A 59,790-nucleotide genomic window follows, 5' to 3' on the forward strand; every position below is an offset into this window, starting at 1 on the left:
TTAAGGTCTCGACCCATCAATGCTTTAGAGACCGGCCCGTAGTCGTCGAATCGGGCATTCAACATCGTTGGAGATGTACCCAGTGCGACTTCTCATGCCAAACACGGGGTGGATTCCTTAACCACCAAGCACGCCACCGACGTGAACGGCAGCGCTTACTCCAGCCACCTCTAGTGACGCCTCTCCTTCCCTCCACCTCGGCAAGACGACAGGCACGGACTGCACGATTCCGTACATCTCGCCAAGATGATGCTAGAACTGATGGACCTTCCACTGCCTACCAATCGACAAGTGCAACAGACCCTAATACCTTGCCCTATCAAGAGGATGCCGCACCTCCAGGAACAGACATGAGGACTACCCCACAGGTTGATGCGCCTTTGACTGACAATCTGGGAACCAACCCTTCCTTTGAAGAACACTCCCCGGAGCCGTCCTTCCCGGATTCGCCTTCACCTACCGGTCCTACAGTTACACCCGACTCACCGGTTCCAGAAGCCGTATCGGATGATGCCGAGAGATCTCCACTGGGTGGTGTAGAAATACAAGTCACGTCCCCCCTTGAACACTTCGTAGAACGACTGGAAGAGTTTTCCGACCCGATGACCACTGAGCAGTGGGATGCCTTTTCCACGTTACTTGACGAGATCTTGATGGCCGCCGCGAGTGCAGTTCGTCTTCCTCCCGCTAGCGAGGATGTAACTGGAAACAACAACAATTCCGCCAAGATACGTGATGACCCAAAGTTGCTCCAGAAACTCTACCGTCGTAACCGACGCAGAGCGGTCCGACTGATTTGCGGGGATGATTCACAGAGATGCCCAATTGGAAGACAGGATATACAAGATCACTTTGCTGCTGCCCTATGCAACAACCGAGTTGACACCTTAGTGTACACCTCACCATCCCCTCTCCCCAGAGAACTTGACCTCTCTCCATTTTCTCCTGCAGAGATCGCAAGGAAACTCTATTCAGCTGAAAACTCGGCACCCGGACACGATCGACTCTCATACAACCATTGGAAGGCCGTTGATCCGGACTGTACAGTACTCGCAGCCATCTTCAACATCTGCTTGAAAGCTAGGAAAGTCCCTGCAGCTTGGAAAGACTCTCGTACTATCCTGTTACCCAAAGGGGGTGACCCGTATAACATCAAAAACTGGCGTCCTATCTCGCTGAGTGTTACGATTGCCAAGCTGTTCTGTGGTTGCCTGGCACGACGGTTCACTTCTTGGCTCATCGACAACTGCATCCTCTCCCCGTCACAGAAGGGATTTCTACCCTTCGACGGGGTGTTTGAAAATAACTTCGTTGTTCAGCAGAGAATCCAGCTAGCACGGACCAGCCAATCTGACACCTGCCTGGCGTCATTGGACCTATCCAATGCCTTCGGATCCGTGCCCCACGATGCAATTTTTGCTGCGCTTCGAGCCTCTGGAGTTGGGAATCATTTCACCGAGCTGATACAGGAGCTGTACACGGATGCGTCCACACGCGTCTTCACAGAGGAAGGCCCCACGGATCCAATTCCAATTGACATCGGAGTACGTCAGGGTTGCCCCCTAAGTGGGCTGTTGTTCAACTTGACCATCAACCCGATACTTGTCGCAGTCCAAGGACAAAGTCCTCTACACCGCATACTGGCGTATGCCGACGACCTACTGCTACTCGCGCTGCAAACTCAACTCAATCTGACGCACAACCTGGTTGGAAAGCTTGGCCTCTACATCAACCCCAGAAAATGCTTCTCCCTACATATCTCCGGAGCTCGCCCAACGGGTGTCCGCCACTCTCAGTTCTCGATCGACGGCACTGCCATCAGGTGTCTTCGTGAGGGTGAAGGTGAGGAATTTTTGGGGAAACCAATTGGATTCAACCAACCACCGGACATCGAGGCACTCAATACTTACCTACAGAAATGCGAGATGATCCTGAATTCCTCACTTGCTCCCTGGCAGCGCATTGACGCGCTCAAATCCTTTGTGTTTCCATCAATGGATTTTGATATGAGGACGGCCCGGTTGAAGAAAACCGACTGGGCAAAGATTGACTCACATGTGCGCCCGCTACTAAAGAGGACTCTCAACCTACCTCCCGAGGCGGCAAATGAATATCTTTACGCGCGAAGGAATCTGCATGCTTTGGTATCCCGCTGGCTGCCGAAAGCTCAGATATAGCAAGGATTGACAGCGCTTTCAAGTTGCTCACTTCATTGGACCCTGGGATACAACAGCTCGCTTGGGAGGACCTTACGCGACTTGTAAGTGGACGACTGAAAAGGGTTCCTTCCTTCTCTGAGATTGCAGCTTTCCTTTCGGGATGTGACGAAGACTTTCCCAGGAGCACCTCCAACCCAATTTCATCAGTTTGGTCCGCGGCCAGAAGCGCAGCCCGTCGCCTAAAAGTCACGTGGACAATTTCTGACGACCACACTGTGGAGATCTCTCATGACGGTACCACCATAACAGCCGGCAAGCGACGCCTTGTATTCCGCACCCTGCGGAATGCCATCAAGAAATCCCGCGCAGAGAAACTCATCACTTATCCCAACCAGGGCAAGGCGATGGAATGCGCAGCGGCTGCCAAAGCAAGCTCTCACTTTTTCCGGAACGGGGCATTTACACGATTCGCCGACTGGCGATTTATACATCGTGCAAGGCTAAACCTCGTCCCCCTGAACGGTGTTCGTCGCAATGTGAATGGCTCCCGTGGCTGCAGAAGATGCAACTTTGAGCTCGAGACCCTCCCGCATGTCCTCTGCCACTGCATGAGATACAGCCGTCTCTACCAAGCGAGGCACAATGCAGTGGTAGAGAGGATTAAAAAGACAGCCAGTGGAAGGTGGCAGCTCCTCTCCGAGAACCGGCCAGTCAGAGGACTCCCGCTACGCCCGGACATCATCCTAACAAGAGACAACGCATGCCTCATCCTAGACATAACAGTTGCTTTTGACAACCGTCGGTCTTCATTTGATGCTGCTCGCCGAGAGAAGATGAACAAGTACCGTCCGCTAATCGAAGCACTGAAATCTACATACAACGATGTGCGCGTAGAAGCAATTGTAATCGGAGCACTAGGATCATGGGATCCAAACAACGATAAAGTTCTCAGCAGGATCTGCAGCAGGAAGTACGCATCACTTATGCGAAAGCTCATCGTAAGTGAAACAATAAGTAAATCAAGGGATATCTATGTGGAGCATCTCACGGACGTCAGACAGGAGAACTGGTAAATTTAACATGGACTCACTGAACTATCCGATTAAGTGTTCACAAAGTACAAACCCCCGAAATATGTAAGTAGAAAGAAAAACCTAGTATGTTGTACATAAGTGCTTGGTTCTGAAAATAGTTGTTGTACATATCTGCTTCGCTCTGTAAATAATTGTAAATAGAAAATTAATGTATAATAGAATTGTAAAATGATATTTCTGCCACGCAAATATCATTCTTCTGTAAAGTGGCCAAAAATATTGTTCAATAAAAAACATCTGTTCTTATCAGCTTAATATCTGATACGACGTCGACATGACGTCAAGATATTAAACTAATTTTTGCAGATAGGCTTGTGGTTAGGAATTTATTCCGCCCTCGCCACGGGTTGGCCTGCTATGGCACTACTTGCAGGATACGGCCCACAATATATCCAAAAAGCAGAAACTTCACTCACCCACTGCATCCTCAGGAAAACGTCCTTTTAAAATGGCCCCTTCAAATTTCAGAAAACCGAAGGTCTGACAACATCATACCTTTGTACGAGTGTGCGGCGACCTGCTTTTTTTTTAACTCGGGCCCCTCGTTCTTTTCCTCGGAATGGGAACATTCTGGAGCCTCAGGTTAACCCTCGTTCTTTTCAGTGTCAAGTTCTGGTTTCTGTAAATACGAAGTTTTATTCGTATTTACAGAAATCCCATAAAATCCACATTTTTTTCCCCGTACTGTTAACAACTTACTCATTCTGTCTGACTGATTGAAGGAAGATCGGCCTCGAAATATCACTCAAATTTCATTTGCAGTAACATTTTTGTCTCATTTCATGTAAGTTTGAGAGAATTCCTATTCACATTTGCCAGATCTTTCCCACTACAGCGCGCGTATACACATTGCTTCTTTCAACACACGAGCCTTTTTATTGTAAATAACTCTCAAAAGGGTGTAAAATGTTTGTAGGCACACTGCAGCAACAAAGATTTTTCTGTCTGTTTCCTAATGTTTTGTTTGTCTCTGTATGATTTCTAAACGCCAGCTAATTGTAATGGTCTACAATTATTGTTAAGGATTGTTGTATTTATGTTTTTATTCATTCATTCATTTATTTTGTTGGCACATTAATATTAACAAACGGGAAAATGCCAATAGATGGCTGCACTATGCAGGAAGCAGTTTATTCTGAGTTTTGAGATGGCTTGCCCGCCACTAGTGTGGAAGTGTAGAATACAAAGTAATCATTAATTGTAAATTAAAAAGTACTGTTTTATTGTACATATTACAAATGAATTTGTAAAGTGTTTTTTGTAATTTTTCTGTTTGTTTAATTGTTTTAAGTTCCTAATATTTCACTCTGTGTTTTCAAGTGCAACGTTTGAACTGAAGAGAGAGAGAGAGTATCTCTGAGTTGGAAACCATGTGCTGGACTGTGCATGTCGAGTTTGTGTCAATCAAACTCTGGCATTATGTAATGCAGTTTTGGCTGATAAATTTTACTGTCCAAATATTTGTTTAATCACAAAAAATAATTTCTTCCCAAGCATGGGCATTCGATAACTCCAGGAATATTTATTTATTTATTTTTGGTTTTGCTATTTTTATTGCCTTTGTAATTACATTTGTTTTATATTCACCTGCAGTGAAGAATGAGATTTTTCGGAGGAGGAAGCTACTCCAGAGAAATGAACACTTTCATGAATATTTCATTGTCCTCTTTTCCCATCTGAAAAAAAATTGAGAAAATACGAGAATATTATGTTGCATGGTGCATAAGCTTATAAAAGCTGGAGGAAAACACCGGAATTCAGTTGTTTACTTACTGCTGTTATTGACTGTAGCGATTTCGCGTTGAGATCGGATTAACTTTTTCTACTTTGAATTTTGTTCCGGCCAACGTTTCCGTAAAACGTCCAATATAACTACTGTAAGTTATTGCGATATTGTAGAAATATCTGTGAGGATATTTCAGCATTGTGGTTCATTTGCTGTAGTAAGAATAAAATTTGCAATTAAATCTTGAATGAAATGAACTTTTGACGTCCTTGGCTTTTTAAAACTAGCCCCGCCCAAGGAGGAGGGGACTGACGCCTCCAGAATGGGAATATTAGAAAGGACCGCAAAATGATCCACTTGACTAGACAGAAATTGGTCATCCTTGTACACCTCTTTTTTTGTAACACAGGAGGAGGATGAAATAACGACATATCATAAAAAACCCCCAAGCAGCACTCGCTAACCTGAGTCTTCTGCACCCCCTTCTCCCCCTGCACGAATGCTCAGGACTTTTGAAATATGAAAAATTGAAAGTGAATTCATCACGCCAGAGAATTCTGCATCGCTTCTCGGCCTTTTGGCTAAGATCAAAGTGTAGTAAATCGGTCGAGTTACCGATACTTTTTCATCTTTTTTGGTCACTTCTTACTGTTTTTACAGGTAGACTGGTGGTTAAAGATGTTTCCTGTTTCTAGGCCTCGCCCACCGCCGAGGCCCCGCCCACCGCCTGGAGTTCGGAGCCCTGGAAGACGCTCACCGCCTCCTGAAGCCAGTTTCGGAGTCCTGGATGCCGGAGCAGGTTCCCATACGGTGCATGGAGTCCCTGGAGACGTTCCTGTTGTAGCTGTTGACCGTGGAGTGCCTGCCGTTCCCGCTGGAGGTCCTGTTGCTGGATCCATTGGAACCTGTTCCCGTGCTGTTCATGGAGTCCCTGGAGCAGCTGTTGACCATGGAGTGCCCGCCGTTCCCGCTGGAGCTATCCCTGGATCCAATGGAGTCGTCCCTCTTGCTCCGGGATCAGCCGCTGATGCTTCCCAAGCCATCCCTGGATCTATTGGAGCCTCTCCTGGTGCGCCTGATGCTGAAGCTGAGGCCCCCGGATTGTCTGAGGCCATTCCTTCCTACCCTGGAGCTTCTGAAGACATCCCTGTGACGGCCGGAGCCTTCCCGGTTGCATCTGTCCCTGGATTGATCCAATCCGTTCCGGCTACTTCCCAAGTCGCCGCTGCAGACCATGGATCCTCCGATGGAAACTCTTGTGTCGTCGCTGGATCTGCCGGAGCTATTCCTGCCCTTGGAGCGAGTGCCTCTCCCGAAATTGCCACTGGAGGTTCCAGAGCTGTTCCTGCATCTTCTAGTGCCACTGCTCATCCTGGAGTCGCCGCTGTGGTCCCTAGTGCCACGCCTTGCCTGCCCGGAGCCGGCTCGTCTGCCAGGAGTGTGCCCACCTACTACTACGGGAGTATCGCCACTAGTGAAGCCACGCCCACCGGGTCGTCCTCCTTGCCCAGACACGTGCCAGCTTTCGTTACACCCTCTGGACCGCCCCTTTCCAAAGGTGGACACTTACGCCAACTGTTGGATAGAATTCAAGCCAAGACTTCTGGCTGCACACCGCTCCTACCTGTGGTCACTTGTCAACCTAGTGAACGAAGGACACCAGAGGGTTCATCACTCGCCAAGTCTGCTCACACGTCCTCCTCTGCCAAGGACACGCCCACCACACCCCAGTCTACATTCGCATGCTACGTCTGCGGATTGGAGTGTACGAGCAGAAGGGGCCTCAGAAGGCATACAAGGACGCACGTGCAGGAGAAAGACAGTCAGCTCCACCCACCTCCTGACAGAAGGGTAGCTGCGAGCATTCCTGGGTCATTGATCTCGCCCGTATGTCATCATACACGGGCTCGGACGGCGGCTGGTCATGCCTGCTCATCGAACACACTCACGATCTCACCCCCACGCACTTACGCTGAAGCTCTTTCTTCGCCATCCATGAGAGAGAGTTCTGCTCATCCTGCTTCAACCGGTCCTCTCTGCGCAGTGATCACCTCCACCGCGGGGACGGAGTCTCTGACGTCCAACGTACCTGCTAAATCCAAGGTGTTTCCTGCGGAGAACACAAGGAACTTGCTGCCACCTTCGGAGACGTCAATCCCGTCGACACCATACTTCACCCTCCCGGCCAGGAATTCTACTCCCACCGTCATACCTGGACCAAAGACTAATGCTTCCACACCTCAACTGGCGTCTGCCGTCACCTGCCCGGATTGTGGTCGCTCCTGCCTGAATAAGAAACAGCTGCGGTCCCATCGTCACCTCCGTCACAGACAGGCTCCGCCTCCCACCTCTCCTGGAGACGATGACTTTACCTCCTCAACTCCTGAGACACTGACTGACGCCGCTTCTTCACCGCCCGCTGCTCCTGCACCAGGCCCCGTCCACACGGACTGCACTGCCTCTGGCTCAACAGACGCTGCTCCTCAACCTGCTTTAACTGCCACTGTCCCGGTGACCACTTCGCCTAGTAAAGACCTACCTGGTGAATCCGATGTCGCACCTCAAGTACCCTGCCAGACACGCTTGGATACTACCTCCAGCGCTGGAGACACGACTGATGCGGACGTCCTCATCCTATGCCTCACTCCCTCAGAAAGGACTGATCTGCTCTCTACTGAATTGCCCGCACCAGACAGCAATGTAATACGCTCACATGCTGCTACGACTTCTACTGAGCAAATTGCACCTGGCCCACGTCCTAGCAGGCCATTGCAGAACCTGTCAGTGAGGGAGCCTTTGCCTATGCCCACTCATGTGGAGAATCATGAGTCCTGCCCAGAGACATCCTGCCGACGTGACTCTATTGTCCATCTACTCTTCCCGATGCAAGACACACTCCACTGCACCGAAAGGGACTGCCATAGGACATTCCATTCGAAACGCTAGACCCAACTCCGCCACTCGCTCTGCAGACACCTCTTGTACACACATGGCATAGATGTTGCTAGCACTCGGAACTGGTGTGCACACTGCCTATTGCCCATCGCCGTTAAGGTCTCGACCCATCAATGCTTTAGAGACCGGCCCGTAGTCGTCGAATCGGGCATTCAACATCGTTGGAGATGTACCCAGTGCGACTTCTCATGCCAAACACGGGGTGGATTCCTTAACCACCAAGCACGCCACCGACGTGAACGGCAGCGCTTACTCCAGCCACCTCTAGTGACGCCTCTCCTTCCCTCCACCTCGGCAAGACGACAGGCACGGACTGCACGATTCCGTACATCTCGCCAAGATGATGCTAGAACTGATGGACCTTCCACTGCCTACCAATCGACAAGTGCAACAGACCCTAATACCTTGCCCTATCAAGAGGATGCCGCACCTCCAGGAACAGACATGAGGACTACCCCATAGGTTGATGCGCCTTTGACTGACAATCTGAGAACCAACCCTTCCTTTGAAGAACACTCCCCGGAGCCGTCCTTCCCGGATTCGCCTTCACCTACCGGTCCTACAGTTACACCCGACTCACCGGTTCCAGAAGCCGTATCGGATGATGCCGAGAGATCTCCACTGGGTGGTGTAGAAATACAAGTCACGTCCCCCCTTGAACACTTCGTAGAACGACTGGAAGAGTTTTCCGACCCGATGACCACTGAGCAGTGGGATGCCTTTTCCACGTTACTTGACGAGATCTTGATGGCCGCCGCGAGTGCAGTTCGTCTTCCTCCCGCTAGCGAGGATGTAACTGGAAACAACAACAATTCCGCCAAGATACGTGATGACCCAAAGTTGCTCCAGAAACTCTACCGTCGTAACCGACGCAGAGCGGTCCGACTGATTTGCGGGGATGATTCACAGAGATGCCCAATTGGAAGACAGGATATACAAGATCACTTTGCTGCTGCCCTATGCAACAACCGAGTTGACACCTCAGTGTACACCTCACCATCCCCTCTCCCCAGAGAACTTGACCTCTCTCCATTTTCTCCTGCAGAGATCGCAAGGAAACTCTATTCAGCTGAAAACTCGGCACCCGGACACGATCGACTCTCATACAACCATTGGAAGGCCGTTGATCCGGACTGTACAGTACTCGCAGCCATCTTCAACATCTGCTTGAAAGCTAGGAAAGTCCCTGCAGCTTGGAAAGACTCTCGTACTATCCTGTTACCCGAAGGGGGTGACCCGCATAACATCAAAAACTGGCGTCCTATCTCGCTGAGTGTTACGATTGCCAAGCTGTTCTGTGGTTGCCTGGCACGACGGTTCACTTCTTGGCTCATCGACAACTGCATCCTCTCCCCGTCACAGAAGGGATTTCTACCCTTCGACGGGGTGTTTGAAAATAACTTCGTTGTTCAGCAGAGAATCCAGCTAGCACGGACCAGCCAATCTGACACCTGCCTGGCGTCATTGGACCTATCCAATGCCTTCGGATCCGTGCCCCACGATGCAATTTTTGCTGCGCTTCGAGCCTCTGGAGGTGGGAATCATTTCACCGAGCTGATACAGGAGCTGTACACGGATGCGTCCACACGCGTCTTCACAGAGGAAGGCCCCACGGATCCAATTCCAATTGACATCGGAGTACGTCAGGGTTGCCCCCTAAGTGGGCTGTTGTTCAACTTGACCATCAACCCGATACTTGTCGCAGTCCAAGGGCAAAGTCCTCTACATCGCATACTGGCGTATGCCGACGACCTACTGCTACTCGCGCCCTCCCCTGCGGAGCTGCAAACTCAACTCAATCTGACGCACAACCTGGTTGGAAAGCTTGGCCTCTACATCAACCCTAGAAAATGCTTCTCCCTACATATCTCCGGAGCTCGCCCAACGGGTGTCCGCCACTCTCAGTTCTCGATCGACGGCACTGCCATCAGGTGTCTTCGTGAGGGTGAAGGTGAGGAATTTTTGGGGAAACCAATTGGATTCAACCAACCACCGGACATCGAGGCACTCAATACTTACCTACAGAAATGCGAGATGATCCTGAATTCGCCACTTGCTCCCTGGCAGCGCATTGACGCGCTCAAATCCTTTGTGTTTCCATCAATGGATTTTGATATGAGGACGGCCCGGTTGAAGAAAACCGACTGGGCAAAGATTGACTCACATGTGCGCCCGCTACTAAAGAGGACTCTCAACCTACCTCCCGAGGCGGCAAATGAATATCTTTACGGCGCGAAGGAATCTGCATGCTTTGGTATCCCGCTGGCTGCCGAAAGCTCAGATATAGCAAGGATTGACAGCGCTTTCAAGTTGCTCACTTCATTGGACCCTGGGATACAACAGCTCGCTTGGGAGGACCTTACGCGACTTGTAAGTGGACGACTGAAAAGGGTTCCTTCCTTCTCTGAGATTGCAGCTTTCCTTTCGGGATGTGACGAAGACTTTCCCAGGAGCACCTCCAACCCAATTTCATCAGTTTGGTCCGCGGCCAGAAGCGCAGCCCGTCGCCTAAAAGTCACGTGGACAATTTCTGACGACCACACTGTGGAGATCTCTCATGACGGTACCACCATAACAGCCGGCAAGCGACGCCTTGTATTCCGCACCCTGCGGAATGCCATCAAGAAATCCCGCGCAGAGAAACTCATCACTTATCCCAACCAGGGCAAGGCGATGGAATGCGCAGCGGCTGCCAAAGCAAGCTCTCACTTTTTCCGGAACGGGGCATTTACACGATTCGCCGACTGGCGATTTATACATCGTGCAAGGCTAAACCTCGTCCCCCTGAACGGTGTTCGTCGCAATGTGAATGGCTCCCGTGGCTGCAGAAGATGCAACTTTGAGCTCGAGACCCTCCCGCATGTCCTCTGCCACTGCATGAGATACAGCCGTCTCTACCAAGCGAGGCACAATGCAGTGGTAGAGAGGATTAAAAAGGCAGCCAGTGGAAGGTGGCAGCTCCTCTCCGAGAACCGGCCAGTCAGAGGACTCCCGCTACGCCCGGACATCATCCTAACAAGAGACAACGCATGCCTCATCCTAGACATAACAGTTGCTTTTGACAACCGTCGGTCTTCATTTGATGCTGCTCGCCGAGAGAAGATGAACAAGTACCGTCCGCTAATCGAAGCAAATCTTCTACGCGCACATCGTTGAAATCTACATACAACGATGTGCGCGTAGAAGCAATTGTAATCGGAGCACTAGGATCATGGGATCCAAACAACGATAAAGTTCTCAGCAGGATCTGCAGCAGGAAGTACGCATCACTTATGCGAAAGCTCATCGTAAGTGAAACAATAAGTAAATCAAGGGATATCTATGTGGAGCATCTCACGGACGTCAGACAGGAGAACTGGTAAATTTAACATGGACTCACTGAACTATCCGATTAAGTGTTCACAAAGTACAAACCCCCGAAATATGTAAGTAGAAAGAAAAACCTAGTATGTTGTACATAAGTGCTTGGTTCTGAAAATAGTTGTTGTACATATCTGTTCTTATCAGCTTAATTTGCCGGTTTGATTTATTTTTATAGGTTCACCGGTGGATATGCTGATAGAGTAGTTGCCTCGTCCGGAGGGCGGAGCCAAGGTGGATCTTTGGTAAGTTTTGCTTTATTTTGTCTCTTTTTCTCCTACTGATGCTTGATGGGTTGGTGACCTTTACTTGCGTCAGTAGGAACCTTTCCTTTCCCTGTGAGCGTGCAGGTGTCTTTTCCCGCTATCACCGAACTAGCCGTTTTCGGTTAATCCATGTGATGGGTGGGGTCTAACTTTTTCTACCTCTTTCCTGTCTATTCTTGCTCTTCTTTAGTATTTTTTCGCTATTTAGTGTTAAAATGCTTTCGTTGAGCCCTTATTTTTTCCTTTGCACAAACTCACTATTATGGTGGGCGTGGTCTTTCCTTTATTTCATCCCTATCTCTTTGCTCCTTCCGCTATCGTTTGTTTCGTTTTATTTATTTTTCCCATGTCCAGGTTAGTTTCGATCTAACTGGTTGGTTTTTATGCTTACTCGGATTAGTGTCCCGGAGTAGCCGTGAGCCCTTAGCCTGTGTTCTGCCACAGGTCAGGGATCGAGTAAGCTTCCGATTACCCATCCATGTGAAAAGGACACCCGGCTGGGTACGGCCTTTAGTGGGGCGTAATCTTCCAAGTCCTGGTCATCGTCTTTGCTCTCCTGTCAATGGTTTTTCCTTTCGAGTATTTAGTCTCGATAGGTGCCTCGACCCCCAGTTCGTCGTGGGTCCAGGGACTTACCTCCATTGGTGTCTTAGCAGACAGGCCACTCGGTTGAGTGAATCCTTAGCTCGACACCAATTTCCATCCAAATCGGCTAGTTGCACGCGCTAGTTTCTCCGCCTACCCTGGTTATGTTTTTTTTTTTTTTTTTTTTTTTTCCTACCAGATCCACCCAAAGCTTCGACAGTTGCTCTTGCCCTCTGACTGTTTTATGTTTGATCTTGCCAAAAGTGCTTTGTTCTTGCTTTTTGTGCTGCTGTGTTTCTCTCCATTTTTTTTCAGCTATGCCTGGACCACCGAATGATGCCGGCTCCTCGAGTGACTACATTCCAGTTCCGGTTCGTCCGCCCAGAATCCCGTCGCCAACAACTCCTAGCCTACCTCGGATGTTGCCTACGGCTTCTACGATACCTGCTGTGGATATGCGCTCCTCTCTTGCTGTGTCGTCACCTCAGCCCTGCTCTGTCACCTGTCTGCCTGTTGAAAACCATGCTTCTGCTATGCGTTCCAGCTCAAGACCTCCTGTCCGACATGTTGCTGCGGCTGCCACGCCTTCCGGTCCTCCACTGCTACGAGGTGGTAATCTCAGGCAACTCCTAGCAAAGATCTACGAAAGGTCGCCTGACTCAGTTTACCGTCGCTCTTGTGGCTCACCTCCTGGACCCCGCTCTTCACAGTCTCCCACCTTGGATCTTCATCCCACTGGATCTTCGTCTGACTCGCCTGCCTCTTCTCTCTTTGATGTTTCCTCTGACTCGCCAGTGTGCCACCACACTCGTTCGCGTGCTGCTGTCAAACATACCTGCTCTGGACCGCCTCCTCCTGGATCTCCTTCCACGATGTCTCCTGATTGCACAGTTGTCCCTGCACCTAGCGGCGACATCTTGCCTCCTGTCTGCCCTGTGACGTCTGCCCCAGGTTCCTCATCTTGCGCCAGTGATCCGACTGCCGTGTCCTCCTGTCTGCCGGATGCCAGCACCTCCGTTTCCCCTTCTCCTCCTCCGCCTGCCTTGATCATCTGTGGTGACTGTGGAATGTCCTGTATCAACAAGAAACAGCTGCGCTTCCACTGGTACCGACGTCACAGATCCTCTCCCAGCTCTGACTCTCCTCGTGATTTCCGGCTTCCTGCTTCTGATTCTCCGACTGCCGCCCCCAGAACTTCGCCTCCTCCCAGTTCTCCTGGCCTTGACACCACCTACATCGGCCCTCAGGGTCCTGATTCCACTTGTCGGGTCGACTCTACGCTGCATCTCGTCTTTCCTGTCAACGACGTCTTCTCCTGCACGGAAGTAAACTGCAGCCTTCTATTTAGGTCCAACTCCTGGTCAAGGATGAAGAAGTCTCTCACACGCCACCTTCTCCAGGAGCATCAGCTTCCCATCTCTTCCTGCATGAAATGGTGCAGTCACTGTTGCATGCTCTTGGTGAACAAGGTGTCTTCCCATTCCTGCTTCCGTTCTTCTCCTACTGTCCTCTCGTCTGGTGCTTCGTTCCGGTGGAAATGTTCAGTGTGTCCCTTCTCCTGTCCTTCCAGAAAAGGTCTCTTCAACCACTCTGCCTTCCATCAGCGAGCTGAACGTAATGCTACCTCTGATAATATTGCTCTCCCTCTTCCTGTCCCTCAAAGACCGAGAAGACCACGCCAACAACCTACCCAGGTTTCTCCTGCTGCTGCTTCCACGGTGCCTGCTCCTCCGCCTGCTGTACCCGCCGTTCCTATGAATGATGCTCTTGCCTCGACTGCCGCACCCTCGCCTCCTGTTCCTTCTGCTGCAGTCTCTCCAGAGCGTCCTCACTCATCTCCTACTTCTTCACCTGGTACTCCTGCTTCTCCTGCCAGAAGATCATCTCCTTCTGCTTCTCCAGTCTCTCCTGCACTTTCTTCGCCGGCTCTCTCGCTCTCTGCTCCAGCGGACGACTTTCTCAATTCAAGCTTCCTTGATGATGGATTCTCCGTTCCTTCCGGTAGCCTTCGTGACTCCGCGACTGTTCCCTCCATTGACACCCTGCTTCCGGATGATTCCCCACTGCTGCAGTTCAGCGAGACCCTCCAGCGCCTCTCCTCTGCTCCAGATGACAATAACACCTGGTCCGAATTCGAGACCTGCCTTGATGCCATCATCTCCTCTGCCTCTGATACTGTCAAGCTCCCTCCACCTGTGCCTCCTGAAGAGTCTGGGTTTCGCCGCACACCGGACGCCTCCAATCCCCGTGTCATACAGAGGATCTACCGGATGAATCGTCGGAGAGCCCTCCGACTCATCACCCAACGTGACTCCTCTTTCTGTGCGATTCCTGCGGAAGATCTTGCTGCCCACTTCTCTGAAAAGTACTCTCCACGGGATGCAGACACTTCCATCTTCTGCCAGCATGCTTCTGATCGTCCTCCTGTTGACATGTCGCCGTTCTCCCCTTCTGAAGTGCGTTCCAAGCTGATGGCTTGTGAAAATTCCGCGCCTGGCCCTGATCGGCTTTCTTACAGACACTGGAGAGATGTCGACCCCGAATGCAAGGCACTTTGTGCTATTTTTAACATCTGCTTGAAGCTGCGACGCATTCCGGCCTCTTGGAAGTCCTCTCGCACGTTTCTTATCTTCAAGGATGGGGACCCCTCCGTTATTGACAACTGGCGACCCATCGCCCTTAGCTCGTGCATATCAAGGCTCTTTGCTGGTTGCATGGCACGTCGTTTCTCCAGCTGGCTTTCTACACACGACGTTCTCAGCCCCTGCCAGAAAGGTTTCCTTGCTCATGATGGTGTCTTTGAACACAATTTCATCCTCCACAGTCAACTCCAATTAGCTCGTCGATCCAGGTCTGAATTGTGCTTAGCATCCTTAGACATTTCTAATGCCTTTGGATCCGTGCCACACTCAGCCATCTATGCTGCTCTCTCTGACTCCGGTGTTGGTGACGACTTCTCTTCCCTCATCAGGTCCTTCTACAGTGGCTCTACCACCTCCTTCTTGTCAAGTGATGGCACGTCCTGTCCTGTCGACATCCACGCTGGGGTTCGCCAAGGCTGCCCACTTAGCGGACTCCTATTCAACCTTGTCATCGACCCCGTCCTTCGCTGTGTTGAATCGATGTCTCCGGTTCCAAAGATTCTGGCCTATGCTGATGACCTCCTCCTGTTGGCGCCTTCTCCTGAAGCACTCCAGCATGACCTCCTCCGGGTCCAAGATGCATGTTCCAGGCTCAATCTCTTGCTGAACCCCAAGAAGTGCCGCTCCTTCCACTTCTCTGCTGTTCGCTCCTCCCGTGTTCTTCCGACTGCCTTCTACATCTCTGAAGTTCCAATTCCTGCACTTAAAGAGGGTGAATTCTTCAAGTTTCTTGGTAAGCCCATTGGCTTCAACCTCCCGCCTGCACGTGCCCAACTCCGCGACTTCTTGTCACTGGCCAAGTGTATTTCTGAATCTAAGCTGGCACCCTGGCAACGGATTGATGCTCTTAAGACCTTCTTCTTCCCGTCGCTCCTGTTTCCCATGAAGACGTCTCAGTTCTCCAAAACTGACTGGAAAAAGATCGACGATCTCCTCAAGCCTGCCATTAAAAGGACCCTGAACCTCCCCCCAGAAGCCTCCAATAACTATCTCTACGGCCTCTCCGGGAAAGGTTCCTTCGGTGTCCCTCTTGCCGCCGAAGACTCCGACATTGCTGCTGTGGACGGTGCGTTTAAGCTCCTAACATCTAGGGACCCACTCGTTCGCAAGCTTGCTTGGGATGATCTTTGTGGATACATTCGCGCTCGGATCCAGCTGTCTCCATCTCCTTCTATCGTCAGCCAGTTCCTTTCTGCATCGGATGAGGGACCATTCGCCGCCACCAGCAACCCCACCTCTTCACTATGGTCTGCTGCCCGCGCTGCCTCTCGCCGCCTTAACATCTCCTGGAGCTTTGACAACGACGGCTGCCCTTCCATCTCCTGTGGGAATTCTACCATCTTTCCTAGCAACAGGAACTCTATTTTCAAATCCTTTCGTCACCTTAGAAGATCTTGCAGGCTCCAAGATTTGGTGAATCTCCCAAGTCAAGGAAAATCCATGGAATGCGTTTCGGCTGCACGTGCAAGCTCACACTTCTTCCATGAGGGATCGTTCATTCGCTTTGCCGACTGGCGCTTTATCCACCGCGCCCGCCTCAACCTCGTGCCACTGAACGCCTCCAAACCATGGGATCGCACTCGCCGTGCATGTCGTCGCTGCCCCTTTCCAGAGGAGACTCTGCCTCATGTAATCTGTCATTGCATGAAGTATTCGCGGCTCTACCAGAACAGGCACAATTCCATCGTCAAGAGGTTAAAGGATGCTGCTTCTGGTCGCTGGAACGTCCTTTCTGAGAATCTGGCTATTGAAGGATCTTCCCTGAGACCCGATCTTGTCCTTTCCAAAGACGACTCTTGCCTCATTATTGATGTGACCGTCGCCTTTGAGAATCGACTCGCCTCTTTTCAACATGCAAGAACTGAGAAGGAGACCAAATATCGTCCTGTTGCCGACCTTCTAAGAAGAAAGTTTAGAAATGTTCGTACCGAGGCCATTGTTGTTGGTGCTCTAGGATCATGGGATCCGGCAAATGACAGAGTTGTGAGACGTCTCTGCACAAATAAGTATGCAAACTTAATGCGCAAACTTATTGTTAGCGAAACCATCCGGGCATCGAGAGACATTTATATCGAACATTTAACAGGCACACGCCAAAACAATCAAAACAACCAGTGATGTACATAATGCTAAATATTTTATTGTAAATAACGTTAAAGAAATTATATTGTTACGTCTTCATTGTTTTATCTTTTTGTCGAAATTCTTTATATTATTTATTAATAACGAAAATCGCACTGCGTGCGTCATTGTCTGACACGCCATGATCAGATCAATGCTGTGTAAAATGGCATGGAATATTTTAAATAAAGAATCTGTTCTTATCAGCTTAATATCTGATACGACGTCGACATGACGTCAAGATATTAAACTAATTTTTGCAGATAGGCTTGTGGTTAGGAATTTATTCCGCCCTCGCCACGGGTTGGCCTGCTATGGCACTACTTGCAGGATACGGCCCACAATATATCCAAAAAGCAGAAACTTCACTCACCCACTGCATCCTCAGGAAAACGTCCTTTTAAAATGGCCCCTTCAAATTTCAGAAAACCGAAGGTCTGACAACATCATACCTTTGTACGAGTGTGCGGCGACCTGCCTTTTTTTTAACTTGCTATTGCTCGGGCCCCTCGTTCTTTTCCTCGGAATGGGAACATTCTGGAGCCTCGGGTTTAACCCTCGTTCTTTTCAGTGTCAAGTTCTGGTTTCTGTAAATACGAAGTTTTATTCGTATTTACAGAAATCCCATAAAATCCACATTTTTTTCCCCGTACTGTTAACAACTTACTCATTCTGTCTGACTGATTGAAGGAAGATCGGCCTCGAAATATCACTCAAATTTCATTTGCAGTAACATTTTTGTCTCATTTCATGTAAGTTTGAGAGAATTCCTATTCACATTTGCCAGATCTTTCCCACTACAGCGCGCGTATACACATTGCTTCTTTCAACACACGAGCCTTTTTATTGTAAATAACTCTCAAAAGGGTGTAAAATGTTTGTAGGCACACTGCAGCAACAAAGATTTTTCTGTCTGTTTCCTAATGTTTTGTTTGTCTCTGTATGATTTCTAAACGCCAGCTAATTGTAATGGTCTACAATTATTGTTAAGGATTGTTGTATTTATGTTTTTATTCATTCATTCATTTATTTTGTTGGCACATTAATATTAACAAACGGGAAAATGCCAATAGATGGCTGCACTATGCAGGAAGCAGTTTATTCTGAGTTTTGAGATGGCTTGCCCGCCACTAGTGTGGAAGTGTAGAATACAAAGTAATCATTAATTGTAAATTAAAAAGTACTGTTTTATTGTACATATTACAAATGAATTTGTAAAGTGTTTTTTGTAATTTTTCTGTTTGTTTAATTGTTTTAAGTTCCTAATATTTCACTCTGTGTTTTCAAGTGCAACGTTTGAACTGAAGAGAGAGAGAGAGAGAGTATCTCTGAGTTGGAAACCATGTGCTGGACTGTGCATGTCGAGTTTGTATCAATCAAACTCTGGCATTATGTAATGCAGTTTTGGCTGATAAATTTTACTGTCTCAATATTTGTTTAATCACAAAAAATAATTTCTTCCCAAGCATAGGCATTCGATAACTCCAGGAATATTTATTTATTTATTTTTGGTTTTGCTATTTTTATTGCCTTTGTAATTACATTTGTTTTATATTCACCTGCAGTGAAGAATGAGATTTTTCGGAGGAGGAAGCTACTCCAGAGAAATGAACACTTTCATGAATATTTCATTGTCCTCTTTTCCCATCTGAAAAAAAATTGAGAAAATACGAGAATATTATGTTGCATGGTGCATAAGCTTATAAAAGCTGGAGGAAAACACCGGAATTCAGTTGTTTACTTACTGCTGTTATTGACTGTAGCGATTTCGCGTTGAGATCGGATTAACTTTTTCTACTTTGAATTTTGTTCCGGCCAACGTTTCCGTAAAACGTCCAATATAACTACTGTAAGTTATTGCGATATTGTAGAAATATCTGTGAGGATATTTCAGCATTGTTGTTCATTTGCTGTAGTAAGAATAAAATTTGCAATTGAATCTTGAATGAAATGAACTTTTGACGTCCTTGGCTTTTTAAAACTAGCCCCGCCCAAGGAGGAGGGGACTGACGCCTCCAGAATGGGAACATTAGAAAGGACCGCAAAATGATCCACTTGACTAGACAGAAATTGGTCATCCTTGTACACCTCTTTTTTTGTAACACAGGACGAGGATGAAATAACGACATATCATAAAAAACCCCCAAGCAGCACTCGCTAACCTGAGTCTTCTGCACCCCCTTCTCCCCCTGCACGAATGCTCAGGACTTTTGAAATATGAAAAATTGAAACTGAATTCATCACGCCAGAGAATTCTGAATCGCTTCTCGGCCTTTTGGCTAAGATCAAAGTGTAGTAAATCGGTCGAGTTGCCAATACTTTTTCATTTTTTTGGTCACTTCTTACTGTTTTTACAGGTAGACTGGTGGCTAAAGATGTTTCTTGTTTCTAGGCCTCGCCCACCGCCGAGGCCCCGCCCACCGCCTGGAGTTCGGAGCCCTGGAAGACGCTCACCGCCTCCTGAAGCCAGTTTTGGAGTCCTGGATGCCGGAGCAGGTTCCCATACGGTGCATGGAGTCCCTGGAGACGTTCCTGTTGTAGCTGTTGACCGTGGAGTGCCTGCCGTTCCCGCTGGAGGTCCTGTTGCTGGATCCATTGGAACCTGTTCCCGTGCTGTTCATGGAGTCCCTGGAGCAGCTGTTGACCATGGAGTGCCCGCCGTTCCCGCTGGGGCTATCCCTGGATCCAATGGAGTCGTCCCTCTTGCTCATGGATCAGCCGCTGATGCTTCCCAAGCCATCCCTGGATTTTTGGAGCCTCTCCTGGTGCGCCTGATGCAGAAGCTGAGGCCCCCGGATTGTCTGAGGCCATTCCTGCCTACCCTGGAGCTTCTGAAGACATCCCTGTGACGGCCGGAGCCTTCCCGGTTGCATCTGTCCCTGGATTGATCCAATCCGTTCCGGCTACTTCCCAAGTCGCCGCTGCAGACCATGGATCCTCCGATGGAAACTCTTGTGTCGTCGCTGGATCTGCCGGAGCTATTCCTGCCCTTGGAGCGAGTGCCTCTCCCGAAATTGCCACTGGAGGTTCCAGAGCTGTTCCTGCATCTTCTAGTGCCACTGCTCATCCTGGAGTCGCCGCTGTGGTCCCTAGTGCCACGCCTTGCCTGCCCGGAGCCGGCTCGTCTGCCAGGAGTGTGCTCACCTACTACTACGGGAGTATCGCCACTAGTAAAGCCACGCCCACCGGGTCGTCCTCCTTGCCCAGACACGTGCCAGCTTTCGTTACACCCTCTGGACCGCCCCTTTCCAAAGGTGGACACTTACTGTTGGATAGAATTCAAGCCAAGACTTCTGGCTGCACACCGCTCCTACCTGTGGTCACTTGTCAACCTAGTGAACGAAGGACACCAGAGGGTTCATCACTCGCCAAGTCTGCTCACACGTCCTCCTCTGCCAAGGACACGCCCACCACACCCCAGTCTACATTCGCATGCTACGTCTGCGGATTGGAGTGTACGAGCAGAAGGGGCCTCAGAAGGCATACAAGGACGCACGTGCAGGAGAAAGACAGTCAGCTCTACCCACCTCTTGACAGAAGGGTAGCTGCGAGCATTCCTGGGTCATTGATCTCTTCCGTATGTCATCATACACGGGCTCGGACGGCGGCTGGTCATGCCTGCTCATCGAACACACTCACGATCTCACCCCCACGCACTTACGCTGAAGCTCTTTCTTCGCCATTCTTGAGAGAGAGTTCTGCTCATCCTGCTTCAACCGGTCCTCTCTGCGCAGTGATCACCTCCACCGCGGGGACGGAGTCTCTGACGTCCAACGTACCTGCTAAATCCAAGGTGTTTCCTGCGGAGAACACAAGGAACTTGCTGCCACCTTCGGAGACGTCAATCCCGTCGACACCATACTTCACCCTCCCGGCCAGGAATTCTACTCCCACCGTCATACCTGGACCAAAGACTAATGCTTCCACACCTCAACTGGCGTCTGCCGTCACCTGCCCGGATTGTGGTCGCTCCTGCCTGAATAAGAAACAGCTGCGGTCCCATCGTCACCTCCGTCACAGACAGGCTCCGCCTCCCACCTCTCCTGGAGACGATGACTTTACCTCCTCAACTCCTGAGACACTGACTGACGCCGCTTCTTCACCGCCCGCTGCTCCTGCACCAGGCGCCGTCCACACGGACTGCACTGCCTCTGGCTCAACAGACGCAGCTCCTCAACCTGCTTTAACTGCCACTGTCCCGGTGACCACTTCGCCTAGTAAAGACCTACCTGGTGAATCCGATGTCGCACCTCAAGTACCCTGCCAGACACGCTTGGATACTACCTCCAGCGCTGGAGAGACGACTGATGCGGACGTCCTCATCGTATGCCTCACTCCCTCAGAAAGGATTGATCTGCTCTCTACTGAATTGCCCGCACCAGACAGCAATGTAATACGCTCACATGCTGCTACGACTTCTACTGAGCAAATTGCACCTGGCCCACGTCCTAGCAGGCCATTGCAGAACCTGTCAGTGAGGGAGCCTTTGCCTATGCCCACTCATGTGGAGAATCATGATTCCTGCCCAGAGACATCCTGCCGACGTGACTCTATTGTCCATCTACTCTTCCCGATGCAAGACACACTCCACTGCACCGAAAGGGACTGCCATAGGACATTCCATTCGAAACGCTGGACCCAACTCCGCCACTCGCTCTGCAGACACCTCTTGTACACACATGGCATAGATGTTGCTAGCACTCGGAACTGGTGTGCACACTGCCTATTGCCCATCGCCGTTAAGGTCTCGACCCATCAATGCTTTAGAGACCGGCCCGTAGTCGTCGAATCGGGCATTCAACATCGTTGGAGATGTACCCAGTGCGACTTCTCATGCCAAACACGGCGTGGATTCCTTAACCACCAAGCACGCCACCGACGTGAACGGCAGCGCTTACTCCAGCCACCTCTAGTGACGCCTCTCCTTCCCTCCACCTCGGCAAGACGACAGGCACGGACTGCACGATTCCGTACATCTCGCCAAGATGATGCTAGAACTGATGGACCTTCCACTGCCTACCAATCGACAAGTGCAACAGACCCTAATACCTTGCCCTATCAAGAGGATGCCGCACCTCCAGGAACAGACATGAGGACTACCCCACAGGTTGATGCGCCTTTGACTGACAATCTGGGAACCAACCCTTCCTTTGAAGAACACTCCCCGGAGCCGTCCTTCCCGGATTCGCCTTCACCTACCGGTCCTACAGTTACACCCGACTCACCGGTTCCAGAAGCCGTATCGGATGATGCCGAGAGATCTCCACTGGGTGGTGTAGAAATACAAGTCACGTCCCCCCTTGAACACTTCGTAGAACGACTGGAAGAGTTTTCCGACCCGATGACCACTGAGCAGTGGGATGCCTTTTCCACGTTACTTGACGAGATCTTGATGGCCGCCGCGAGTGCAGTTCGTCTTCCTCCCGCTAGCGAGGATGTAACTGGAAACAACAACAATTCCGCCAAGATACGTGATGACCCAAAGTTGCTCCAGAAACTCTACCGTCGTAACCGACGCAGAGCGGTCCGACTGATTTGCGGGGATGATTCACAGAGATGCCCAATTGGAAGACAGGATATACAAGATCACTTTGCTGCTGCCCTATGCAACAACCGAGTTGACACCTCAGTGTACACCTCACCATCCCCTCTCCCCAGAGAACTTGACCTCTCTCCATTTTCTCCTGCAGAGATCGCAAGGAAACTCTATTCAGCTGAAAACTCGGCACCCGGACACGATCGACTCTCATACAACCATTGGAAGGCCGTTGATCCGGACTGTACAGTACTCGCAGCCATCTTCAACATCTGCTTGAAAGCTAGGAAAGTCCCTGCAGCTTGGAAAGACTCTCGTACTATCCTGTTACCCAAAGGGGGTGACCCGCATAACATCAAAAACTGGCGTCCTATCTCGCTGAGTGTTACGATTGCCAAGCTGTTCTGTGGTTGCCTGGCACGACGGTTCACTTCTTGGCTCATCGACAACTGCATCCTCTCCCCGTCACAGAAGGGATTTCTACCCTTCGACGGGGTGTTTGAAAATAACTTCGTTGTTCAGCAGAGAATCCAGCTAGCACGGACCAGCCAATCTGACATCTGCCTGGCGTCATTGGACCTATCCAATGCCTTCGGATCCGTGCCCCACGATGCAATTTTTGCTGCGCTTCGAGCCTCTGGAGTTGGGAATCATTTCACCGAGCTGATACAGGAGCTGTACACGGATGCGTCCACACGCGTCTTCACAGAGGAAGGCCCCACGGATCCAATTCCAATTGACATCGGAGTACGTCAGGGTTGCCCCCTAAGTGGGCTGTTGTTCAACTTGACCATCAACCCGATACTTGTCGCAGTCCAAGGGCAAAGTCCTCTACACCGCATACTGGCGTATGCCGACGACCTACTGCTACTCGCGCCCTCCCCTGCGGAGCTGCAAACTCAACTCAATCTGACGCACAACCTGGTTGGAAAGCTTGGCCTCTACATCAACCCCAGAAAATGCTTCTCCCTACATATCTCCGGAGCTCGCCCAACGGGTGTCCGCCACTCTCAGTTCTCGATCGACGGCACTGCCATCAGGTGTCTTCGTGAGGGTGAAGGTGAGGAATTTTTGGGGAAACCAATTGGATTCAACCAACCACCGGACATCGAGGCACTCAATACTTACCTACAGAAATGCGAGATGATCCTGAATTCACCACTTGCTCCCTGGCAGCGCATTGACGCGCTCAAATCCTTTGTGTTTCCATCAATGGATTTTGATATGAGGACGGCCCGGTTGAAGAAAACCGACTGGGCAAAGATTGACTCACATGTGCGCCCGCTACTAAAGAGGACTCTCAACCTACCTCCCGAGGCGGCAAATGAATATCTTTACGGCGCGAAGGAATCTGCATGCTTTGGTATCCCGCTGGCTGCCGAAAGCTCAGATATAGCAAGGATTGACAGCGCTTTCAAGTTGCTCACTTCATTGGACCCTGGGATACAACAGCTCGCTTGGGAGGACCTTACGCGACTTGTAAGTGGACGACTGAAAAGGGTTCCTTCCTTCTCTGAGATTGCAGCTTTCCTTTCGGGATGTGACGAAGACTTTCCCAGGAGCACCTCCAACCCAATTTCATCAGTTTGGTCCGCGGCCAGAAGCGCAGCCCGTCGCCTAAAAGTCACGTGGACAATTTCTGACGACCACACTGTGGAGATCTCTCATGACGGTACCACCATAACAGCCGGCAAGCGACGCCTTGTATTCCGCACCCTGCGGAATGCCATCAAGAAATCCCGCGCAGAGAAACTCATCACTTATCCCAACCAGGGCCAGGCGATGGAATGCGCAGCGGCTGCCAAAGCAAGCTCTCATTTTTTCCGGATCGGAGCATTTACACGATTCGCCGACTGGCGATTTATACATCGTGCAAGGCTAAACCTCGTCCCCCTGAACGGTGTTCGTCGCAATGTGAATGGCTCCCGTGGCTGCAGAAGATGCAACTTTGAGCTCGAGACCCTCCCGCATGTCCTCTGCCACTGCATGAGATACAGCCGTCTCTACCAAGCGAGGCACAATGCAGTGGTAGAGAGGATTAAAAAGGCAGCCAGTGGAAGGTGGCAGCTCCTCTCCGAGAACCGGCCAGTCAGAGGACTCCCGCTACGCCCGGACATCATCCTAACAAGAGACAACGCATGCCTCATCCTAGACATAACAGTTGCTTTTGACAACCGTCGGTCTTCATTTGATGCTGCTCGCCGAGAGAAGATGAACAAGTACCGTCCGCTAATCGAAGCACTGAAATCTACATACAACGATGTGCGCGTAGAAGCAATTGTAATCGGAGCACTAGGATCATGGGATCCAAACAACGATAAAGTTCTCAGCAGGATCTGCAGCAGGAAGTACGCATCACTTATGCGAAAGCTCATCGTAAGTGAAACAATAAGTAAATCAAGGGATATCTATGTGGAGCATCTCACGGACGTCAGACAGGAGAACTGGTAAATTTAACATGGACTCACTGAACTATCCGATTAAGTGTTCACAAAGTACAAACCCCCGAAATATGTAAGTAGAAAGAAAAACCTAGTATGTTGTACATAAGTGCTTGGTTCTGAAAATAGTTGTTGTACATATCTGCTTCGCTCTGTAAATAATTGTAAATAGAAAATTAATGTATAATAGAATTGTAAAATGATATTTCTGCCACGCAAATATCATTCTTCTGTAAAGTGGCCAAAAATATTGTTCAATAAAAAACATCTGTTCTTATCAGCTTAATATCTGATACGACGTCGACATGACGTCAAGATATTAAACTAATTTTTGCAGATAGGCTTGTGGTTAGGAATTTATTCCGCCCTCGCCACGGGTTGGCCTCCTATGGCACTACTTGCAGGATACGGCCCACAATATATCCAAAAAGCAGAAACTTCACTCACCCACTGCATCCTCAGGAAAACGTCCTTTTAAAATGGCCCCTTCAAATTTCAGAAAACCGAAGGTCTGACAACATCATACCTTTGTACGAGTGTGCGGCGACCTGCCTTTTTTTTAACTCGGGCCCCTCGTTCTTTTCCTCGGAATGGGAACATTCTGGAGCCTCGGGTTTAACCCTCGTTCTTTTCAGTGTCAAGTTCTGGTTTCTGTAAATACGAAGTTTTATTCGTATTTACAGAAATCCCATAAAATCCACATTTCTTTCCCCGTACTGTTAACAACTTACTCATTCTGTCTGACTGATTGAAGGAAGATCGGCCTCGAAATATCACTCAAATTTCATTTGCAGTAACATTTTTGTCTCATTTCATGTAAGTTTGAGAGAATTCCTATTCACATTTGCCAGATCTTTCCCACTACAGCGCGCGTATACACATTGCTTCTTTCAACACACGAGCCTTTTTATTGTAAATAACTCTCAAAAGGGTGTAAAATGTTTGTAGGCACACTGCAGCAACAAAGATTTTTCTGTCTGTTTCCTAATGTTTTGTTTGTCTCTGTATGATTTCTAAACGCCAGCTAATTGTAATGGTCTACAATTATTGTTAAGGATTGTTGTATTTATGTTTTTATTCATTCATTCATTTATTTTGTTGGCACATTAATATTAACAAACGGGAAAATGCCAATAGATGGCTGCACTATGCAGGAAGCAGTTTATTCTGAGTTTTGAGATGGCTTGCCCGCCACTAGTGTGGAAGTGTAGAATACAAAGTAATCATTAATTGTAAATTAAAAAGTACTGTTTTATTGTACATATTACAAATGAATTTGTAAAGTGTTTTTTGTAATTTTTCTGTTTGTTTAATTGTTTTAAGTTCCTAATATTTCACTCTGTGTTTTCAAGTGCAACGTTTGAACTGAAGAGAGAGAGAGAGTATCTCTGAGTTGGAAACCATGTGCTGGACTGTGCATGTCGAGTTTGTGTCAATCAAACTCTGGCATTATGTAATGCAGTTTTGGCTGATAAATTTTACTGTCTCAATATTTGTTTAATCACAAAAAATAATTTCTTCCCAAGCATGGGCATTCGATAACTCCAGGAATATTTATTTATTTATTTTTGGTTTTGCTATTTTTATTGCCTTTGTAATTACATTTGTTTTATATTCACCTGCAGTGAAGAATGAGATTTTTCGGAGGAGGAAGCTACTCGAGAGAAATGAACACTTTCATGAATATTTCATTGTCCTCTTTTCCCATCTGAAAAAAAATTGAGAAAATACGAGAATATTATGTTGCATGGTGCATAAGCTTATAAAAGCTGGAGGAAAACACCGGAATTCAGTTGTTTACTTACTGCTGTTATTGACTGTAGCGATTTCGCGTTGAGATCGGATTAACTTTTTCTACTTTGAATTTTGTTCCGGCCAACGTTTCCGTAAAACGTCCAATATAACTACTGTAAGTTATTGCGATATTGTAGAAATATCTGTGAGGATATTTCAGCATTGTGGTTCATTTGCTGTAGTAAGAATAAAATTTGCAATTGAATCTTGAATGAAATGAACTTTTGACGTCCTTGGCTTTTTAAAACTAGCCCCGCCCAAGGAGGAGGGGACTGACGCCTCCAGAATGGGAACATTAGAAAGGACCGCAAAATGATCCACTTGACTAGACAGAAATTGGTCATCCTTGTACACCTCTTTTTTTGTAACACAGGAGGAGGATGAAATAACGACATATCATAAAAAACCCCCAAGCAGCACTCGCTAACCTGAGTCTTCTGCACCCCCTTCTCCCCCTGCACGAATGCTCAGGACTTTTGAAATATGAAAAATTGAAAGTGAATTCATCACGCCAGAGAATTCTGCATCGCTTCTCGGCCTTTTGGCTAAGATCAAAGTGTAGTAAATCGGTCGAGTTACCGATACTTTTTCATCTTTTTTGGTCACTTCTTACTGTTTTTACAGGTAGACTGGCGGTTAAAGATGTTTCTTGTTTCTAGGCCTCGCCCACCGCCGAGGCCCCGCCCACCGCCTGGAGTTCGGAGCCCTGGAAGACGCTCACCGCCTCCTGAAGCCAGTTTTGGAGTCCTGGATGCCGGAGCAGGTTCCCATACGGTGCATGGAGTCCCTGGAGACGGTCCTGTTGTAGCTGTTGACCGTGGAGTGCCTGCCGTTCCCGCTGGAGGTCCTGTTGCTGGATCCATTGGAACCTGTTCCCGTGCTGTTCATGGAGTCCCTGGAGCAGCTGTTGACCATGGAGTGCCCGCCGTTCCCGCTGGAGCTATCCCTGGATCCAATGGAGTCGTCCCTCTTGCTCCGGGATCAGCCGCTGATGCTTCCCAAGCCATCCCTGGATCTATTGGAGCCTCTCCTGGTGCGCCTGATGCTGAAGCTGAGGCCCCCGGATTGTCTGAGGCCATTCCTTCCTACCCTGGAGCTTCTGAAGACATCCCTGTGACGGCCGGAGCCTTCCCGGTTGCATCTGTCCCTGGATTGATCCAATCCGTTCCGGCTACTTCCCAAGTCGCCGCTGCAGACCATGGATCCTCCGATGGAAACTCTTGTGTCGTCGCTGGATCTGCCGGAGCTATTCCTGCCCTTGGAGCGAGTGCCTCTCCCGAAATTGCCACTGGAGGTTCCAGAGCTGTTCCTGCATCTTCTAGTGCCACTGCTCATCCTGGAGTCGCCGCTGTGGTCCCTAGTGCCACGCCTTGCCTGCCCGGAGCCGGCTCGTCTGCCAGGAGTGTGCCCACCTACTACTACGGGAGTATCGCCACTAGTGAAGCCACGCCCACCGGGTCGTCCTCCTTGCCCAGACACGTGCCAGCTTTCGTTACACCCTCTGGACCGCCCCTTTCCAAAGGTGGACACTTACGCCAACTGTTGGATAGAATTCAAGCCAAGACTTCTGGCTGCACACCGCTCCTACCTGTGGTCACTTGTCAACCTAGTGAACGAAGGACACCAGAGGGTTCATCACTCGCCAAGTCTGCTCACACGTCCTCCTCTGCCAAGGACACGCCCACCACACCCCAGTCTACATTCGCATGCTACGTCTGCGGATTGGAGTGTACGAGCAGAAGGGGCCTCAGAAGGCATACAAGGACGCACGTGCAGGAGAAAGACAGTCAGCTCCACCCACCTCCTGACAGAAGGGTAGCTGCGAGCATTCCTGGGTCATTGATCTCGCCCGTATGTCATCATACACGGGCTCGGACGGCGGCTGGTCATGCCTGCTCATCGAACACACTCACGATCTCACCCCCACGCACTTACGCTGAAGCTCTTTCTTCGCCATCCATGAGAGAGAGTTCTGCTCATCCTGCTTCAACCGGTCCTCTCTGCGCAGTGATCACCTCCACCGCGGGGACGGAGTCTCTGACGTCCAACGTACCTGCTAAATCCAAGGTGTTTCCTGCGGAGAACACAAGGAACTTGCTGCCACCTTCGGAGACGTCAATCCCGTCGACACCATACTTCACCCTCCCGGCCAGGAATTCTACTCCCACCGTCATACCTGGACCAAAGACTAATGCTTCCACACCTCAACTGGCGTCTGCCGTCACCTGCCCGGATTGTGGTCGCTCCTGCCTGAATAAGAAACAGCTGCGGTCCCATCGTCACCTCCGTCACAGAGAGGCTCCGCCTCCCACCTCTCCTGGAGACGATGACTTTACCTCCTCAACTCCTGAGACACTGACTGACGCCGCTTCTTCACCGCCCGCTGCTCCTGCACCAGGCCCCGTCCACACGGACTGCACTGCCTCTGGCTCAACAGACGCTGCTCCTCAACCTGCTTTAACTGCCACTGTCCCGGTGACCACTTCGCCTAGTAAAGACCTACCTGGTGAATCCGATGTCGCACCTCAAGTACCCTGCCAGACACGCTTGGATACTACCTCCAGCGCGGGAGACACGACTGATGCGGACGTCCTCATCCTATGCCTCACTCCCTCAGAAAGGACTGATCTGCTCTCTACTGAATTGCCCGCACCAGACAGCAATGTAATACGCTCACATGCTGCTACGACTTCTACTGAGCAAATTGCACCTGGCCCACGTCCTAGCAGGCCATTGCAGAACCTGTCAGTGAGGGAGCCTTTGCCTATGCCCACTCATGTGGAGAATCATGAGTCCTGCCCAGAGACATCCTGCCGACGTGACTCTATTGTCCATCTACTCTTCCCGATGCAAGACACACTCCACTGCACCGAAAGGGACTGCCATAGGACATTCCATTCGAAACGCTGGACCCAACTCCGCCACTCGCTCTGCAGACACCTCTTGTACACACATGGCATAGATGTTGCTAGCACTCGGAACTGGTGTGCACACTGCCTATTGCCCATCGCCGTTAAGGTCTCGACCCATCAATGCTTTAGTGACCGGCCCGTAGTCGTCGAATCGGGCATTCAACATCGTTGGAGATGTACCCAGTGCGACTTCTCATGCCAAACACGGGGTGGATTCCTTAACCACCAAGCACGCCACCGACGTGAACGGCAGCGCTTACTCCAGCCACCTCTAGTGACGCCTCTCCTTCCCTCCACCTCGGCAAGACGACAGGCACGGACTGCACGATTCCGTACATCTCGCCAAGATGATGCTAGAACTGATGGACCTTCCACTGCCTACCAATCGACAAGTGCAACAGACCCTAATACCTTGCCCTATCAAGAGGATGCCGCACCTCCAGGAACAGACATGAGGACTACCCCACAGGTTGATGCGCCTTTGACTGACAATCTGGGAACCAACCCTTCCTTTGAAGAACACTCCCCGGAGCCGTCCTTCCCGGATTCGCCTTCACCTACCGGTCCTACAGTTACACCCGACTCACCGGTTCCAGAAGCCGTATCGGATGATGCCGAGAGATCTCCACTGGGTGGTGTAGAAATACAAGTCACGTCCCCCCTTGAACACTTCGTAGAACGACTGGAAGAGTTTTCCGACCCGATGACCACTGAGCAGTGGGATGCCTTTTCCACGTTACTTGACGAGATCTTGATGGCCGCCGCGAGTGCAGTTCGTCTTCCTCCCGCTAGCGAGGATGTAACTGGAAACAACAACAATTCCGCCAAGATACGTGATGACCCAAAGTTGCTCCAGAAACTCTACCGTCGTAACCGACGCAGAGCGGTCCGACTGATTTGCGGGGATGATTCACAGAGATGCCCAATTGGAAGACAGGATATACAAGTTCACTTTGCTGCTGCCCTATGCAACAACCGAGTTGACACCTCAGTGTACACCTCACCATCCCCTCTCCCCAGAGAACTTGATCTCTCTCCATTTTCTCCTGCAGAGATCGCAAGGAAACTCTATTCAGCTGAAAACTCGGCACCCGGACACGATCGACTCTCATACAACCATTGGAAGGCCGTTGATCCGGACTGTACAGTACTCGCAGCCATCTTCAACATCTGCTTGAAAGCTAGGAAAGTCCCTGCAGCTTGGAAAGACTCTCGTACTATCCTGTTACCCAAAGGGGGTGACCCGCATAACATCAAAAACTGGCGTCCTATCTCGCTGAGTGTTACGATTGCCAAGCTGTTCTGTGGTTGCCTGGCACGACGGTTCACTTCTTGGCTCATCGACAACTGCATCCTCTCCCCGTCACAGAAGGGATTTCTACCCTTCGACGGGGTGTTTGAAAATAACTTCGTTGTTCAGCAGAGAATCCAGCTAGCACGGACCAGCCAATCTGACACCTGCCTGGCGTCATTGGACCTATCCAATGCCTTCGGATCCGTGCCCCACGATGCAATTTTTGCTGCGCTTCGAGCCTCTGGAGTTGGGAATCATTTCACCGAGCTGATACAGGAGCTGTACACGGATGCGTCCACACGCGTCTTCACAGAGGAAGGCCCCACGGATCCAATTCCAATTGACATCGGAGTACGTCAGGGTTGCCCCCTAAGTGGGCTGTTGTTCAACTTGACCATTAACCCGATACTTGTCGCAGTCCAAGGGCAAAGTCCTCTACACCGCATACTGGCGTATGCCGACGACCTACTGCTACTCGCGCCCTCCCCTGCGGAGCTGCAAACTCAACTCAATCTGACGCACAACCTGGTTGGAAAGCTTGGCCTCTACATCAACCCCAGAAAATGCTTCTCCCTACATATCTCCGGAGCTCGCCCAACGGGTGTCCGCCACTCTCAGTTCTCGATCGACGGCACTGCCATCAGGTGTCTTCGTGAGGGTGAAGGTGAGGAATTTTTGGGGAAACCAATTGGATTCAACCAACCACCGGACATCGAGGCACTCAATACTTACCTACAGAAATGCGAGATGATCCTGAATTCGCCACTTGCTCCCTGGCAGCGCATTGACGCGCTCAAATCCTTTGTGTTTCCATCAATGGATTTTGATATGAGGACGGCCCGGTTGAAGAAAACCGACTGGGCAAAGATTGACTCACATGTGCGCCCGCTACTAAAGAGGACTCTCAACCTACCTCCCGAGGCGGCAAATGAATATCTTTACGGCGCGAAGGAATCTGCATGCTTTGGTATCCCGCTGGCTGCCGAAAGCTCAGATATAGCAAGGATTGACAGCGCTTTCAAGTTGCTCACTTCATTGGACCCTGGGATACAACAGCTCGCTTGGGAGGACCTTACGCGACTTGTAAGTGGACGACTGAAAAGGGTTCCTTCCTTCTCTGAGATTGCAGCTTTCCTTTCGGGATGTGACGAAGACTTTCCCAGGAGCACCTCCAACCCAATTTCATCAGTTTGGTCCGCGGCCAGAAGCGCAGCCCGTCGCCTAAAAGTCACGTGGACAATTTCTGACGACCACACTGTGGAGATCTCTCATGACGGTACCACCATAACAGCCGGCAAGCGACGCCTTGTATTCCGCACCCTGCGGAATGCCATCAAGAAATCCCGCGCAGAGAAACTCATCACTTATCCCAACCAGGGCAAGGCGATGGAATGCGCAGCGGCTGCCAAAGCAAGCTCTCACTTTTTCCGGAACGGGGCATTTACACGATTCGCCGACTGGCGATTTATACATCGTGCAAGGCTAAACCTCGTCCCCCTGAACGGTGTTCGTCGCAATGTGAATGGCTCCCGTGGCTGCAGAAGATGCAACTTTGAGCTCGAGACCCTCCCGCATGTCCTCTGCCACTGCATGAGATACAGCCGTCTCTACCAAGCGAGGCACAATGCAGTGGTAGAGAGGATTAAAAAGGCAGCCAGTGGAAGGTGGCAGCTCCTCTCCGAGAACCGGCCAGTCAGAGGACTCCCGCTACGCCCGGACATCATCCTAACAAGAGACAACGCATGCCTCATCCTAGACATAACAGTTGCTTTTGACAACCGTCGGTCTTCATTTGATGCTGCTCGCCGAGAGAAGATGAACAAGTACCGTCCGCTAATCGAAGCACTGAAATCTACATACAACGATGTGCGCGTAGAAGCAATTGTAATCGGAGCACTAGGATCATGGGATCCAAACAACGATAAAGTTCTCAGCAGGATCTGCAGCAGGAAGTACGCATCACTTATGCGAAAGCTCATCGTAAGTGAAACAATAAGTAAATCAAGGGATATCTATATGGAGCATCTCACGGACGTCAGACAGGAGAACTGGTAAATTTAACATGGACTCACTGAACTATCCGATTAAGTGTTCACAAAGTACAAACCCCCGAAATATGTAAGTAGAAAGAAAAACCTAGTATGTTGTACATAAGTGCTTGGTTCTGAAAATAGTTGTTGTACATATCTGCTTCGCTCTGTAAATAATTGTAAATAGAAAATTAATGTATAATAGAATTGTAAAATGATATTTCTGCCACGCAAATATCATTCTTCTGTAAAGTGGCCAAAAATATTGTTCAATAAAAAACATCTGTTCTTATCAGCTTAATATCTGATACGACGTCGACATGACGTCAAGATATTAAACTAATTTTTGCAGATAGGCTTGTGGTTAGGAATTTATTCCGCCCTCGCCACGGGTTGGCCTGCTATGGCACTACTTGCAGGATACGGCCCACAATATATCCAAAAAGCAGAAACTTCACTCACCCACTGCATCCTCAGGAAAACGTCCTTTTAAAATGTCCCCTTCAAATTTCAGAAAACCGAAGGTCTGACAACATCATACCTTTGTACGAGTGTGCGGCGACCTGCCTTTTTTTTAACTCGGGCCCCTCGTTCTTTTCCTCGGAATGGGAACATTCTGGAGCCTCGGGTTTAACCCTCGTTCTTTTCAGTGTCAAGTTCTGGTTTCTGTAAATACGAAGTTTTATTCGTATTTACAGAAATCCCATAAAATCCACATTTCTTTCCCCGTACTGTTAACAACTTACTCATTCTGTCTGACTGATTGAAGGAAGATCGGCCTCGAAATATCACTCAAATTTCATTTGCAGTAACATTTTTGTCTCATTTCATGTAAGTTTGAGAGAATTCCTATTCACATTTGCCAGATCTTTCCCACTACAGCGCGCGTATACACATTGCTTCTTTCAAAACACGAGCCTTTTTATTGTAAATAACTCTCAAAAGGGTGTAAAATGTTTGTAGGCACACTGCAGCAACAAAGATTTTTCTGTCTGTTTCCTAATGTTTTGTTTGTCTCTGTATGATTTCTAAACGCCAGCTAATTGTAATGATCTACAATTATTGTTAAGGATTGTTGTATTTATGTTTTTATTCATTCATTCATTTATTTTGTTGGCACATTAATATTAACAAACGGGAAAATGCCAATAGATGGCTGCACTATGCAGGAAGCAGTTTATTCTGAGTTTTGAGATGGCTTGCCCGCCACTAGTGTGGAAGTGTAGAATACAAAGTAATCATTAATTGTAAATTAAAAAGTACTGTTTTATTGTACATATTACAAATGAATTTGTAAAGTGTTTTTTGTAATTTTTCTGTTTGTTTAATTGTTTTAAGTTCCTAATATTTCACTCTGTGTTTTCAAGTGCAACGTTTGAACTGAAGAGAGAGAGAGAGAGAGTATCTCTGAGTTGGAAACCATGTGCTGGACTGTGCATGTCGAGTTTGTGTCAATCAAACTCTGGCATTATGTAATGCAGTTTTGGCTGATAAATTTTACTGTCTCAATATTTGTTTAATCACAAAAAATAATTTCTTCCCAAGCATGGGCATTCGATAACTCCAGGAATATTTATTTATTTATTTTTGGTTTTGCTATTTTTATTGCCTTTGTAATTACATTTGTTTTATATTCACCTGCAGTGAAGAATGAGATTTTTCGGAGGAGGAAGCTACTCCAGAGAAATGAACACTTTCATGAATATTTCATTGTCCTCTTTTCCCATCTGAAAAAAAATTGAGAAAATACGAGAATATTATGTTGCATGGTGCATAAGCTTATAAAAGCTGGAGGAAAACACCGGAATTCAGTTGTTTACTTACTGCTGTTATTGACTGTAGCGATTTCGCGTTGAGATCGGATTAACTTTTTCTACTTTGAATTTTGTTCCGGCCAACGTTTCCGTAAAACGTCCAATATAACTACTGTAAGTTATTGCGATATTGTAGAAATATCTGTGAGGATATTTCAGCATTGTGGTTCATTTGCTGTAGTAAGAATAAAATTTGCAATTGAATCTTGAATGAAATGAACTTTTGACGTCCTTGGCTTTTTAAAACTAGCCCCGCCCAAGGAGGAGGGGACTGACGCCTCCAGAATGGGAACATTAGAAAGGACCGCAAAATGATCCACTTGACTAGACAGAAATTGGTCATCCTTGTACACCTCTTTTTTTGTAACACAGGAGGAGGATGAAATAACGACATATCATAAAAAACCCCCAAGCAGCACTCGCTAACCTGAGTCTTCTGCACCCCCTTCTCCCCCTGCACGAATGCTCAGGACTTTTGAAATATGAAAAATTGAAAGTGAATTCATCACGCCAGAGAATTCTGCATCGCTTCTCGGCCTTTTGGCTAAGATCAAAGTGTAGTAAATCGGTCGAGTTACCGATACTTTTTCATCTTTTTTGGTCACTTCTTACTGTTTTTACAGGTAGACTGGTGGTTAAAGATGTTTCTTGTTTCTAGGCCTCGCCCACCGCCGAGGCCCCGCCCACCGCCTGGAGTTCGGAGCCCTGGAAGACGCTCACCGCCTCCTGAAGCCAGTTTTGGAGTCCTGGATGCCGGAGCAGGTTCCCATACGGTGCATGGAGTCCCTGGAGACGGTCCTGTTGTAGCTGTTGACCGTGGAGTGCCTGCCGTTCCCGCTGGAGGTCCTGTTGCTGGATCCATTGGAACCTGTTCCCGTGCTGTTCATGGAGTCCCTGGAGCAGCTGTTGACCATGGAGTGCCCGCCGTTCCCGCTGGAGCTATCCCTGGATCCAATGGAGTCGTCCCTCTTGCTCCGGGATCAGCCGCTGATGCTTCCCAAGCCATCCCTGGATCTACTGGAGCCTCTCCTGGTGCGCCTGATGCAGAAGCTGAGGCCCCCGGATTGTCTGAGGCCATTCCTGCCTACCCTGGAGCTTCTGAAGACATCCCTGTGACGGCCGGAGCCTTCCCGGTTGCATCTGTCCCTGGATTGATCCAATCCGTTCCGGCTACTTCCCAAGTCGCCGCTGCAGACCATGGATCCTCCGATGGAAACTCTTGTGTCGTCGCTGGATCTGCCGGAGCTATTCCTGCCCTTGGAGCGAGTGCCTCTCCCGAAATTGCCACTGGAGGTTCCAGAGCTGTTCCTGCATCTTCTAGTGCCACTGCTCATCCTGGAGTCGCCGCTGTGGTCCCTAGTGCCACGCCTTGCCTGCCCGGAGCCGGCTCGTCTGCCAGGAGTGTGCCCACCTACTACTACGGGAGTATCGCCACTAGTGAAGCCACGCCCACCGGGTCGTCCTCCTTGCCCAGACACGTGCCAGCTTTCGTTACACCCTCTGGACCGCCCCTTTCCAAAGGTGGACACTTACGCCAACTGTTGGATAGAATTCAAGCCAAGACTTCTGGCTGCACACCGCTCCTACCTGTGGTCACTTGTCAACCTAGTGAACGAAGGACACCAGAGGGTTCATCACTCGCCAAGTCTGCTCACACGTCCTCCTCTGCCAAGGACACGCCCACCACACCCCAGTCTACATTCGCATGCTACGTCTGCGGATTGGAGTGTACGAGCAGAAGGGGCCTCAGAAGGCATACAAGGACGCACGTGCAGGAGAAAGACAGTCAGCTCCACCCACCTCCTGACAGAAGGGTAGCTGCGAGCATTCCTGGGTCATTGATCTCGCCCGTATGTCATCATACACGGGCTCGGACGGCGGCTGGTCATGCCTGCTCATCGAACACACTCACGATCTCACCCCCACGCACTTACGCTGAAGCTCTTTCTTCGCCATCCATGAGAGAGAGTTCTGCTCATCCTGCTTCAACCGGTCCTCTCTGCGCAGTGATCACCTCCACCGCGGGGACGGAGTCTCTGACGTCCAACGTACCTGCTAAATCCAAGGTGTTTCCTGCGGAGAACACAAGGAACTTGCTGCCACCTTCGGAGACGTCAATCCCGTCGACACCATACTTCACCCTCCCGGCCAGGAATTCTACTCCCACCGTCATACCTGGACCAAAGACTAATGCTTCCACACCTCAACTGGCGTCTGCCGTCACCTGCCCGGATTGTGGTCGCTCCTGCCTGAATAAGAAACAGCTGCGGTCCCATCGTCACCTCCGTCACAGAGAGGCTCCGCCTCCCACCTCTCCTGGAGACGATGACTTTACCTCCTCAACTCCTGAGACACTGACTGACGCCGCTTCTTCACCGCCCGCTGCTCCTGCACCAGGCCCCGTCCACACGGACTGCACTGCCTCTGGCTCAACAGACGCTGCTCCTCAACCTGCTTTAACTGCCACTGTCCCGGTGACCACTTCGCCTAGTAAAGACCTACCTGGTGAATCCGATGTCGCACCTCAAGTACCCTGCCAGACACGCTTGGATACTACCTCCAGCGCGGGAGACACGACTGATGCGGACGTCCTCATCCTATGCCTCACTCCCTCAGAAAGGACTGATCTGCTCTCTACTGAATTGCCCGCACCAGACAGCAATGTAATACGCTCACATGCTGCTACGACTTCTACTGAGCAAATTGCACCTGGCCCACGTCCTAGCAGGCCATTGCAGAACCTGTCAGTGAGGGAGCCTTTGCCTATGCCCACTCATGTGGAGAATCATGAGTCCTGCCCAGAGACATCCTGCCGACGTGACTCTATTGTCCATCTACTCTTCCCGATGCAAGACACACTCCACTGCACCGAAAGGGACTGCCATAGGACATTCCATTCGAAACGCTGGACCCAACTCCGCCACTCGCTCTGCAGACACCTCTTGTACACACATGGCATAGATGTTGCTAGCACTCGGAACTGGTGTGCACACTGCCTATTGCCCATCGCCGTTAAGGTCTCGACCCATCAATGCTTTAGAGACCGGCCCGTAGTCGTCGAATCGGGCATTCAACATCGTTGGAGATGTACCCAGTGCGACTTCTCATGCCAAACACGGGGTGGATTCCTTAACCACCAAGCACGCCACCGACGTGAACGGCAGCGCTTACTCCAGCCACCTCTAGTGACGCCTCTCCTTCCCTCCACCTCGGCAAGACGACAGGCACGGACTGCACGATTCCGTACATCTCGCCAAGATGATGCTAGAACTGATGGACCTTCCACTGCCTACCAATCGACAAGTGCAACAGACCCTAATACCTTGCCCTATCAAGAGGATGCCGCACCTCCAGGAACAGACATGAGGACTACCCCACAGGTTGATGCGCCTTTGACTGACAATCTGGGAACCAACCCTTCCTTTGAAGAACACTCCCCGGAGCCGTCCTTCCCGGATTCGCCTTCACCTACCGGTCCTACAGTTACACCCGACTCACCGGTTCCAGAAGCCGTATCGGATGATGCCGAGAGATCTCCACTGGGTGGTGTAGAAATACAAGTCACGTCCCCCCTTGAACACTTCGTAGAACGACTGGAAGAGTTTTCCGACCCGATGACCACTGAGCAGTGGGATGCCTTTTCCACGTTACTTGACGAGATCTTGATGGCCGCCGCGAGTGCAGTTCGTCTTCCTCCCGCTAGCGAGGATGTAACTGGAAACAACAACAATTCCGCCAAGATACGTGATGACCCAAAGTTGCTCCAGAAACTCTACCGTCGTAACCGACGCAGAGCGGTCCGACTGATTTGCGGGGATGATTCACAGAGATGCCCAATTGGAAGACAGGATATACAAGTTCACTTTGCTGCTGCCCTATGCAACAACCGAGTTGACACCTCAGTATAAACCTCACCATCCCCTCTCCCCAGAGAACTTGACCTCTCTCCATTTTCTCCTGCAGAGATCGCAAGGAAACTCTATTCAGCTGAAAACTCGGCACCCGGACACGATCGACTCTCATACAACCATTGGAAGGCCGTTGATCCGGACTGTACAGTACTCGCAGCCATCTTCAACATCTGCTTGAAAGCTAGGAAAGTCCCTGCAGCTTGGAAAGACTCTCGTACTATCCTGTTACCCAAAGGGGGTGACCCGCATAACATCAAAAACTGGCGTCCTATCTCGCTGAGTGTTACGATTGCCAAGCTGTTCTGTGGTTGCCTGGCACGACGGTTCACTTCTTGGCTCATCCACAACTGCATCCTCTCCCCGTCACAGAAGGGATTTCTACCCTTCGACGGGGTGTTTGAAAATAACTTCGTTGTTCAGCAGAGAATCCAGCTAGCACGGACCAGCCAATCTGACATCTGCCTGGCGTCATTGGACCTATCCAATGCCTTCGGATCCGTGCCCCACGATGCAATTTTTGCTGCGCTTCGAGCCTCTGGAGTTGGGAATCATTTCACCGAGCTGATACAGGAGCTGTACACGGATGCGTCCACACGCGTCTTCACAGAGGAAGGCCCCACGGATCCAATTCCAATTGACATCGGAGTACGTCAGGGTTGCCCCCTAAGTGGGCTGTTGTTCAACTTGACCATCAACCCGATACTTGTCGCAGTCCAAGGGCAAAGTCCTCTACACCGCATACTGGCGTATGCCGACGACCTACTGCTACTCGCGCCCTCCGCTGCGGAGCTGCAAACTCAACTCAATCTGACGCACAACCTGGTTGGAAAGCTTGGCCTCTACATCAACCCCAGAAAATGCTTCTCCCTACATATCTCCGGAGCTCGCCCAACGGGTGTCCGCCACTCTCAGTTCTCGATCGACGGCACTGCCATCAGGTGTCTTCGTGAGGGTGAAGGTGAGGAATTTTTGGGGAAACCAATTGGATTCAACCAACCACCGGACATCGAGGCACTCAATACTTACCTACAGAAATGCGAGATGATCCTGAATTCCTCACTTGCTCCCTGGCAGCGCATTGACGCGCTCAAATCCTTTGTGTTTCCATCAATGGATTTTGATATGAGGACGGCCCGGTTGAAGAAAACCGACTGGGCAAAGATTGACTCACATGTGCGCCCGCTACTAAAGAGGACTCTCAACCTACCTCCCGAGGCGGCAAATGAATATCTTTACGGCGCGAAGGAATCTGCATGCTTTGGTATCCCGCTGGCTGCCGAAAGCTCAGATATAGCAAGGATTGACAGCGCTTTCAAGTTGCTCACTTCATTGGACCCTGGGATACAACAGCTCGCTTGGGAGGACCTTACGCGACTTGTAAGTGGACGACTGAAAAGGGTTCCTTCCTTCTCTGAGATTGCAGCTTTCCTTTCGGGATGTGACGAAGACTTTCCCAGGAGCACCTCCAACCCAATTTCATCAGTTTGGTCCGCGGCCAGAAGCGCAGCCCGTCGCCTAAAAGTCACGTGGACAATTTCTGACGACCACACTGTGGAGATCTCTCATGACGGTACCACCATAACAGCCGGCAAGCGACACCTTGTATTCCGCACCCTGCGGAATGCCATCAAGAAATCCCGCGCAGAGAAACTCATCACTTATCCCAACCAGGGCAAGGCGATGGAATGCGCAGCGGCTGCCAAAGCAAGCTCTCAATTTTCCGGAACGGGGCATTTACACGATTCGCCGACTGGCGATTTATACATCGTGCAAGGCTAAACCTCGTCCCCCTGAACGGTGTTCGTCGCAATGTGAATGGCTCCCGTGGCTGCAGAAGATGCAACTTTGAGCTCGAGACCCTCCCGCATGTCCTCTGCCACTGCATGAGATACAGCCGTCTCTACCAAGCGAGGCACAATGCAGTGGTAGAGAGGATTAAAAAGGCAGCCAGTGGAAGGTGGCAGCTCCTCTCCGAGAACCGGCCAGTCAGAGGACTCCCGCTACGCCCGGACATCATCCTAACAAGAGACAACGCATGCCTCATCCTAGACATAACAGTTGCTTTTGACAACCGTCGGTCTTCATTTGATGCTGCTCGCCGAGAGAAGATGAACAAGTACCGTCCGCTAATCGAAGCACTGAAATCTACATACAACGATGTGCGCGTAGAAGCAATTGTAATCGGAGCACTAGGATCATGGGATCCAAACAACGATAAAGTTCTCAGCAGGATCTGCAGCAGGAAGTACGCATCACTTATGCGAAAGCTCATCGTAAGTGAAACAATAAGTAAATCAAGGGATATCTATATGGAGCATCTCACGGACGTCAGACAGGAGAACTGGTAAATTTAACATGGACTCACTGAACTATCCGATTAAGTGTTCACAAAGTACAAACCCCCGAAATATGTTAGTAGAAAGAAAAACCTAGTATGTTGTACATAAGTGCTTGGTTCTGAAAATAGTTGTTGTACATATCTGCTTCGCTCTGTAAATAATTGTAAATAGAAAATTAATGTATAATAGAATTGTAAAATGATATTTCTGCCACGCAAATATCATTCTTCTGTAAAGTGGCCAAAAATATTGTTCAATAAAAAACATCTGTTCTTATCAGCTTAATATCTGATACGACGTCGACATGACGTCAAGATATTAAACTAATTTTTGCAGATAGGCTTGTGGTTAGGAATTTATTCCGCCCTCGCCACGGGTTGGCCTGCTATGGCACTACTTGCAGGATACGGCCCACAATATATCCAAAAAGCAGAAACTTCACTCACCCACTGCATCCTCAGGAAAACGTCCTTTTAAAATGTCCCCTTCAAATTTCAGAAAACCGAAGGTCTGACAACATCATACCTTTGTACGAGTGTGCGGCGACCTGCCTTTTTTTTAACTCGGGCCCCTCGTTCTTTTCCTCGGAATGGGAACATTCTGGAGCCTCGGGTTTAACCCTCGTTCTTTTCAGTGTCAAGTTCTGGTTTCTGTAAATACGAAGTTTTATTCGTATTTACAGAAATCCCATAAAATCCACATTTCTTTCCCCGTACTGTTAACAACTTACTCATTCTGTCTGACTGATTGAAGGAAGATCGGCCTCGAAATATCACTCAAATTTCATTTGCAGTAACATTTTTGTCTCATTTCATGTAAGTTTGAGAGAATTCCTATTCACATTTGCCAGATCTTTCCCACTACAGCGCGCGTATACACATTGCTTCTTTCAAAACACGAGCCTTTTTATTGTAAATAACTCTCAAAAGGGTGTAAAATGTTTGTAGGCACACTGCAGCAACAAAGATTTTTCTGTCTGTTTCCTAATGTTTTGTTTGTCTCTGTATGATTTCTAAACGCCAGCTAATTGTAATGGTCTACAATTATTGTTAAGGATTGTTGTATTTATGTTTTTATTCATTCATTCATTTATTTTGTTGGCACATTAATATTAACAAACGGGAAAATGCCAATAGATGGCTGCACTATGCAGGAAGCAGTTTATTCTGAGTTTTGAGATGGCTTGCCCGCCACTAGTGTGGAAGTGTAGAATACAAAGTAATCATTAATTGTAAATTAAAAAGTACTGTTTTATTGTACATATTACAAATGAATTTGTAAAGTGTTTTTTGTAATTTTTCTGTTTGTTTAATTGTTTTAAGTTCCTAATATTTCACTCTGTGTTTTCAAGTGCAACGTTTGAACTGAAGAGAGAGAGAGTATCTCTGAGTTGGAAACCATGTGCTGGACTGTGCATGTCGAGTTTGTGTCAATCAAACTCTGGCATTATGTAATGCAGTTTTGGCTGATAAATTTTACTGTCTCAATATTTGTTTAATCACAAAAAATAATTTCTTCCCAAGCATGGGCATTCGATAACTCCAGGAATATTTATTTATTTATTTTTGGTTTTGCTATTTTTATTGCCTTTGTAATTACATTTGTTTTATATTCACCTGCAGTGAAGAATGAGATTTTTCGGAGGAGGAAGCTACTCCAGAGAAATGAACACTTTCATGAATATTTCATTGTCCTCTTTTCCCATCTGAAAAAAAATTGAGAAAATACGAGAATATTATGTTGCATGGTGCATAAGCTTATAAAAGCTGGAGGAAAACACCGGAATTCAGTTGTTTACTTACTGCTGTTATTGACTGTAGCGATTTCGCGTTGAGATCGGATTAACTTTTTCTACTTTGAATTTTGTTCCGGCCAACGTTTCCGTAAAACGTCCAATATAACTACTGTAAGTTATTGCGATATTGTAGAAATATCTGTGAGGATATTTCAGCATTGTGGTTCATTTGCTGTAGTAAGAATAAAATTTGCAATTGAATCTTGAATGAAATGAACTTTTGACGTCCTTGGCTTTTTAAAACTAGCCCCGCCCAAGGAGGAGGGGACTGACGCCTCCAGAATGGGAACATTAGAAAGGACCGCAAAATGATCCACTTGACTAGACAGAAATTGGTCATCCTTGTACACCTCTTTTTTTGTAACACAGGAGGAGGATGAAATAACGACATATCATAAAAAACCCCCAAGCAGCACTCGCTAACCTGAGTCTTCTGCACCCCCTTCTCCCCCTGCACGAATGCTCAGGACTTTTGAAATATGAAAAATTGAAAGTGAATTCATCACGCCAGAGAATTCTGCATCGCTTCTCGGCCTTTTGGCTAAGATCAAAGTGTAGTAAATCGGTCAAGTTGCCGATACTTTTTCATCTTTTTTGGTCACTTCTTACTGTTTTTACAGGTAGACTGGTGGCTAAAGATGTTTCCTGTTTCTAGGCCTCGCCCACCGCCGAGGCCCCGCCCACCGCCTGGAGTTCGGAGCCCTGGAAGACGCTCACCGCCTCCTGAAGCCAGTTTTGGAGTCCTGGATGCCGGAGCAGGTTCCCATACGGTGCATGGAGTCCCTGGAGACGTTCCTGTTGTAGCTGTTGACCGTGGAGTGCCTGCCGTTCCCGCTGGAGGTCCTGTTGCTGGATCCATTGGAACCTGTTCCCGTGCTGTTCATGGAGTCCCTGGAGCAGCTGTTGACCATGGAGTGCCCGCCGTTCCCGCTGGAGCTATCCCTGGATCCAATGGAGTCGTCCCTCTTGCTCCGGGATCAGCCGCTGATGCTTCCCAAGCCATCCCTGGATCTATTGGAGCCTCTCCTGGTGCGCCTGATGCAGAAGCTGAGGCCCCCGGATTGTCTGAGACCATTCCTGCCTACCCTGGAGCTTCTGAAGACATCCCTGTGACGGCCGGAGCCTTCCCGGTTGCATCTGTCCCTGGATTGATCCAATCCGTTCCGGCTACTTCCCAAGTCGCCGCTGCAGACCATGGATCCTCCGATGGAAACTCTTGTGTCGTCGCTGGATCTGCCGGAGCTATTCTTGCCCTTGGAGCGAGTGCCTCTCCCGAAATTGCCACTGGAGGTTCCAGAGCTGTTCCTGCATCTTCTAGTGCCACTGCTCATCCTGGAGTCGCCGCTGTGGTCCCTAGTGCCACGCCTTGCCTGCCCGGAGCCGGCTCGTCTGCCAGGAGTGTGCCCACCTACTACTACGGGAGTATCGCCACTAGTGAAGCCACGCCCACCGGGTCGTCCTCCTTGCCCAGACACGTGCCAGCTTTCGTTACACCCTCTGGACCGCCCCTTTCCAAAGGTGGACACTTACGCCAACTGTTGGATAGAATTCAAGCCAAGACTTCTGGCTGCACACCGCTCCTACCTGTGGTCACTTGTCAACCTAGTGAACGAAGGACACCAGAGGGTTCATCACTCGCCAAGTCTGCTCACACGTCCTCCTCTGCCAAGGACACGCCCACCACACCCCAGTCTACATTCGCATGCTACGTCTGCGGATTGGAGTGTACGAGCAGAAGGGGCCTCAGAAGGCATACAAGGACGCACGTGCAGGAGAAAGACAGTCAGCTCCACCCACCTCCTGACAGAAGGGTAGCTGCGAGCATTCCTGGGTCATTGATCTCGCCCGTATGTCATCATACACGGGCTCGGACGGCGGCTGGTCATGCCTGCTCATCGAACACACTCACGATCTCACCCCCACGCACTTACGCTGAAGCTCTTTCTTCGCCATCCATGAGAGAGAGTTCTGCTCATCCTGCTTCAACCGGTCCTCTCTGCGCAGTGATCACCTCCACCGCGGGGACGGAGTCTCTGACGTCCAACGTAACTGCTAAATCCAAGGTGTTTCCTGCGGAGAACACAAGGAACTTGCTGCCACCTTCGGAGACGTCAATCCCGTCGACACCATACTTCACCCTCCCGGCCAGGAATTCTACTCCCACCGTCATACCTGGACCAAAGACTAATGCTTCCACACCTCAACTGGCGTCTGCCGTCACCTGCCCGGATTGTGGTCGCTCCTGCCTGAATAAGAAACAGCTGCGGTCCCATCGTCACCTCCGTCACAGACAGGCTCCGCCTCCCACCTCTCCTGGAGACGATGACTTTACCTCCTCAACTCCTGAGACACTGACTGACGCCGCTTCTTCACCGCCCGCTGCTCCTGCACCAGGCCCCGTCCACACGGACTGCACTGCCTCTGGCTCAACAGACGCTGCTCCTCAACCTGCTTTAACTGCCACTGTCCCGGTGACCACTTCGCCTAGTAAAGACCTACCTGGTGAATCCGATGTCGCACCTCAAGTACCCTGCCAGACACGCTTGGATACTACCTCCAGCGCGGGAGACACGACTGATGCGGACGTCCTCATCCTATGCCTCACTCCCTCAGAAAGGACTGATCTGCTCTCTACTGAATTGCCCGCACCAGACAGCAATGTAATACGCTCACATGCTGCTACGACTTCTACTGAGCAAATTGCACCTGGCCCACGTCCTAGCAGGCCATTGCAGAACCTGTCAGTGAGGGAGCCTTTGCCTATGCCCACTCATGTGAAGAATCATGAGTCCTGCCCAGAGACATCCTGCCGACGTGACTCTATTGTCCATCTACTCTTCCCGATGCAAGACACACTCCACTGCACCGAAAGGGACTGCCATAGGACATTCCATTCGAAACGCTGGACCCAACTCCGCCACTCGCTCTGCAGACACCTCTTGTACACACATGGCATAGATGTTGCTAGCACTCGGAACTGGTGTGCACACTGCCTATTGCCCATCGCCGTTAAGGTCTCGACCCATCAATGCTTTAGAGACCGGCCCGTAGTCGTCGAATCGGGCATTCAACATCGTTGGAGATGTACCCAGTGCGACTTCTCATGCCAAACACGGGGTGGATTCCTTAACCACCAAGCACGCCACCGACGTGAACGGCAGCGCTTACTCCAGCCACCTCTAGTGACGCCTCTCCTTCCCTCCACCTCGGCAAGACGACAGGCACGGACTGCACGATTCCGTACATCTCGCCAAGATGATGCTAGAACTGATGGACCTTCCACTGCCTACCAATCGACAAGTGCAACAGACCCTAATACCTTGCCCTATCAAGAGGATGCCGCACCTCCAGGAACAGACATGAGGACTACCCCACAGGTTGATGCGCCTTTGACTGACAATCTGGGAACCAACCCTTCCTTTGAAGAACACTCCCCGGAGCCGTCCTTCCCGGATTCGCCTTCACCTACCGGTCCTACAGTTACACCCTACTCACCGGTTCCAGAAGCCGTATCGGATGATGCCGAGAGATCTCCACTGGGTGGTGTAGAAATACAAGTCACGTCCCCCCTTGAACACTTCGTAGAACGACTGGAAGAGTTTTCCGACACGATGACCACTGAGCAGTGGGATGCCTTTTCCACGTTACTTGACGAGATCTTGATGGCCGCCGCGAGTGCAGTTCGTCTTCCTCCCGCTAGCGAGGATGTAACTGGAAACAACAACAATTCCGCCAAGATACGTGATGACCCAAAGTTGCTCCAGAAACTCTACCGTCGTAACCGACGCAGAGCGGTCCGACTGATTTGCGGGGATGATTCACAGAGATGCCCAATTGGAAGACAGGATATACAAGTTCACTTTGCTGCTGCCCTATGCAACAACCGAGTTGACACCTCAGTATAAACCTCACCATCCCCTCTCCCCAGAGAACTTGACCTCTCTCCATTTTCTCCTGCAGAGATCGCAAGGAAACTCTATTCAGCTGAAAACTCGGCACCCGGACACGATCGACTCTCATACAACCATAGGAAGGCCGTTGATCCGGACTGTACAGTACTCGCAGCCATCTTCAACATCTGCTTGAAAGCTAGGAAAGTCCCTGCAGCTTGGAAAGACTCTCGTACTATCCTGTTACCCAAAGGGGGTGACCCGCATAACATCAAAAACTGGCGTCCTATCTCGCTGAGTGTTACGATTGCCAAGCTGTTCTGTGGTTGCCTGGCACGACGGTTCACTTCTTGGCTCATCGACAACTGCATCCTCTCCCCGTCACAGAAGGGATTTCTACCCTTCGACGGGGTGTTTGAAAATAACTTCGTTGTTCAGCAGAGAATCCAGCTAGCACGGACCAGCCAATCTGACACCTGCCTGGCGTCATTGGACCTATCCAATGCCTTCGGATCCGTGCCCCACGATGCAATTTTTGCTGCGCTTCGAGCCTCTGGAGTTGGGAATCATTTCACCGAGCTGATACAGGAGCTGTACACGGATGCGTCCACACGCGTCTTCACAGAGGAAGGCCCCACGGATCCAATTCCAATTGACATCGGAGTACGTCAGGGTTGCCCCCTAAGTGGGCTGTTGTTCAACTTGACCATCAACTCGATACTTGTCGCAGTCCAAGGACAAAGTCCTCTACACCGCATACTGGCGTATGCCGACGACCTACTGCTACTCGCGCCCTCCCCTGCGGAGCTGCAAACTCAACTCAATCTGACGCACAACCTGGTTGGAAAGCTTGGCCTCTACATCAACCCCAGAAAATGCTTCTCCCTACATATCTCCGGAGCTCGCCCAACGGGTGTCCGCCACTCTCAGTTCTCGATCGACGGCACTGCCATCAGGTGTCTTCGTGAGGGTGAAGGTGAGGAATTTTTGGGGAAACCAATTGGATTCAACCAACCACCGGACATCGAGGCACTCAATACTTACCTACAGAAATGCGAGATGATCCTGAATTCGCCACTTGCTCCCTGGCAGCGCATTGACGCGCTCAAATCCTTTGTGTTTCCATCAATGGATTTTGATATGAGGACGGCCCGGTTGAAGAAAACCGACTGGGCAAAGATTGACTCACATGTGCGCCCGCTACTAAAGAGGACTCTCAACCTACCTCCCGAGGCGGCAAATGAATATCTTTACGGCGCGAAGGAATCTGCATGCTTTGGTATCCCGCTGGCTGCCGAAAGCTCAGATATAGCAAGGATTGACAGCGCTTTCAAGTTGCTCACTTCATTGGACCCTGGGATACAACAGCTCGCTTGGGAGGACCTTACGCGACTTGTAAGTGGACGACTGAAAAGGGTTCCTTCCTTCTCTGAGATTGCAGCTTTCCTTTCGGGATGTGACGAAGACTTTCCCAGGAGCACCTCCAACCCAATTTCATCAGTTTGGTCCGCGGCCAGAAGCGCAGCCCGTCGCCTAAAAGTCACGTGGACAATTTCTGACGACCACACTGTGGAGATCTCTCATGACGGTACCACCATAACAGCCGGCAAGCGACACCTTGTATTCCGCACCCTGCGGAATGCCATCAAGAAATCCCGCGCAGAGAAACTCATCACTTATCCCAACCAGGGCAAGGCGATGGAATGCGCAGCGGCTGCCAAAGCAAGCTCTCACTTTTTCCGGAACGGGGCATTTACACGATTCGCCGACTGGCGATTTATACATCGTGCAAGGCTAAACCTCGTCCCCCTGAACGGTGTTCGTCGCAATGTGAATGGCTCCCGTGGCTGCAGAAGATGCAACTTTGAGCTCGAGACCCTCCCGCATGTCCTCTGCCACTGCATGAGATACAGCCGTCTCTACCAAGCGAGGCACAATGCAGTGGTAGAGAGGATTAAAAAGGCAGCCAGTGGAAGGTGGCAGCTCCTCTCCGAGAACCGGCCAGTCAGAGGACTCCCGCTACGCCCGGACATCATCCTAACAAGAGACAACGCATGCCTCATCCTAGACATAACAGTTGCTTTTGACAACCGTCGGTCTTCATTTGATGCTGCTCGCCGAGAGAAGATGAACAAGTACCGTCCGCTAATCGAAGCACTGAAATCTACATACAACGATGTGCGCGTAGAAGCAATTGTAATCGGAGCACTAGGATCATGGGATCCAAACAACGATAAAGTTCTCAGCAGGATCTGCAGCAGGAAGTACGCATCACTTATGCGAAAGCTCATCGTAAGTGAAACAATAAGTAAATCAAGGGATATCTATATGGAGCATCTCACGGACGTCAGACAGGAGAACTGGTAAATTTAACATGGACTCACTGAACTATCCGATTAAGTGTTCACAAAGTACAAACCCCCGAAATATGTAAGTAGAAAGAAAAACCTAGTATGTTGTACATAAGTGCTTGGTTCTGAAAATAGTTGTTGTACATATCTGCTTCGCTCTGTAAATAATTGTAAATAGAAAATTAATGTATAATAGAATTGTAAAATGATATTTCTGCCACGCAAATATCATTCTTCTGTAAAGTGGCCAAAAATATTGTTCAATAAAAGACATCTGTTCTTATCAGCTTAATATCTGATACGACGTCGACATGACGTCAAGATATTAAACTAATTTTTGCAGATAGGCTTGTGGTTAGGAATTTATTCCGCCCTCGCCACGGGTTGGCCTGCTATGGCACTACTTGCAGGATACGGCCCACAATATATCCAAAAAGCAGAAACTTCACTCACCCACTGCATCCTCAGGAAAACGTCCTTTTAAAATGTCCCCTTCAAATTTCAGAAAACAGAAGGTCTGACAACATCATACCTTTGTACGAGTGTGCGGCGACCTGCCTTTTTTTTAACTCGGGCCCCTCGTTCTTTTCCTCGGAATGGGAACATTCTGGAGCCTCGGGTTTAACCCTCGTTCTTTTCAGTGTCAAGTTCTGGTTTCTGTAAATACGAAGTTTTATTCGTATTTACAGAAATCCCATAAAATCCACATTTCTTTCCCCGTACTGTTAACAACTTACTCATTCTGTCTGACTGATTGAAGGAAGATCGGCCTCGAAATATCACTCAAATTTCATTTGCAGTAACATTTTTGTCTCATTTCATGTAAGTTTGAGAGAATTCCTATTCACATTTGCCAGATCTTTCCCACTACAGCGCGCGTATACACATTGCTTCTTTCAAAACACGAGCCTTTTTATTGTAAATAACTCTCAAAAGGGTGTAAAATGTTTGTAGGCACACTGCAGCAACAAAGATTTTTCTGTCTGTTTCCTAATGTTTTGTTTGTCTCTGTATGATTTCTAAACGCCAGCTAATTGTAATGGTCTACAATTATTGTTAAGGATTGTTGTATTTATGTTTTTATTCATTCATTCATTTATTTTGTTGGCACATTAATATTAACAAACGGGAAAATGCCAATAGATGGCTGCACTATGCAGGAAGCAGTTTATTCTGAGTTTTGAGATGGCTTGCCCGCCAGTAGTGTGGAAGTGTAGAATACAAAGTAATCATTAATTGTAAATTAAAAAGTACTGTTTTATTGTACATATTACAAATGAATTTGTAAAGTGTTTTTTGTAATTTTTCTGTTTGTTTAATTGTTTTAAGTTCCTAATATTTCACTCTGTGTTTTCAAGTGCAACGTTTGAACTGAAGAGAGAGAGAGTATCTCTGAGTTGGAAACCATGTGCTGGACTGTGCATGTCGAGTTTGTGTCAATCAAACTCTGGCATTATGTAATGCAGTTTTGGCTGATAAATTTTACTGTCTCAATATTTGTTTAATCACAAAAAATAATTTCTTCCCAAGCATGGGCATTCGATAACTCCAGGAATATTTATTTATTTATTTTTGGTTTTGCTATTTTTATTGCCTTTGTAATTACATTTGTTTTATATTCACCTGCAGTGAAGAATGAGATTTTTCGGAGGAGGAAGCTACTCCAGAGAAATGAACACTTTCATGAATATTTCATTGTCCTCTTTTCCCATCTGAAAAAAATTGAGAAAATACGAGAATATTATGTTGCATGGTGCATAAGCTTATAAAAGCTGGAGGAAAACACCGGAATTCAGTTGTTTACTTACTGCGGTTATTGACTGTAGCGATTTCGCGTTGAGATCGGATTAACTTTTTCTACTTTGAATTTTGTTCCGGCCAACGTTTCCGTAAAACGTCCAATATAACTACTGTAAGTTATTGCGATATTGTAGAAATATCTGTGAGGATATTTCAGCATTGTGGTTCATTTGCTGTAGTAAGAATAAAATTTGCAATTGAATCTTGAATGAAATGAACTTTTGACGTCCTTGGCTTTTTAAAACTAGCCCCGCCCAAGGAGGAGGGGACTGACGCCTCCAGAATGGGAACATTAGAAAGGACCGCAAAATGATCCACTTGACTAGACAGAAATTGGTCATCCTTGTACACCTCTTTTTTTGTAACACAGGAGGAGGATGAAATAACGACATATCATAAAAAACCCCCAAGCAGCACTCGCTAACCTGAGTCTTCTGCACCCCCTTCTCCCCCTGCACGAATGCTCAGGACTTTTGAAATATGAAAAATTGAAAGTGAATTCATCACGCCAGAGAATTCTGCATCGCTTCTCGGCCTTTTGGCTAAGATCAAAGTGTAGTAAATCGGTCAAGTTGCCGATACTTTTTCATCTTTTTTTGGTCACTTCTTACTGTTTTTACAGGTAGACTGGTGGCTAAAGATGTTTCCTGTTTCTAGGCCTCGCCCACCGCCGAGGCCCCGCCCACCGCCTGGAGTTCGGAGCCCTGGAAGACGCTCACCGCCTCCTGAAGCCAGTTTTGGAGTCCTGGATGCCGGAGCAGGTTCCCATACGGTGCATGGAGTCCCTGGAGACGTTCCTGTTGTAGCTGTTGACCGTGGAGTGCCTGCCGTTCCCGCTGGAGGTCCTGTTGCTGGATCCATTGGAACCTGTTCCCGTGCTGTTCATGGAGTCCCTGGAGCAGCTGTTGACCATGGAGTGCCCGCCGTTCCCGCTGGAGCTATCCCTGGATCCAATGGAGTCGTCCCTCTTGCTCCGGGATCAGCCGCTGATGCTTCCCAAGCCATCCCTGGATCTATTGGAGCCTCTCCTGGTGCGCCTGATGCAGAAGCTGAGGCCCCCGGATTGTCTGAGGCCATTCCTGCCTACCCTGGAGCTTCTGAAGACATCCCTGTGACGGCCGGAGCCTTCCCGGTTGCATCTGTCCCTGGATTGATCCAATCCGTTCCGGCTACTTCCCAAGTCGCCGCTGCAGACCATGGATCCTCCGATGGAAACTCTTGTGTCGTCGCTGGATCTGCCGGAGCTATTCCTGCCCTTGGAGCGAGTGCCTCTCCCGAAATTGCCACTGGAGGTTCCAGAGCTGTTCCTGCATCTTCTAGTGCCACTGCTCATCCTGGAGTCGCCGCTGTGGTCCCTAGTGCCACGCCTTGCCTGCCCGGAGCCGGCTCGTCTGCCAGGAGTGTGTCCACCTACTACTACGGGAGTATCGCCACTAGTGAAGCCACGCCCACCGGGTCGTCCTCCTTGCCCAGACACGTGCCAGCTTTCGTTACACCCTCTGGACCGCCCCTTTCCAAAGGTGGACACTTACGCCAACTGTTGGATAGAATTCAAGCCAAGACTTCTGGCTGCACACCGCTCCTACCTGTGGTCACTTGTCAACCTAGTGAACGAAGGACACCAGAGGGTTCATCACTCGCCAAGTCTGCTCACACGTCCTCCTCTGCCAAGGACACGCCCACCACACCCCAGTCTACATTCGCATGCTACGTCTGCGGATTGGAGTGTACGAGCAGAAGGGGCCTCAGAAGGCATACAAGGACGCACGTGCAGGAGAAAGACAGTCAGCTCCACCCACCTCCTGACAGAAGGGTAGCTGCGAGCATTCCTGGGTCATTGATCTCGCCCGTATGTCATCATACACGGGCTCGGACGGCGGCTGGTCATGCCTGCTCATCGAACACACTCACGATCTCACCCCCACGCACTTACGCTGAAGCTCTTTCTTCGCCATCCATGAGAGAGAGTTCTGCTCATCCTGCTTCAACCGGTCCTCTCTGCGCAGTGATCACCTCCACCGCGGGGACGGAGTCTCTGACGTCCAACGTACCTGCTAAATCCAAGGTGTTTCCTGCGGAGAACACAAGGAACTTGCTGCCACCTTCGGAGACGTCAATCCCGTCGACACCATACTTCACCCTCCCGGCCAGGAATTCTACTCCCACCGTCATACCTGGACCAAAGACTAATGCTTCCACACCTCAACTGGCGTCTGCCGTCACCTGCCCGGATTGTGGTCGCTCCTGCCTGAATAAGAAACAGCTGCGGTCCCATCGTCACCTCCGTCACAGACAGGCTCCGCCTCCCACCTCTCCTGGAGACGATGACTTTACCTCCTCAACTCCTGAGACACTGACTGACGCCGCTTCTTCACCGCCCGCTGCTCCTGCACCAGGCCCCGTCCACACGGACTGCACTGCCTCTGGCTCAACAGACGCTGCTCCTCAACCTGCTTTAACTGCCACTGTCCCGGTGACCACTTCGCCTAGTAAAGACCTACCTGGTGAATCCGATGTCGCACCTCAAGTACCCTGCCAGACACGCTTGGATACTACCTCCAGCGCTGGAGACACGACTGATGCGGACGTCCTCATCCTATGCCTCACTCCCTCAGAAAGGACTGATCTGCTCTCTACTGAATTGCCCGCACCAGACAGCAATGTAATACGCTCACATGCTGCTACGACTTCTACTGAGCAAATTGCACCTGGCCCACGTCCTAGCAGGCCATTGCAGAACCTGTCAGTGAGGGAGCCTTTGCCTATGCCCACTCATGTGGAGAATCATGAGTCCTGCCCAGAGACATCCTGCCGACGTGACTCTATTGTCCATCTACTCTTCCCGATGCAAGACACACTCCACTGCACCGAAAGGGACTGCCATAGGACATTCCATTCGAAACGCTGGACCCAACTCCGCCACTCGCTCTGCAGACACCTCTTGTACACACATGGCATAGATGTTGCTAGCACTCGGAACTGGTGTGCACACTGCCTATTGCCCATCGCCGTTAAGGTCTCGACCCATCAATGCTTTAGAGACCGGCCCGTAGTCGTCGAATCGGGCATTCAACATCGTTGGAGATGTACCCAGTGCGACTTCTCATGCCAAACACGGGGTGGATTCCTTAACCACCAAGCACGCCACCGACGTGAACGGCAGCGCTTACTCCAGCCACCTCTAGTGACGCCTCTCCTTCCCTCCACCTCGGCAAGACGACAGGCACGGACTGCACGATTCCGTACATCTCGCCAAGATGATGCTAGAACTGATGGACCTTCCACTGCCTACCAATCGACAAGTGCAACAGACCCTAATACCTTGCCCTATCAAGAGGATGCCGCACCTCCAGGAACAGACATGAGGACTACCCCACAGGTTGATGCGCCTTTGACTGACAATCTGGGAACCAACCCTTCCTTTGAAGAACACTCCCCGGAGCCGTCCTTCCCGGATTCGCCTTCACCTACCGGTCCTACAGTTACACCCGACTCACCGGTTCCAGAAGCCGTATCGGATGATGCCGAGAGATCTCCACTGGGTGGTGTAGAAATACAAGTCACGTCCCCCCTTGAACACTTCGTAGAACGACTGGAAGAGTTTTCCGACCCGATGACCACTGAGCAGTGGGATGCCTTTTCCACGTTACTTGACGAGATCTTGATGGCCGCCGCGAGTGCAGTTCGTCTTCCTCCCGCTAGCGAGGATGTAACTGGAAACAACAACAATTCCGCCAAGATACGTGATGACCCAAAGTTGCTCCAGAAACTCTACCGTCGTAACCGACGCAGAGCGGTCCGACTGATTTGCGGGGATGATTCACAGATGCCCAATTGGAAGACAGGATATACAAGATCACTTTGCTGCTGCCCTATGCAACAACCGAGTTGACACCTCAGTGTACACCTCACCATCCCCTCTCCCCAGAGAACTTGACCTCTCTCCATTTTCTCCTGCAGAGATCGCAAGGAAACTCTATTCAGCTGAAAACTCGGCACCCGGACACGATCGACTCTCATACAACCATTGGAAGGCCGTTGATCCGGACTGTACAGTACTCGCAGCCATCTTCAACATCTGCTTGAAAGCTAGGAAAGTCCCTGCAGCTTGGAAAGACTCTCGTACTATCCTGTTACCCAAAGGGGGTGACCCGTATAACATCAAAAACTGGCGTCCTATCTCGCTGAGTGTTACGATTGCCAAGCTGTTCTGTGGTTGCCTGGCACGACGGTTCACTTCTTGGCTCATCGACAACTGCATCCTCTCCCCGTCACAGAAGGGATTTCTACCCTTCGACGGGGTGTTTGAAAATAACTTCGTTGTTCAGCAGAGAATCCAGCTAGCACGGACCAGCCAATCTGACACCTGCCTGGCGTCATTGGACCTATCCAATGCCTTCGGATCCGTGCCCCACGATGCAATTTTTGCTGCGCTTCGAGCCTCTGGAGTTGGGAATCATTTCACCGAGCTGATACAGGAGCTGTACACGGATGCGTCCACACGCGTCTTCACAGAGGAAGGCCCCACGGATCCAATTCCAATTGACATCGGAGTACGTCAGGGTTGCCCCCTAAGTGGGCTGTTGTTCAACTTGACCATCAACCCGATACTTGTCGCAGTCCAAGGGCAAAGTCCTCTACACCGCATACTGGCGTATGCCGACGACCTACTGCTACTCGCGCCCTCCCCTGCGGAGCTGCAAACTCAACTCAATCTGACGCACAACCTGGTTGGAAAGCTTGGCCTCTACATCAACCCCAGAAAATGCTTCTCCCTACATATCTCCGGAGCTCGCCCAACGGGTGTCCGCCACTCTCAGTTCTCGATCGACGGCACTGCCATCAGGTGTCTTCGTGAGGGTGAAGGTGAGGAATTTTTGGGGAAACCAATTGGATTCAACCAACCACCGGACATCGAGGCACTCAATACTTACCTACAGAAATGCGAGATGATCCTGAATTCCTCACTTGCTCCCTGGCAGCGCATTGACGCGCTCAAATCCTTTGTGTTTCCATCAATGGATTTTGATATGAGGACGGCCCGGTTGAAGAAAACCGACTGGGCAAAGATTGACTCACATGTGCGCCCGCTACTAAAGAGGACTCTCAACCTACCTCCCGAGGCGGCAAATGAATATCTTTACGGCGCGAAGGAATCTGCATGCTTTGGTATCCCGCTGGCTGCCGAAAGCTCAGATATAGCAAGGATTGACAGCGCTTTCAAGTTGCTCACTTCATTGGACCCTGGGATACAACAGCTCGCTTGGGAGGACCTTACGCGACTTGTAAGTGGACGACTGAAAAGGGTTCCTTCCTTCTCTGAGATTGCAGCTTTCCTTTCGGGATGTGACGAAGACTTTCCCAGGAGCACCTCCAACCCAATTTCATCAGTTTGGTCCCCGGCCAGAAGCGCAGCCCGTCGCCTAAAAGTCACGTGGACAATTTCTGACGACCACACTGTGGAGATCTCTCATGACGGTACAACCATAACAGCCGGCAAGCGACGCCTTGTATTTCGCACCCTGCGGAATGCCATCAAGAAATCCCGCGCAGAGAAACTCATCACTTATCCCAACCAGGGCAAGGCGATGGAATGCGCAGCGGCTGCCAAAGCAAGCTCTCACTTTTTCCGGAACGGGGCATTTACACGATTCGCCGACTGGCGATTTATACATCGTGCAAGGCTAAACCTCGTCCCCCTGAACGGTGTTCGTCGCAATGTGAATGGCTCCCGTGGCTGCAGAAGATGCAACTTTGAGCTCGAGACCCTCCCGCATGTCCTCTGCCACTGCATGAGATACAGCCGTCTCTACCAAGCGAGGCACAATGCAGTGGTAGAGAGGATTAAAAAGGCAGCCAGTGGAAGGTGGCAGCTCCTCTCCGAGAACCGGCCAGTCAGAGGACTCCCGCTACGCCCGGACATCATCCTAACAAGAGACAACGCATGCCTCATCCTAGACATAACAGTTGCTTTTGACAACCGTCGGTCTTCATTTGATGCTGCTCGCCGAGAGAAGATGAACAAGTACCGTCCGCTAATCGAAGCACTGAAATCTACATACAACGATGTGCGCGTAGAAGCAATTGTAATCGGAGCACTAGGATCATGGGATCCAAACAACGATAAAGTTCTCAGCAGGATCTGCAGCAGGAAGTACGCATCACTTATGCGAAAGCTCATCGTAAGTGAAACAATAAGTAAATCAAGGGATATCTATATGGAGCATCTCACGGACGTCAGACAGGAGAACTGGTAAATTTAACATGGACTCACTGAACTATCCGATTAAGTGTTCACAAAGTACAAACCCCCGAAATATGTAAGTAGAAAGAAAAACCTAGTATGTTGTACATAAGTGCTTGGTTCTGAAAATAGTTGTTGTACATATCTGCTTCGCTCTGTAAATAATTGTAAATAGAAAATTAATGTATAATAGAATTGTAAAATGATATTTCTGCCACGCAAATATCATTCTTCTGTAAAGTGGCCAAAAATATTGTTCAATAAAAAACATCTGTTCTTATCAGCTTAATATCTGATACGACGTCGACATGACGTCAAGATATTAAACTAATTTTTGCAGATAGGCTTGTGGTTAGGAATTTATTCCGCCCTCGCCACGGGTTGGCCTGCTATGGCACTACTTGCAGGATACGGCCCACAATATATCCAAAAAGCAGAAACTTCACTCACCCACTGCATCCTCAGGAAAACGTCCTTTTAAAATGTCCCCTTCAAATTTCAGAAAACCGAAGGTCTGACAACATCATACCTTTGTACGAGTGTGCGGCGACCTGCCTTTTTTTTAACTCGGGCCCCTCGTTCTTTTCCTCGGAATGGGAACATTCTGGAGCCTCGGGTTTAACCCTCGTTCTTTTCAGTGTCAAGTTCTGGTTTCTGTAAATACGAAGTTTTATTCGTATTTACAGAAATCCCATAAAATCCACATTTCTTTCCCCGTACTGTTAACAACTTACTCATTCTGTCTGACTGATTGAAGGAAGATCGGCCTCGAAATATCACTCAAATTTCATTTGCAGTAACATTTTTGTCTCATTTCATGTAAGTTTGAGAGAATTCCTATTCACATTTGCCAGATCTTTCCCACTACAGCGCGCGTATACACATTGCTTCTTTCAAAACACGAGCCTTTTTATTGTAAATAACTCTCAAAAGGGTGTAAAATGTTTGTAGGCACACTGCAGCAACAAAGATTTTTCTGTCTGTTTCCTAATGTTTTGTTTGTCTCTGTATGATTTCTAAACGCCAGCTAATTGTAATGGTCTACAATTATTGTTAAGGATTGTTGTATTTATGTTTTTATTCATTCATTCATTCATTTTGTTGGCACATTAATATTAACAAACGGGAAAATGCCAATAGATGGCTGCACTATGCAGGAAGCAGTTTATTCTGAGTTTTGAGATGGCTTGCCCGCCACTAGTGTGGAAGTGTAGAATACAAAGTAATCATTAATTGTAAATTAAAAAGTACTGTTTTATTGTACATATTACAAATGAATTTGTAAAGTGTTTTTTGTAATTTTTCTGTTTGTTTAATTGTTTTAAGTTCCTAATATTTCACTCTGTGTTTTCAAGTGCAACGTTTGAACTGAAGAGAGAGAGAGAGAGAGTATCTCTGAGTTGGAAACTATGTGCTGGACTGTGCATGTCGAGTTTGTGTCAATCAAACTCTGGCATTATGTAATGCAGTTTTGGCTGATAAATTTTACTGTCTCAATATTTGTTTAATCACAAAAAATAATTTCTTCCCAAGCATGGGCATTCGATAACTCCAGGAATATTTATTTATTTATTTTTGGTTTTGCTATTTTTATTGCCTTTGTAATTACATTTGTTTTATATTCACCTGCAGTGAAGAATGAGATTTTTCGGAGGAGGAAGCTACTCCAGAGAAATGAACACTTTCATGAATATTTCATTGTCCTCTTTTCCCATCTGAAAAAAAATTGAGAAAATACGAGAATATTATGTTGCATGGTGCATAAGCTTATAAAAGCTGGAGGAAAACACCGGAATTCAGTTGTTTACTTACTGCTGTTATTGACTGTAGCGATTTCGCGTTGAGATCGGATTAACTTTTTCTACTTTGAATTTTGTTCCGGCCAACGTTTCCGTAAAACGTCCAATATAACTACTGTAAGTTATTGCGATATTGTAGAAATATCTGTGAGGATATTTCAGCATTGTGGTTCATTTGCTGTAGTAAGAATAAAATTTGCAATTGAATCTTGAATGAAATGAACTTTTGACGTCCTTGGCTTTTTAAAACTAGCCCCGCCCAAGGAGGAGGGGACTGACGCCTCCAGAATGGGAACATTAGAAAGGACCGCAAAATGATCCACTTGACTAGACAGAAATTGGTCATCCTTGTACACCTCTTTTTTTGTAACACAGGAGGAGGATGAAATAACGACATATCATAAAAAACCCCCAAGCAGCACTCGCTAACCTGAGTCTTCTGCACCCCCTTCTCCCCCTGCACGAATGCTCAGGACTTTTGAAATATGAAAAATTGAAAGTGAATTCATCACGCCAGAGAATTCTGCATCGCTTCTCGGCCTCTTGGCTAAGATCAAAGTGTAGTAAATCGGTCAAGTTGCCGATAATTTTTCATCTTTTTTTGGTCACTTCTTACTGTTTTTACAGGTAGACTGGTGGCTAAAGATGTTTCCTGTTTCTAGGCCTCGCCCATAGCCGAGGCCCCGCCCACCGCCTGGAGTTCGGAGCCCTGGAAGACGCTCACCGCCTCCTGAAGCCAGTTTTGGAGTCCTGGATGCCGGAGCAGGTTCCCATACGGTGCATGGAGTCCCTGGAGACGTTCCTGTTGTAGCTGTTGACCGTGGAGTGCCTGCCGTTCCCGCTGGAGGTCCTGTTGCTGGATCCATTGGAACCTGTTCCCGTGCTGTTCATGGAGTCCCTGGAGCAGCTGTTGACCATGGAGTGCCCGCCGT

The 59,790-nt window shown here is 49.2% G+C and overlaps 14 pseudogenes; all 14 read left to right on the forward strand.

Moving 5' to 3' along the window:
- The first annotated feature begins 3,469 nt into the window (after nucleotides 1–3,469).
- Nucleotides 3,470–3,643, forward strand: LOC146994798 (U2 spliceosomal RNA; annotated as a pseudogene).
- Nucleotides 3,644–5,540: 1,897 nt separating this feature from the next.
- On the forward strand, nucleotides 5,541–5,690 carry LOC146994799 (U2 spliceosomal RNA; annotated as a pseudogene).
- An 11,384-nt stretch (nucleotides 5,691–17,074) lies between these two features.
- LOC146994800 (U2 spliceosomal RNA) lies at nucleotides 17,075–17,255 on the forward strand (annotated as a pseudogene).
- Nucleotides 17,256–19,167: 1,912 nt separating this feature from the next.
- On the forward strand, nucleotides 19,168–19,316 carry LOC146994801 (U2 spliceosomal RNA; annotated as a pseudogene).
- A 5,816-nt stretch (nucleotides 19,317–25,132) lies between these two features.
- LOC146994802 (U2 spliceosomal RNA) lies at nucleotides 25,133–25,306 on the forward strand (annotated as a pseudogene).
- Nucleotides 25,307–27,204: 1,898 nt separating this feature from the next.
- LOC146994803 (U2 spliceosomal RNA) lies at nucleotides 27,205–27,354 on the forward strand (annotated as a pseudogene).
- Nucleotides 27,355–33,177: 5,823 nt separating this feature from the next.
- Nucleotides 33,178–33,351, forward strand: LOC146994804 (U2 spliceosomal RNA; annotated as a pseudogene).
- A 1,902-nt stretch (nucleotides 33,352–35,253) lies between these two features.
- On the forward strand, nucleotides 35,254–35,403 carry LOC146994805 (U2 spliceosomal RNA; annotated as a pseudogene).
- Nucleotides 35,404–41,225: 5,822 nt separating this feature from the next.
- LOC146994806 (U2 spliceosomal RNA) lies at nucleotides 41,226–41,399 on the forward strand (annotated as a pseudogene).
- Nucleotides 41,400–43,295: 1,896 nt separating this feature from the next.
- Nucleotides 43,296–43,445, forward strand: LOC146994807 (U2 spliceosomal RNA; annotated as a pseudogene).
- Nucleotides 43,446–49,240: 5,795 nt separating this feature from the next.
- LOC146994808 (U2 spliceosomal RNA) lies at nucleotides 49,241–49,442 on the forward strand (annotated as a pseudogene).
- Nucleotides 49,443–51,337: 1,895 nt separating this feature from the next.
- Nucleotides 51,338–51,488, forward strand: LOC146994809 (U2 spliceosomal RNA; annotated as a pseudogene).
- A 5,821-nt stretch (nucleotides 51,489–57,309) lies between these two features.
- LOC146994810 (U2 spliceosomal RNA) lies at nucleotides 57,310–57,483 on the forward strand (annotated as a pseudogene).
- A 1,902-nt stretch (nucleotides 57,484–59,385) lies between these two features.
- LOC146994811 (U2 spliceosomal RNA) lies at nucleotides 59,386–59,536 on the forward strand (annotated as a pseudogene).
- Nucleotides 59,537–59,790: the final 254 nt, after the last annotated feature.

This window comes from Stegodyphus dumicola, chromosome 11 (genome assembly GCF_044657685.1).
Source record: "Stegodyphus dumicola isolate Sdum_Otavi_A_Nest chromosome 11, ASM4465768v1".
NCBI lineage: Eukaryota > Metazoa > Arthropoda > Arachnida > Araneae > Eresidae > Stegodyphus > Stegodyphus dumicola.